Consider the following 72089-nt stretch of genomic DNA (forward strand, 5'->3'; position numbering starts at 1 on the left):
AGCTCCGCAGCGCCTACTAACGGCGGTGGTGGTGGCGGGAAAGGTGAGGACGGGAAGGGGAGCCCGCTGATAAAAATGCAGACGAATGTGAGGTAACAATGGTGTTTGGGTTGAACAACTCCGGAGCCTGATTTTGTTTCGGAGAAATGTTATGAACTGATCTAGTGGCCAGCTTCAAAACAAAAACTAGTTCAGCTTTTATAAACAACAAAAGTGTTTAAATTTACAAAATGTAAAATACGTTTTTAAAGCAAAATGTGATTTTACTTTTGTGATGTAAATGTACCGCAGATACTTTTAAGTGTAAATTTTAAACTTGTGTTTAGAAAACGATATTTAGTTGTGTATATATTAAGTATATATTGTTGTACATATAATCAATAACAAGTATAAAAGCATAGGAAAAAATATAACGGCTTATCATTATACATCTTTGGTTTTCGTCTCTTTTTTTCCTTTAAAAGATGTTTAATTTGCTTTGACTTATTGCGAAAAACTTTTTAAAAAAGTCATACAAAAAGTTGTACTACAGTTGCTTACACTATAAAAAAAACTTAACTATTTCGATGTCTTGCTTTTAATATTGCGATTGAATAGAAATACTCCTAGTTTGACTTTTGAACTGTAAATAAAACTGATTTTTTTTTTGTTAACGGGTTGTTTAAATGTAGCCTAATAGTTTTTTACATTCTCCAAACAAATGCATGAAAATAGGACAAACTAATTAGTTTAACTATCAATTTTAGTTTGTTACTACTTAAACGTTTTTATATGCTTTAGCAGCTGCTTAAAACTTTGTGAAGTTTTTAGTGTAGTAAAGCTGAACTTAACTTTTCAAACACTTTACACATTCTCAAAAAAAATCTCGTTGTTTAGAGTCTAATTAACAGTCACTAGATATTCTTACCATTTTTAAATACTTTTTTATGAACCAAACAGACTTGTTTCTGCTATAAGAAGCTGTATTAGTTATTGGTTGAAACAGACGGTTTTGTATACACAAACTCTATAAAAAACATATAACCGTTTTACGTAAAACTTTTGGGTTTTTTAACATAATAATACAATTCAGCTGATTCTGTTTTTTAAATTCTGAGCCCAATAACAAATTACAAATTTACGCTTTTTAGAAAAACATAACTGCGAACGTAAAATAGTTTTTTGTAACAGAAAATTAAGCTAGATTGAAAAAGAAACATTAATTTTTATGTTTATTTATCACACAATTGTTATATATACAGTTTATTGAACGACAAAAATGCGCTCAAAATATTTGGTCCTAGGACCTGGTGCACAAAAAAACCTCTCGGTTGTCACACACAACAATTACCTTTCAAGATATTGTCCTGGAGGCTATACGCAATACGCTATATAAACAAAAAAGCAATTAAGTATGTTTTATCAAAAACAAAACTTTCCAACACGCCACAATACAAATTATTTGCAGTAAACTTGACAGAAAAAAAAAGAGTTTTTTAAAGAAACAACAAAGTTCCAAAAACACTATGCCACAAAAAATTTAACTTTTTTACTAAAAAAATGAAAAAAAAGTAAAACAAGCCAGCTTTGATTTTACATATTTAAACGATAGCTTGGCAAAAACAAGCCACCGGTATCAAAACTTTAACCCTTTCCGGCATGCCGGCCAGGTGCTTGAATTGAAAAACGGGAGATGACCTGACCCTCAACCCTTCAGGTATTTTCAACCCGAACCGTTCCAGGTTGCAGTTCGGCCTCCTGCACTTTGCCGCGAAAAAGTCTTCGTCCAACCTCTTGCACCTGATCTGGATCAGGTCCCACCGCGCGAGGGCGCCACCCGGCGTGTGAATGGGGGTTCCCCAACCGCCGTGGGAGGACCGGATGCGGCAGTGGTAATCGCGCAGAAAGTCCCTGAAGTAAAACTGATTGATCAACTAAATATACTAGTTGTCTTATAAACATACAAGCAAGAAAGTCATGTTTGTATATGATGATGTAAAAACTAGCTTTATGATAATCAGTTATGTCTCTAAAAATCAGGTTTAAAGTAGATTGATTGATTTGGTGGTATAAAGGTTACGTTCAGAGAAGGAAAGTCATATTTGTTTAGTTATTGCAAAAATTTTGAATTTGTCAATGTTACTTAAGAAGACTAAACACTTAAATTAACTATTCAAAAATTATACATTTGTTAAAGTTTTACTCAGTGTAATTTTTTTTTGTTTTCTCCTTTAACGATACATATCTGCAAAGTGTTTTATTTATTTATTTTAGTAGTTGATTATCAATTTTTAAACCAGAAGTTGTGGTAGAAGAAAAACTTGACTACTTAAGTTGCTCTGATTAAAGTAATTGAAGATAAATGAAAACATTTTAAAAATATCTAAACACAAACATAAAACTTCATAATCAAACATTTAGCCGCACAATAAAACACTGCTTCAGTTTTGGTTGATGAGGTTTTTTTCAAGTTGCAACATAAATACCACACCTGAAATTGTTGTACACTGGCAGGTTTGGGAAAGAGTCGTACGCCCGCTTCTTTGTACCTTCTGCAATGCCAAGCGTTAACAAGTAGATGGATAGAACAAAAGCAACCTGTAAGTAAAAAGTTTTGATGAGAAAGCATCTAGTATATACAGTGTATTATAAACATGCCTTTAGCAAAACAGTTTTCGGGAAAAAAATTAAACAAATACACATGCTATGTGCAAGTTAGTATGATGTTTTGAAATTTTTGAAAGTTTAGTTGGTAAGAAACAAGTTTTTTTTATGATAGCAAAATTACTTTGAACAGTTTTTTTGTCAATTTAGTTTCGTTTTTTGTATAAGACTTATGAACGACGTTAGCTCAATGAACTGTATCGCTTACATTACTTTAATATTAAACAAAAAAAAAACTTTAGATTTTAAACGCCGTTTTGTTAAATAAAATTTCATTTGATGTAAGCATAGAAGAATTGATAACTTTTTTAATGAATCAAAAAAAAAATTACTTTTACATTAACTTTTAGACCTTTCTTGGTTAATTACAAAGTTTTAGAATTATTGTGTAGAAAAAAAAATATTAAATTATTTGTGTTCATTAAAACTTAACATTACTGCATAAGTAGCTTATCACACTTGCAGGCTTGAAAACTAAAAAAAAATTGATTTTTTTTTTTATTATTTAACAATTGTTTAAAACTTCGTAAAACCTTTCAAACAGGTAAGCTAAATTTTAGTCTAAAAATACGTTACGTATGTTAAAAGTAACTGCGTTATTCATAAAACTTACTTACCTTTTTCTTAAACATTTTTCTTTACCAATGAAGATTGTTTAAATGTAATATGCTGAAGTAATAAATTTTTTGAAGTAAACGCTTTATATACAGAAAATATATGAAGTAATTTAATCTAGAACCTAAAACGTTTGGATATTTCAACATAAGTATAAAGTAACTTTTAAATTTCAGCTGGTTTTAGGCATTATCTTCCTATACTTAACAAGTCTCAAATTTAAGTTTCTGAAAACCAAAGCTTTGAACTTGACCTTTTTTTTTTGTAACAGAACACTAAGATAAAATAACAAAAGTTTAAAAAATTTCAATGGAAGTATTACCAGGTGTGACTGATATAGGAACTTCAAACGTTTAAGTAAATGGGTCGATAAAAATTTCGTATGAATAATCAGTTAAAACCTTAAATCTGTGCAAAGTCGGTGACTTAAAGCAGTGTTTACTTTTAAAATAGTCTGAAATCTTTGTGTGCCCGTGGTGTTTTATTGATGTCCTTTTAAAATAAATTTCTGATGATAAGTAGCAACAAGCGCTAGAAATTTGTTGGACTGAAGATATAATTTAGCTGTTTTTTAAAGTATAAATCAAAAAAAAGTATAAAAAAAAAGGTACTAAAAGTATCCTAAAAGGTGTTGTAAACATTAATAAACCTTGCAGTCGTTCATTATTATCTAGTTGTAAATATTTAAGTTTTAATTTAAACACTGTGTACTTTTGTCATTAATTAGAAATAGTTGTTGTTTAAAAAATACATTTTAGAATAAGTGTAAAATATAGAAACAGCGACTCTGTAAAAAAAGTAAATCAAAACGTAATTAATGTACTGTAATTATTTGCAAAAAGTTTTCATTGTTTAGTGTTAAATAATAAAATCAACATTTTTGCCAAGATAAAGTTATAAACTCAATAACCAAACTTTAGCAGCAGTTTTATTTCATACGCTTAACTACAAAGAAAGAAAACTGATATACTTCTACTTGAAATTTATCATTTTCTAATAAGTTTTCACAAACTTAATGCTAAAATTTAACATTTAAATTATATTTCAGTACTTTTTGTTAGTTCAGAATAAAAAATAAATAAAAAAGAAAGTAACGAAACCGGATATCCGAAAGTATTTGCTACCTACTTAGCTTCCTGAAGAACAAATTTAACAAACAATGATGTATAAGTAAGTAGCAAATATTTAATAAAACTCTTTTTCCCTTCAGTAATTGATTGTTTAAAGTAAAATTTGAATACAATTGTTCAAATAACAACAAAGAGCACTATGATTAAATTTTGTAATTTTTCTAGTAACATACATGCAAATTTTATAGAATTTGCAAACAAATGAGCAAAAATTTTTAATTTGATAAACTCTTAAAAAGTTGATAAGATAATTTTAAAAACTTGTCATATGTTCATACTGTTCTATGAAATGTTTACGATTGGGTATGAATTATAGTGTTATAAATTTTTACACTGTTCATAAAATGAACTATTTATTCTTCGAACGTTTAAAATGCAAATTAGTCTTCTAAATTAAACTCAAATGAGCTAGCATCCTAAATTTATTTTACAAGAGCTCTAAAATTTTACAATGAGAATTTGTTCAGCCTGCAACTATAAAGTAGGTTAAAAGAAAACATTTGGTTCTTTAACTTTGGTTGTTAAATTCAAATTTTACTCTTTAGGTATCATACTATAGTTAAATGCATATTTAAGTTTGTCTTAAAGAAGTTTATACTACTTAATAAATTATGATATTGCCTTTAATTAAGATTTTTTAAAACTATGATCTGAGAAAAATGTAAAAAACTTTCGAAAAAAACAAGTTTTAAAACTAAACATGCTAAAGCAGCCTTAGAACAAGGGTCGGAAACCTTTTATAAGGAACGGGCCAAATTTACAAAAATTAATTCATACATCGTTTTTTTGAGAAAATTTTAGTTTAATATATATACAAGAGTAAATACATAATTAAAAAAACATAAAAAGGTAGCACATTTTACTCACAAACAAAAAATAATATTTGCAATCAGTTATTATTTCTATTCATTCTCAAAAAAAAGCAATGTTTCTACAAAAATTAACGAACTGCTTTTATTAGTGCAATTTTTTCTTCTTTTTTCTAACTGGTATTTTTTCATTTTGTTGTGGGAATTTGAGACTGTGTGGAGATTTATAGTTTTTGATTTTTATGTCTTGTACAGCTGTAGCAGTAAAACAATTGAACCAATTATAAATTTATTTTTAGTTTTTGCTTATAAAAGCAAACAACTTATTGTCTCGTAAATTAAACAAATAGTAAAACGATTAGAAGTTTGATAGCATATTTATTTTTAGTAAATAAATATGTCATTCTTCTGAGATTTATACTTTATATACTTACTACCAGTTTCTTGCTTGAAATGTAAGTTTATAGATCAAAACTTAAACCTTATTTCCTACAATTAGATACATTTAAGATAACTATGTTTTAAAATTTATTTGTGTTTTAATAAGTGACTTTGCTTTTTTGAACAGTTACTTTACTGTTTTGTATAAAGACATGTTGGAATTTAAAGAATAAAATTATTGTAATTTAGAAAAATTAAAGACATTTAAAAAAATTATAACAAAATACATTAGGTTTGCTAAAGTATAACGTTCAATTTCATTCTCATGATTTTTTTACTTTTTTATTATAACATTACCTCCTAACAATAGCGAAAAATTAATCTATAGTTGGGTTTTTCCCTAATAAAACTGTTTTGATCTACTTTAAAGTCTTTTTTAAACATTAGAACAGTTTTGGTTTCAATAAGTTGCTATATAAAAATAAAGCGATACAAAAATCTACAAAAAGTTGTTTTATTTAATTATTCAATAAAAATTTAATGTGAACCAGAAGCAAATAGTTTAAAACTTTTACTGATCAAACTGTACAATCAGCTTTGTTTTAATACAAGTAGTTAAAATATATTTTACTAATCATTGAAAATATCAAGTTTTTAACATTTTTCTAATATTTTTGTTCGATTTAATCTTAAACTTATATTCATATTTTACACACACAGCTTGTATTTCATTTCTATAAATAAACTATGTATTTATTTTTCTACTTGTTTAGTATTTTTTTACACAGTTACATAAGTCTTATATTCACAATTTCAGCTATTTAAAAGTAACAACTTAATACTGCTTATTTCCGATTTATAAAAATTTCCCATGTCTATACTTTGCGGTAAAGCTAAAACTTTAAAAATTGTCAATAAACTTATAGGTTAGGGGTGATTCAGCATTTAATTTGCTTTTTTTTTGTGAATATTTGCTTGAAACACTTGAAGTTTTCTAGATTTAGTTAATAAAAGTCTGATACTTATTTATCGTTTTGCATGATTTTGGCTAAAATCAAGTTTAATTCATTTATTAAAGTACTCATTAAGTATCTTTGAACTGTCTAACGGTTTAACTTGTTTTAACATAACAAAACTTATAACCTTCAAATATTTATTAGAAAAAAACTTGCACTAAATATAATTATTTATACTTACTTAGTGTTGTGTTTTACATAACTTTTAAAATAGTTTCTAAGGAATCTTTTACGCGTATCTAGTTTCTTTTTACAGCTTATTAGACAATTTAGATTTTAGAGCACAAGCAAAAGAATGTTTATACCTAGTTATTGATGTACATATATACGTTAAAAATGTTGTAATAAACGTCTGTCAAATATAAAATAAACAGTTTTTTTTAAACTATGCAGTTTTTTTAAATTACAAACTCAGACGATATTGATCAAATTTATAGCTCAATATTTTTTTCTGTCAAGTTTTAATAAAAAAGAAAAAAAGCTGTTTTGGTTGATAGGGAAGTTGAAAAAAGATACACAATTTATTTTTAAATATAAAAAACTTTTATTTTTGCAAGAAAATGTTGATAATTAAAATATGTTTTTACTTTACTACTGATTCTATTTTGTTGCAACTTTTTTTTTTCATAAATGCCTTATTTTCACAGATCTTTCAGGAAACAAAGTTCATTAAATCTTAAAATTAGTTATAAAGTTTTTAAAACTGATGTAAATGCAGTTTAAGAAAAATGTAAAAACTTCTAAACTTTGGTTGTTTCAAAGGTATCTGAATCAAGTTTTAGGCCTAAACATAGTTTTCAAACTATCAAAAAGTGATTTTTTTATACATTTATAATCAAGTTGTAGTACTTTAATACCTGCTTAAAAGTTCATATAAATTAAGAAAAAAACTACAAACCTTAGCAAAAAGGTTTGAAAACTCTGAAAACAAATCCACAGTGTATCATTATTTACTAAATATTTGAGTTACCATTAAAAAAGTTTAGTTTGTTACTGCTTGTAAACTAAAAAATAAGATTTTTAAAGAAGCATTTACACATTTTTAAGTTTTGTTACTACTCATCAAAATTTATGTGCACAGTTATTTTTTCCACACTAGTGTGCACGAGTGCACACTTTTTAAACAACGCTGAGTCAGCATATTGGCAAAAAGCTACTGAAAAAAAGACTCTCGTTGCAAGTTAAATTCCGGCGTAGTTGAGAATCCCCTGATTCGTAACTATCTTGTCGTCCGGCGTCTCCGGCTTCCACTTGACCGACTTGTACGGATCGGGATCCCTCTCTTGAGTTTCCAGCTCCCTCACGTCCTCTGGTGGATGAATTATTGGTCGTGTTAAAAGAGATTAAAGTTATTTGAGATTATAATTACTGGTTTTTTTTACAAAAATAGGACTTTTTAAGTGAACTTATCGTTAATAACTTTATATTTGTTCAGAAATATTTTTACATTATGTTTAATTTAATAAAAATTAAATTTACTTAAACATTTGTATGAAAAAAAGTTTAGTTTCTATACCTTACTGTACACAATTTAAGTTTTTCAAAATTAGTATAGCTAAATATTAAAAATAAAATCATTTTTCAGGTTAAATATTTAAGTTTAGTTATATAAAATTTGTACAAAATACCTTCTGTTCGAATGGAGTTCAATAAGTCGGGCAGGATTATTTTGTTTTCTTTTACCTGAAAATGTTTCTTTTTAATTTAAAACTTCTTGTAGTAAATAATAAAGTTTATATACCGGCCTCGTTTACTTCGATTTAAAAAAAAAATACAAACATTTAGTTTAACTCAAACAATCTGACATACGTATCAATGCTAAACCATATTTATTAGAACTAAATCAAGTAAAATTTATTTTTTATATGTTTTTCCAACCTGCCACACGAACCCCGTGTTGAACCTGATGCTGCCCTCGTCCAGTATCAGCTGGACGTCGGCCTGGGCGTCCCTGGCGAGCATGGTGACCTGCACGTGCTTCCTGATCACCGTCTCGGGGTACCACAGGTTCTGCCACGGGATCTCCTGCAGAAAAAGTCACGTTGCAATGCAGAACGTGTTAGGTTTTATTTTTGCAAACTGACAATAACAATACAATGTTCTACCCCTTTAGTATCCTATAAGAGATCTTCAGTTGTTGAATAAATCTTACTCAAAAGATTTATTACCGTACCATACCACACAGAAAGTGTTAAAAACAAATAAAAATTTTGCAGCTTTAATGTTTTTAATTTAGTAAAACTAATTTTGATAAAAAACAAAACTTTCATCGTTCAATTTTGTTTTTACCAAACGTTTACAGCCGCCATCTTTTTATCTCAGTTTATGAAAACAGTTTCTTTATCAATAAACTCTAAAATAGTAGTTTCGAAACTATCTACTAATCTTAAAATAAGACGTTGGTTGTGTGAAGTTAATTAAAAAGTTGTAAGTTTTAAACTTTTAATAAAAAGATTTTTAGAAAATTCAAACCATGACGTTGGCTTCGGTGTAGCACAAACTTCTGTCCATGGGTTCAATGTAGACGACAAAATTCTTTCCCTCGGGAAGGATGATGTTGAAGCACGAATCTGTGTAACTAAGCCAGTGAGGTACACTTTCCACCGCTTTCTATTCGTTTATTATGAATTGTTGTAGCAGCACAATTTAATTTAACAGAAGTTTATCAGGTTATTTTCTCAATAGGTTTAAATAGATGACACAACGTTTTTAAACTGGTTCTTTTATATTGCTTAGTGAAGTTTGTTAGTTTGTTGTGAAAAATATCTATGTAAAAGCATAAATTTTTTAATCACAATAGTACTATCTTAATTTTCCAATAGTTTTTGATAGATAGCAGAAACATTTAAATGGCACACTTTAATAGCTATAAATATAACTTGTGAATATATTGAATTTGTTGTGATTTTTTATAACTAAGTTTTATATTTTTCAAGTTGTTTTTATCTAAATTTGTTGTTTGTTTTATGCAAATACATTCGTACAGGTTAAAGAAGTTTTTAATAAAACTTAAAAGTTATGCTAACTTAATAGTATATCACTTAATATTTAGTAGAATAATTGGACTAATAATGATATCTAGAATCAAATAGTAGCAGCATTACTTTACTTGTACCTGTATAACGTGAGGCAGATCTTCAGAAAGTAATATTGAGAGAAACTGATGCTTTCTCGTGTCACTTGATTTAAACAAAAACACGCTCAGTCTTTTGTTCAACGCTTTCTTTTCCTGTTAATTGTTATACTTACTATTAGTTATTTAAGATAGAATACCATTTGCTAATGTTGCATGCTTTAGAAAAGCTCTTATTTTAACTTATTTTCCAATTATAGAACAAAAAATTTGTACAAGTTTAAGATATAAAGATCATTAGTTTTATAATAAGCAATATTTAATTACATGTTTTAAAACTATATCAAAACTTTAACATGTTAAAAACAAACAAAAATAGATAAATACTAGAAAATAAAATACATGCATAATAATAATAATAAACAAATAAAACATAAACATTTAAAAACTAACTCCCTTATCGTGATGGAAAGCGCACACATCACCTAGCTGTTGAAGCTTGAACGTCACTGAATCAGCAGAGCGGAACACCTCTGTTTCGTGGACGTCCCACACCTCATTTGTCTCAGGGCCCCGCAGCTTTATCTCGATGTCGTCCGTTTGTATGTCTGAGAGTTTGACAGGATTTCGATCAAATCAACTACTTTGAATTTGCATGTGTATAAAAATGCAAATCATAAACGACACCAAAACAAAAATAAAAGTTATTCACATTAAATTATTTTTTAAATATTCTCACAATTTTTTATAGAATTGCACAAACGCTTAAAGTACTTGCGTCAGAAAATCAGTTTTTAACTACTCAGTTTTTAATTAACCATTAAAAAAATAACACGTTTAAGTGTTGCCGCTCACCCACCATCGCCACTAAAACAACCAAACTAAAAATAAACACCTTTCTCGGGCTTGATGGTTCTGTTGGTGACCATGCCGCTGCTTTCTACATCCTGACCGTACTCGGCCACGCAGGTGGGCAACTTGACCGTGATCGCCTTGTCCAGTACCAGGTTGGCGGGGTCGATCCTGATGGCGGGCGTTATCGGCATCCTAGTGGGCTCCTTGTCGCCTTAGATTACAAAACGTATTATGTTTAATGTTAAAAGTTCTAGTAGTACAAAAATTATTTTATAGATGTATTTTTTTTTACAATTTTGTCTTTTTACAAATCTGTTTCTATTTAACACTTAAACAATACTCTTGATTATTGTTTTTCTGATTTTTTATTTTATGTCTTTTTTGAATACGAAGAATTTTCGTTTTCATCTTTTACAACTCATTAATTTTAAGTCAAACGATTTTTATTTATTATAAATATATTTAAACTAAAACTACACTTATTTAGGTTAAGTGTTAATTTAAAACTTAGATATTTACAATTTTATCACTATCTAAAAAAATTGCTGTAGTATATAAAAGCTCACTAAGAGGCTGGTAAAGTCTTTCGGTAGCATGAGGAATTTGTCCTGATTCAAGAATCATTATCCTGAAAAGAGTCTTTTCTTTCACTGCATTCTTTGGTATTTCCACACTGGAAAAAGTTTGTAAACAATAAATTGAAAAGTTTTTAATGTAGCAAGTAAGAAAATAGGCTATTAACAGTATTTGGTATGTTTTCGCTACAAACGTTTTTAAGCAACGCATAAGTTCTTTAAAAAATTTTGCATAAAATTAGGTTACTAGCAGCAAAATAAACTTATTGCTTAAATACCAACTTGATAACAAGTTATATAGAATAAAACATCTTCACGCATGAATAAGTTTTCAAATAACAGTACAAATAACTAACATTGTTATATGCAGTTTAATATTTTATTTTTTGCTTGAAAAGGTCGCAATCTCTTGCCACCGAAACCGGTCGCGAATAAAATATACAATTTGCATAAATCTATTTATATAGAATAAAACAAAAAAAAATTAATATTGAAAAAAAAACGCCAAAAAAACAAAGATCGTTGCTTTCTTGCATCCTAACAATTTTTTAGAAAAAGTGGTAAATTAATAAATATCATAAAGACAACAGCTTACCTGCAGCCGAGGTAGTTCAACCTCCCTCCCTCCGCACCCACCACCTTCGAAATGGACCCGGTGCCCTTGGACACGTTCGCCGCCGTCCGGTACGCGAAGGGTTGCGCGTTCTGGTGCTGACGGTCGGGTTTCGTCAGGTCGAACGTGGCCGGTTTCTGGGTTTGGTTCTGCGGTCTGGGGGTTTCCTTAGGGGGTTTTTCCGCGGGTTTCTGCTGCAGTTTGGTCGCTCCGTCTTTGCTATAAGGTTTTTGATTTAAGGTAAAATTAGAAAAAAAAATTGCAACACTTTTAATTTTTAGAATAAACATTATTTTCTGTATAAACTTTATCATACAGGTTTTGAAAACTTAACTAGTTCGTGATATGTGTTTAAATTATGTATAATCTTAGTTTTGTGTACAAAAAACTAACGTTAGTTCAAAGTATCATTACTGTTACTATATGAGTATACTTGAAGTTATTTTACTACTTCTCAAACACTAGTATTTAAAACTAGGTACTCTTATTCTTACTTAAATTTTTAAACTTATAAAACAAAGTTAAATAAAAATTCCAAGCTTTGGATAATTTCTAATTAAATCAAAAATAGTTAATTACGATATTGAATAAATCTACGGTTTACATATTTTGTAATTTTTTAAGGTTACATGACTAAAACTATTCAATTTAAAATACAATCATTATACACTACAAGTAAACCACGACTACTTTAACTTTGTCATTTCTAGATTTTAGAGCTTGTAACAATACAACTTTACTCTAACTAATGGTATTATACAAATAGAGTTTTTTTTTAATGTCAGTACAAAATTATATTTGCAGTCTTTTGTTAGCACTAAGTAAGCACTACCTACAATACCACAACTTTTCTCTCTTTAAATGTTAGTTATAGTTTTAAAAGCAATTCCTAGATAAAAAGTTATACATAAATTTTCGTATAAAACATATGCTGCATTTAGCTACAATTTATTAGAAAATTACTAGCTAGTTTTCAAGGTTGAACCGCTAGAGAGGAGAGTTTCTTAAGTATAGCGGTAAGAGAACTAAACCTTTTTGCACTTTATTCGTCAGAAATACGCAAAAACCAATCTAAATGCAAGAAACCGTACCATTTACGAAAATTAAACAATGACAACTATGAATTGCAGATCAAATCAGTCACTGTGTTATACTTGAGACTGTATATATAAATACTTTCGTTTCTAATTAAACAAAAAAAAAAAAGCATCCCAAACTACTCATTAGTATTGATATTTTGCTTTTTAATACTTTTTTCCTAAGAACTTTATCAAGTTTAAAACGTCAAGCTTGTTTAAACTGTGAAATGAACACACTTGGAAACTAAAGTTTCAAGAATTTTTTTATCCTTTAAGTGAATATTTTTTGTTTACGTATTGCTTCTTAGCATATGCTTGGCTTATTAGAATAAAAGTGTTCGCTTGTCACGGTAAAGTGTATGAATACTTTTAAAAAGCAAACATTTCAAGTAAATCTTCAGAAAAGCATTTTAAGTATAATTTTTGTAACTATAATGGCAACGTTTTTCTCTACAGCTTTTGGATTGTTTGTTTTATAAATATTTCATTTTACTTTGTTTATTTTTGTTATTACGTTCATTATAAAACTGCTATTTCGTCCGACGTTTAAATTAATTTGTGCTTTTAAACTTAAACTTTTAAACTTGCTCATAAAAATCGTCGTTAAAAGTAACTTTCAAAATCTAATACACTTTTATCCAACTGAAAGTTCATTTATATTTAGACTATAATTTAGTTTCATTTAATGTTTTTATTTGTTTTGTACAATGCACAGAAACATGGTTAAATTACAGTTTAATCTTTATACAATACGCAAACTTAAAAACTTTCGTATACTCATCTGTAACAATAAATTATATGTTTATCTTCCTGCCTAAAGTTGCCAAATATATTAACAAAACATATAGTAAAATAAACATAAGTATATAATTATTTAAGCTCTGTCTTAGATTTGACTTATTTTCTTTTTATATAAAAAATTCCTAAAAAATGTTGTTTCAAATGTAGATTAAGCACAAATAGGCACCAGAAAAATTAAATAGTTTATTTTTATATATATTTGAAAAAAACAAACTCTTTTATAATAACAGAACGTTTTAATAATTTTAAGTTATAAAAAATAAAAAACAAAACTATAATTTTTTATGGGCAGTAAAGATTTTAATAGTTATATATATTGACTTTGGTAGTTTTTGCATTAGTATGGCATTTATAAAAGATGATCTTTAGAAAAAAAACTTTTAGTATACAAAAGTACAAATATTTAACAAAAGAATGATAATAAATTTGGATTTCTAAATTCACTAAGAATAAAAGGTATAGATTCTCTATTTCAAGGAATTTTTAAAACTTTTATGTGAGTATTTAATTTAAACAAACTAAAGCTTTAAAATTCTGTTTCAACGATAAATAAAAAAGCCCTTTAAGTTATTAAACATCTTTTTTAAAAGCTCACGACTATTTCAGCTTGACAATTAAAAGTTTCAAAATATTAATATTCAATTAAAATAAATCAATTAATAACTTAAAATCAAAACAAAAAACAGTTGATTTTCTTGCACAAACAACCGGCAAGGTGAAACAGTCGTAATGCTTTCTTTTTTGTTGACAAAAACCTTCCCCTCATAAAAGCCTAAAAAAACAATTTAATTATTAAAAATTGGCTAATGGCTGTTTTTTTTTCAAAATAGCTAAACAAATTTACTGACCTTTAACATTGCTTTGTTAGAGTCGGTAGTAAACTTTAGTGTAGAAGGTTTTAATTAGTTTGAAACAGTCATAAGAACTTTATAGCCTTTTTAGTGTTGATCTTGATATGCAAAAGGGTTCTTATCAATTTTCAATCAAGATTTTCAAAGCAGTGTAAAAGTATTTGTTTATTCAATTAATTTATTTAGTTTTAGATTTTAGAATTCATACTAGCGTCAAAATATCTTATTAGTCGTTTTTTTACATAGTCAAATACAGGTTTCTTAGTATTTTTGGATACCCTTTTTATTTACTTAATTTTGTTATTTTTGTTAACTTTTAAAATAATAATCATGTAGGATAAAAAAACTAAAACACCTTTAAAGTAAACAATTTATAAACTGAATAAAACTTAACACATTTCAAAATTTAAAAGACAATATTATACTTTGTTATTTAAACGAAACATAAAAGTTTAAGAAAATACCTGTGATTGGTGTTACAGTTTAAACAGTTCGTAAATATAAGTAGACTTAAATATGAAATTTTACTTAACTTTATAAATCGCTACACATTAAGTAACAATTTAATTAATTAAAACTTAAATAATGAGGCAAGACAGCTTTGTATCAGACTAGTTAAAAAAAAGTATATCATCTACTCTGTTGAAAATATACAAAAAAAAAAAAAAGAACAATATACACAACTGTTCATGAACAGCTTATCGTTTTAATGAACAGTAGTTTTATCATTTGCTTTTAAATTAGATTTTATTTATGAAATTGTGCTTTATTTTTTAAACTTCCTCATTAATCTTGTTAATAAGGTAAATTATAACTTAATGGGCGAGACATTACACCAGTTTCATTTTAGACTGCTTATAAAAAGAAAAAATTATGTAAACTCAGTTCTGTTGTACAAACTTAAAAATAAAATTCAATAAAGTTTTTTTTTTACTTTTCGCAAAAACCTTATCGAAACACTGAATCTTATGTATTTACACAAAGTTATTTTTTCAAAACTGTTGCACTTTTTAAAACTTAATTAACAATCAAGCGTACCGGTTGTTATCCATGACGATTCTCACCGACGTCTGCCCGTCTTTTCCGTTGTAATAATTGAAGTCGTGGTACGGATCCCCTCCCTGATCCCCAACCGGAACCCTGACCCTCCTTGGTTGCCTAGCAACTTGAGGAATTTCCTGCCTCCTCTGAGGGGAAAACAGGGGCTGCGTTGGAATACCCCCTCCATAGTTGCCCTTGTTTTATTTTATGTTTCATTAATTTACTCTTTAGCTACTAAGTACTTTTGAAAAGTTTATACGTAGCTAACTGTTATTGTTTAAAAAATTTTAATATTTTAAACGATTTTATTTGTCCGTGCAGCCTTACAAACGTGTATCCGCTATTTGAACAAGTTTAAGCATAAACTTCTAAGATGTAAAAAAATAAGAAATATATTTAGAAAACCTTTAAACAAAAATAATAATAAAAACTCTAAAGTTCATAAAGCTCACATAGTAAAAAAAAGAGCGACAAAATATGTTTTTTACCTATTAGCTTCACAGCACAGAATTCTATCACTGAAAAAATCTAAAAAAACTTTTTTTTCTTTCATTCAAACAAAGTATCTAAACTCAACAACAGGAAGTCTCACATAGTATTGGTTCGGGGGATTATTTTGTGGCGGCCTGACGTCGTGGGGTGGTATGATCTGGTCGATTGTGGCGACGACCGTTCCGTCCGGCTGCTTCCGAACCCTCCCCGTCAGCTGACCCTCGTTCTGCATGAATGATTCTTCAGGCAGGGTTCTTTCTGGGATTCTGATCGGGGGAACCACCACCTGCCTCCTTGGTGAGGGCTGATAATTTTTTATAAATATAAATTTTAAAGACTATTTTAATTTAATTCAAAAAAAAAAAAAAAAATTTTAACGCATCTGTTTTTATATACTTTTTTTAAAAACAGTATGAAAGAAGCAATAAAAATAAACAATGAAAAGAAGAGCTATGAGCTCCACAACAAACCATTGATTAAAAAGTTACTTGTTTTTTACTGTGTCTAAAAATTAGCTTACTAAAAAATTTTAAATAAAATTTTGTTTTTTAACTAAGTTATCTACTAAATCCAGACAGCACTACTTTCAAACATAAAACATTGTTTTCCAACCTGCGTGTAGGGATAGTTGTTCAGTGGGACGGTGAACCTCTGGGGCTGGTTGTCATAGTAACGCTGCTGCTGCTGCATGTTGGCCCTCTGTAACGACAGCAACGACAGGTCGGTGTGCTCCTGTCGGAGGGGGAGGGAGGGCACGAATGGGGCGTGGGAGGGCCGGTAGGAGCGGGGAGATATGAGGGCGAAACTGTCCTCACGCAACAAGCTCTGAATACCTGTGAAAATATTTAAAGTTTAATTTATTTTTTCAGATGCGCTTCGTTTTGCAATTGTATATTGTTTTAGACTTTACAAAGAAACTTGTCGGTAGATTTTAAAACTTTTAAGAAAAAATGTTGAACAAAAAGTTATGTTTCCTACAACAGGTTCTGTATACCTGCGTGGAGTTTAATTAATTAAAAAATTTCAATTTTATTGTTATTGTTTGTTTAATGAAACTGTGTTTATTAGCTAACAAAGTTTTCGTTCAAGGAACAACCTAAGTTTAGTTTTAAAGCTAGTTCTTTACGATTTAATTTAAGTAAAAAAACTTACCTTTTGTTATTGAGCTTTTTTTTGTTAACAAACACCATTAAACATTCTTTATTTTCTTTTAAAAGATTATTAATCATCGATGCTTAAAACTAAACAAACTTTTTTATCAACCAAAAAAACTTTTTTGTAAAAAACGAACCGGGTTTCTGTTCCAGGGCCTGCTTGACCCGTGGGTCCCCATCAACGACCAACTCCTCCAGTTTGTTGAAAAGATGGAGGACCTCCTTCACGTCGTCTCCCTCCTCCACTTTGTTCGGCATAGTTGACTTTTTGGCGGGCTTTGAGGAGGTGCCCAAAGTGGTGTTTTGCCTCGATGGCACGATGGGCACCTCCTTGGCAAGTTTCTTTCCGTTTTTTTGCTTTTTTGGCCCTCGTCGGAACAAGGATGACATTTTTGGCGGTTTTGTTAAAAAAGTTTTCTAGTTAAATTTTTTTGACACCGCTGAGTTTTATGATATGGAAAGTGAAAAACTGTTATTTTAATTTTTCTAATTGAAAGTTTTAGGAGCTAATGTTGTTTTAAATTGAAATGTATGATGCATTAAATGAATTAGTTTGAAAACACATGAAGTCTGTTACAAGAGCTATGTAGCATAACAAAATTTAAAACGATATATTAAGCTTTACTTAATGAACAAAGACTGCTGAAACAATAACAGTTTACGTTTTTATAAAGTCAAAGTTTTTGATTATCTTCATTTGATTATATTTGAAAACTCTATTCTATGAGATAATAAACGAACTAAATTAACGGTAAACAACTTTTGTAATTTAAATCGTTTGTTGAGCATTTAATTTTCAAAGTAAATTTTTTTTACCCTAGTTTAAATCCTATAAACTACTTAGGAATTCTGTTTTCAAATAACTAGCAAGTAACGTTTACGAAAACAAAAATATTTGCATTTTCTTTAACTAACTGCTCAACTTTTGAAACTAAACAATACCTTTTTTTCTAGAAATTTATATTTAATATATTTTATTACGTATAAAATTAGTTCCAAACACATAAAGTAAAATTCTATAACAATTTTAGTAAACAGCTCTAACGTTTACTTAATGTTTTATTAATAAATAACTGTCTATATATTATAAAACTTTCCTAAAGTATTCTTGAGACTAATGTTACAACAAATTTTTGTTAAGCTTTCAGCATATATTCAAGTAATATTTGAGTAATAAAATAATCTGTGAACTAACATATAGCCAAATTTTGGATAGTAGCTGGTTTTTTTAAATAGTTTTTTCCTTATTTATATACTTTTTTCGGTTGTTTGATGTTAAAATAAAAACTTGTTGATAAATTCTTAAAACTAATTCAATATCAAAATTTTTAAATATTGGAAAATTCTTAGTGCTTTAAAAGCTTTCTGAACAATTAATAAAAGGCAATATGCTAGTTTTTACTCAGGTTATTTGTACTTAACATGATTTTTTTTTTGGTTATTTGTTAATTATTATCTCTTTTTTTTTTCGCGACCATCTTTAAAACCATTAAAGCTTTAACTTTAAAGCTCAAACAGAAAAAGAAATAAATCTCAATTTAACAAACAGTAAACAAAAAAAAACAAAAAACAAACAAAATAAATACTAATCAACTTTCATTCTTAAAAAGTTACAAATAAAGCAAAATACAAAACAGCAGAAGCTTTTCTGTAAACACAAACCGATTTAGTCGTCTTGGCAATCTACTTTCGCTTCACATTCACAAACACAGTATACGTTCGCTGGACACTCCTTTGTTATAATGTCGTAACAAGAAAAGCTTTATTGACACAAGAAAACTGTTGTACTTTATGAACCATTATCGAATTTAAACGTATCAATCATAAACATTAAAAAATATTTGATACACTTTTTTTATAAACTATTTTTTTACCATGATGTAAAAACTTTAACGTTCTAATATCTTTAACTAAGATTTAAAATAATTGTTATATTATGTTAAGTTTATTAATATTTTATATTTAATAAAACTTATGTAAATTTGAAATCTGTGGTTAACTTTTTTTTTAGTTACGTAGTTTTTTTTAGTACTTGAAAACTAAAATTAAAAGTTAAAAAGGAATAAGGATTTTGGTTGTTGTTTTCTTATCAATCTTTATTAAGCTTAATTTTGTTTACTTGTGTTGATACTTATACAAAAGTAAGGCTTTTTAAATCCAAGATAATTTCAAAATCAATACCCAATGTTTGCAAAAACATTAAACAGGAAAATTGCTAACTAAGTTTTGTACTGTTAAAACAAAGGTGCGTATTCAATGAAGCTAAAGTTAATTTTTGAAAGTTAAATCCGCAACACACAGTAGAATTCAAAAGAACGAGTAACCTTAATACAAAAAATGCTAATTTAGTAAATATTTATTTTTATCTATACTTGGTTTTGAAATGTGAATTTTTTTATTGTTGCCATACTTTCTAAATAAAAATGAGTTGTATTCCACCAACTTATTTGAAATTTGTTTTATAGAAAGAAATTTTAAAAACTAGTTATTAATGATATTTCAAACAAAAATATCTGAAAAGAAAAAGTTCGGTGGAATAAGAACAATACTTTTACAAAAAAAAACATTTTTTTTGTTCACGAAAAAAAAAACATAAAATTAACGCGATAATATTTTATAAAAGTTTCAAAATCAAAGTGTTCATTACTTACTTTGCATTCATAACTTTTTATAAACTATTTACACATAGCTGTTACTGTAGAACCGCTATTAATAAAAAGAAAAAAATTGATACAATGTAAAATTTTTGTTTATAGTACATTTATTTAACTGTTTAAATAAAAAAATCAATTTATTTTATGTAGTTTTTGTCTAGTTTGTTAAGCTTTGCTTCGAATTGTTGAAACGAGCTATAAAAATTCAAAAAAATATTTCTACAGCTAACACCTTTCCAAACGTGAGTTCATGCTGATTCAAATTGTATTGATTTTTACCACCACAGCAGAAAACACACTTCATTACTCCAATGAACATGTTTTCGTGCTGCAGTTTTATGAACATTCTTATGCAGTAAAAGCGTGTTATTCGAGTTCACAACATTTCAAAAGTTAGTTATCAAAAACAGTCTTAATATTTAGTGATGGTATTCTAATTGTAGCTATTATGTTTTTGTAATTTGCTTTTCTAGTTAGTTTCAAACTTTTAATTGATTTATTTAAATAAAAGCAAGCATATATGGCATGTTTAAAATATTAAAATCACATTTAATTTTTATTTTTTTAATATTTCCTACTGTTTTTGAGCCTTTTCTTTGTACTGCTAAAATAAAAGTTGTAAAAAACTTTTAAAAGTAAAATGAGAAACAAAGCAAAAAAATATATTTTAACAGATTGGGCATAAGTCATTTTTTGCTTTAAAATCTATGTTTGGTTAAACATCTAAACTGAAAATTCGCAACTTCAAAATCATTATCTCATGACCGTTTTGATTTAAATTTTTAATTCTCTGTTGTTTTTGGGTACAAAAAAACAAACAAACCACCTTTTGCCTTTTGTAAATAATTGTTGCCAAAGCACCTGATTTAATAATTTATGTTTTAAAACTCAAACAACAGTCGTTGGTGTTTCAATAATTCGTTCCCCGAACTTTAAAACTGCAAAAAATCAATCAAAATGAATATTTAATCATCTTTGGAAATTTAAACGTTACACGGTCGTAGAAAAGGAAAAGACTTTTTGTTTATTGCTTATTTATTATGCAAAAGTTGTTTTGTTCACTTTAAGGGTGAAAACAGCAGCAACAGTGAGTTTAAGTAAGAACGAACGTGAAAGTGTTTTTTTGAATAAAGTTTTGATTTTCAATTCAAAAAGTAACGAAATAAAGACTTTAAAACAAAATTATATATATTATTAATTTTAAGAAAACTTGTTTTGAATTGCTAGTTAAAATTTATATTTTTAAATACTTCACTGTCCATCAATAACGATACTTTTTATTTTTTTATTAGTTTAGCAGTTTATAAAAATATTCAATACAACTTTCAATATATTACTAATTTATAATCTAATTTACAAACTCAATTAGCATCGTTTTTTTAACTTCCTTATACGTGTTTATTACAGGCATAATTTTTTTACAAGCTTAAATGCTTTTTAACACCAATAGCTATTTCACAGTAAGTCTTTGTGCTCTTCTAATTTTCTATTTTTTAATGTACACCACAGAAATCTTGTTTATAAAATTTTCTTTGTTTAAGTGTACATAACATAAATTTTACGTTTAAAAAATTTTTTAGGATGTTTTTGGTGAACTCCTGCTTTCCTTTAAAGAACAATACGCTTCTTATTAATTTATACTGTTTTAAGGTTAAACAAGTACTGCAAAATTATATGTTTTAAAATGCTACATTGTAATTTCAAAACGCTTGTTTTTACTAAATGAGCTTTCTATTTTTACATCAAAAAAGTTCTATTTCGTTTTGACAACCTTCTTTAACTTTAGATATATTTTTTACTTAAAAAGTATATTTATTATAGTTATTTCCTCATAAGCTTTTTAAGTGATAAAGATATTGCTAATAAACTTAAAAATTACAATTATTGAAACATAAAACTACAAGTTTATAAAATCTCAACAAGTAAAAGCAGTTTTCTCAACTTGATTAATGAGTATGACATTACAAATAAAGCTAAACGTTTAAAATATTTTTGAAATGCGTTATTTAATACGACTTTTGAACACATTTAAACGAGTTTTGAGTTCAGATCAACTTAACACATGTGTCATACGTTGAAGAAACACAACTCTCTACTTTTGTACAAAATATTAGTATCTTGTGGTCAAGTTAAGGTATGGTTTGTGGTGTTGTTTGCTGTAAACTTAACTTAGAAGTAGAAAACTAAGTTTTGCACATAGAAAAGCAACATTACCATATGGGTTATTGAATAATTCAAAACTCGTATCTAAATATTGTTAGCCAAGATTTTGAAAATGTATTTTATAAAAAACTTGTCTGTAAAAAGCTAAATTAAATAAATCAGCCAATTTTAAATTCTAGATTTATGTTTCCATTAGTTCATTTTGCACAAGTTATTTGCTGACTTAATTTAATAATGTAGCCATTAAATGATAGAGATACTGAAAGCAAGCGTTAAAAAAATTATTTATTAAAAGCTATATTCTGTAGTACACTTAAATGATTAAAAGATGTTAGAATGTACTTACAAACTTTGTTTTTTTAAAGAAACTGTGATAATTTTCTTTTTTGATGTAATAATTGGTTATACAAAAAAATGATGACCTTAACCTGCCTTCATAACTAAAAAGAGGATTACTGAAATTTTTCCAGAATTAAAATAAATGAACTTTTTTAGTGTTTTTGTGATTTAACTTTACAACTTAAAATTAAACAAAGTAATTTTTTTTAAATAGTACTGTTATTTAACATCAAATAAAAAACAATTTTGTTTAGACAATTTGAAGAGTTTCTTACAGTCAATTGTATTTATTTTCATCTTTTTACTTAAACAGGTCAGTAGTAAGCAGAATAAGTAAAGTTGTTCTTTTAGTTATAGATTCTTATAAAAACCACATATACTCATAAAAAAAACTAGCACTGATGTTTTAAACTGATCATCAGCATCTAAAAAGTATTTAAAAACCCTGTTTATTGAAAAATTTACATAAAAAAAAAGTTGTTTTTTAAAAACTATATTCTAAAATAGATAAACTTACCTTTGTTTCAATAATATTTTGAATAAAACATCTTTTAGTTATTTACAAGAAGGAGATTGTTTAAAAATTCTAGAAAATTTAGTTTTTAGTATATTAATTTTAGGAAACAGCTACAATTTTAGTGTAGTTGCTAAAATATAAGTAAAACTCTTTATGTGTCTTAAAAACCAATAGTGTAAAAATGTTACATGATTTTTTTATTTCTGTTAGAAACCAAAGTACTTTATAAATAAGACATAGTTTTGCTTGATTCTTAGCTTTTTTGTTAAAAGAGTTAAAAACAAAACTTTTTTTTTTGCTTTATTTTTAAGTATAAGAATGAAAACAATTTTCGACTTACACTTTTAAAAATTAGTTATACCAAAAAAAAAAGCTTAATTTTCAAATAAACTTAATCGTTCCAAAACACCTAAAGTTACTCTGTAATGTTTAATATAGTATTGTATTTACCTTCATTTGATTATTTGAATCTGATAACAACAGTCTTTTAATGAAAGTTTCATTCTAAAATGAGAACAGCAGCGCAGGATTCGTATATTCTTCAAAAAAAAAAGCACTATTTGAAGTGTTATCACCAACTTTAAGAAGCTTAAATGACTTTAAAAGTAATTATAACAACTCAATAATGTATTTTTAACCATAGTAGTTTCAGAATTTGGTTTATTTTGTTAGATTCTTAAGTTATATTTTACCAAATGATAATAGTTTTATGTTTGTAACACTGTTTTTAAATTAATAAAGTCAAACTGTTTAAATAACAAAGAGGTAGCCAAGACAGTTTTTTTTAACCCATAGTTTCTTGTTAAATTATACTTAATAAAAACAACCTTTTTAAAGGCATAAAAAAGGTTAATCTATTAAAAATTATCTTAAGACTTTTGGAATTCTAAGATTTTTACTTCTTTAAAAATTGTTGCAACACAATTTTAATATTCTATTTGGTTTTACAAAAAAAAATTAACAACTCAACAAAAAGTTGGATAAAAAACCTTGGTGCTTTTCTTAATACAAATTTGATTCGTTACATTAAACTGTAACTTTAGAATATAGTTAGAACAGTTATTTATTGATTTCAAAGTAAAGAATCTTTGATGTTTTTGCTGAATGAATTAAACAACTACTTATAAAAAATCTTATGGTTAATAGTCTATAACAGAAAACAAGGACTAAACACTTCAAAGTTTGTAATGTTTATCTATTTAAGAAAATGAATTTTCTTTGCCTGTTATGACTCATGAGTCATAATTCAGTTTGTTTTAGTCTATATAATTACTTTTTTTTCAAGTCTGTTAAATATAAAGTTTCTTATAAAAACGGTTGTCTCTAACTTCTTACAATTGTTTTATTAACTAATAACTCGTAAGAAAGTAAAAACAAAAGTTATTTTAGGATCTAGAAACGATAAACTTGTGGTTGAAAAAGTTTTAAGAATGTTAAGTTACAACCTGAAACTATACCCAGTGATATACTTGTTTGTTTTTTGTTTGACTGAACGTAATTAAATTTTTTAAGAACTAATTATAACAAATTTTACAAGTTCGTTGTAGTGTAAAATGTTTTTAAGCTTTTTATTAGGTAACTTTTTTTTTACTTTAAACACATACCTTCAAGAAACTCTAACAGTATACGCTTAATTTATTAATTCATTAATGTAATATTTAATTTTTATAAAACAGTTTTATTACGTTTTTTAATAATCGTTGTTGTGCTCAATTTATTGTTTTTGAAATTTAGTCGGTATAACTGTAAAAAAAAAACAAATTCTTTTTACAACTTATAAGTAAAGCGTTAGCGAGCCGTGTTTTAAAAATAAGACCTTGCTCACGCCCGTTTTAGCTTCTTCAGCTAAATTACGTAAACAAAAACACATTTGTCATCTCTTAAGAAAGTTGGATTATTGCGTCATAATGTGTTTGTTAGGTAAATAAATTTTCAAAATGCACAACTTTTCACATTAACGGAAATCTTTCTTGGCCTTTTTAGAAGGAAAGTTCTCTCGTACGCCTTCGGAAAGAAAAGTTGTTTGAACATTAAATGACGAAGCTTACATTACTGCATTGCTGGTAAATAGTAGCCAATCACAATAGCTAAAATGGCTGGCGGTCTGTTCGTTTTTTAATGGCAAGTCAAACTGTTATCATAACTACCTTCTTAAGCTTTAGCTTTCAAGATACAGTGATTTCCATCACACAGCAGTTGTTAGGTGTCAACCTTATGTAGACTAAATTTTAAAAGATAAAGTTGTGCATTGTTATGTGCTTGATAAAGTTGATAACTTATATTTTTATGAATAATAATAGTTTTTACTAATATGTTTCATGATATTTCAAAATTTATTGTAAATGTGATTTTAAATGATATAATAATTTTGGTTATATCTGAATTGCATGTTTTATTCAATATTAGTTTTATTCTTAGAAAAATATTAACATAATTTTGTTGGTGGTTCAGATTGTATATAATATTTATAGAAAAAATTAAAATCATAAGTTGAGGTTTTTTATGATCTTTGATTTTTCAGTTTAAACATATAATTATATTATCATAAAAAAATTCATTACATAGAGGTATTTCTAAAGTTTTCTACTAAACAAATGAAAATTGTTTTATTTTAGTTGACAATTTATTTTCTACATAATAACCAATTAGCTGATATTTGTCAATTATGTAACAAATACTACATAGTTTTATTAGTTGCTAGTAACTAAATGTAATTGTACAGAAGAAGTTTAAATTAAATTAGTTAAACAGTAAAATTACATTACTTAAAGGAGTTTAAATTACATTCATTCAAAACTAATTATTTTTATTTAGCGTTTAAATTTATTCAGTTTACAGGTATAAAAAGTAATTATTTTATTTTTATGATACACTAAAACTAATTAGAAAGCTTAATAATACAATAAAAAAATATTATATATGGATTATTTATAGTTGAATAAAAATGAACCTCAGTTAAGTTTTATAATTTTTTTCAGTAAGTATCTAAAAAGTTATTAGTTGTAAATAAAATTTGCCACACCCTTATGCAAATGAAAAGCTTGAAAACTCAGCATATTTAATTATTTTATTACTACTACAAAGTAGTTTAATTAAGAATATTTTATTTTAAATATTATGGGTACAAGCAGGGTGGTCACTAAACCTTGAATCCTGGAAAAACCTGGAATTTGACAATTTAGGCTAAATGACTTTAGAGAAACCTGTAATTTAGAAACTTTTACTAAAATTTATACAAAATATTGACCAAAAAACATGTACTTTAAAGAACTAGGAAAAAATTCAGAATACTAGAAGAAATTTCTAAAAAATCAGTGGCTACCCTAGTACAAGTGATTTATGCAAGTATTAAGGTTTTAGTTTAGATTTGTACAGTGTTGCCACTCAGTCTAGTTTTGATTTTTAACAAGCTTAAAGATTTTCTAGATATTAAGTTGTTTTATGTGTTTTGATTATAAATAATAAAATATTCAAACTTGATTTAAAGCAGTTTTGGTCATTTTTTAACATAAACTATACTTATACTATAGTTTTTACTAGTTTTTACTCTTTACCTAAACTCACTTTAGTTTTTGGTCACTCAGGCTGGCTTTTTTGTTAAAAAAAAAGGGCAACCCAATTTTGGGTAATCACCTAGGATGATGTTGCACCAATATCAAGCTTAAATAGATATGATTCACATTCAGCATTAATCATGACTCATTTATAAATTTTACATAAATATCACATGCATAGTATTTGCATTTGTCTGTTTTATTTGTTTTTTAAAACAAGAAAATAATTAGCCGAATGTCTGCTAGCTGTTTTATGAAATTCAAACTTGCTCAGTTTAAATTTTGATTTTTTTCTCAGATTAGTTACAATCTATAACATATAAAATGGCAGATCAACTTACTGAAGAGCAAATCGCTGGTTAGTTCACAAAAAAAGTTGTAACATATTGTTTTTGCCAATACTTATCAATTTGTAAAAATAATTAAACTTGTTGGGTTATGTATTTTTACCAATTATTAACATAAACAAATTTTTGTAGCACTAACAAGTTTAGCAAATATAAGTAACATTTTGATTTATAATTTTAAAAAAAGTAAAGTTTTGTTACATAAATGGGTTAAATTAAAAAAAACCATCTTAATAGTAGTTGTTATTTACTTCTAAAAGTATTTTGATGCTAAAAAAAATATATCACTCCCTATGCCCTTTAGCCATCAACTTTAAAGAAAAACTTTATTGTCGTTTGTTATTAACTTTTGTCATTGAAAAATTTATTTAGTGTAATTGACTATATAAAAGAATAGCATTCAAAAGTTTTGATTTCTAATTAATTACCCACAACAGAATTCAAAGAGGCATTCTCATTGTTTGACAAGGACGGCGATGGCACCATCACCACCAAGGAGTTGGGAACCGTCATGAGATCTCTCGGACAAAACCCCACTGAGGCTGAACTTCAGGTTAGAAATTACTTGCATTGGTTAGAAAATATTAAAATATTTCCTTAAATGGATAAGAGATTGATTTTAAATTTTAGAAAGTCTTCCAACAGAGCCCCATTAAAATGAGTTTCAGGTTTTTATACTCTATAAACAAACCCAACTTAAGATCACCACTTTTTAATTGCTAGTTTTTTGTATAAGCGCTTAACAGATAAATTTTGCATGGTCATTTTAGTGGTATTATGTAAAATTGACTGAAAAATACCTTTTAAGATTTTAACTAGTTTTAACCAAGTTTTTAGGTAATTTTATATTTAGTATACCAAACAGGATTTTGAGAAAAAAACTAAACAAGTCATGAAATTACTTGCCATAACAACATTAGTAAGATGCTAGATAATAAGTTGATTTAATATGTTTTAAAGTCTCTCAAAACAACCCTATCAAAACTGAAATTAAGTAAATGTGATAATAAAACCCAAGTAGAGCATATCATACCAATGACACAGCTGAAAATATAAAAGTTATATATATATATACAAAATATATACTAATAAAATGTTTTTAAATTTATTTTTAGTAAGTATTATTGAGGCCATGAGGGTTATAAAATTTTTTACAGAAACTATCATTGTTGCTTATTTGAAAGTGTTAAGGGCATAAGGTAAAAAAACACTTTTTTACAAATTGATCTTATTTTATATAGCTTTTACCAAGCTACAAGATGCTTTTTACGGAGTTTAAAAATTCAAAATAATTTAAAAAATATAGTCGGTAAAAGTTGGGAGACAACAATAGGTTCTTTATGGGAGGACAAACTAAAACGGCAAAAATAGACATTTCACTAAAAATTTTTTGAGAAAGCTACCTCAAACTTTCAGAAAGTGTTCCTTGCAATATTTAGAAAATTCTGTCGCAAGGAATTTTTAAACAATATAAAAATAAAAATTTAATATAAAGCATTAACAAAAAAAAGTGTCTTTGATTATAGTGATTTCTAGTTATTTGCCGTTTTAGTTTGGGCCTCCCTCCCATAAGGATTCTATTGTTGCCTCCAACTTTGACCAGCTATATATCAAAAATTATTTTGAGTTTTTAGTATCTGTAAAAAGCATTTTGTAGCTTAGTAAAAACTATATAAAATAAGAAAAAATGTGAAAAAAGTGTTTATCCCCTATGTCCTTAAAAATATACTTGATACTTTTTATGGAACAAAAAATAACATTTTGAGATGAATTAATTTTATAAAAAGTTTCTTGTACAAACACATATAAGAAAACTTTTTTATAGTTAGTTTTAGAATATAAGGATAGAATATACAAAGTTATCAAAATTCTATCTTTGACATATTGAAAGAGTTTTACTTCAAATTTCCAGGAAATGTTCTTTTAAATATTGCAAGCAGCTTTAGAAACCAAATTAAAACAAAACAAATGTTTTATGATCAAAAAGAAACAAAGATTTTTTAGTTTGTTAAAATATAAAACTGAAATCTATATAAGTTTTTTCCCGAAAATTTTCTAATAATTTATTAAAGATAAGAATAAAAATTTTTGTTTTTGTTCAATTAAAATAATATATTTATTTTTAATGGTACAACGTGTTTTTGCCTACCATAAGGAGCCTATTGTAGTTTTACTTTGATTGCTTAATACTCCAATTATTTGAACTTAAAATACTGTTACATGATAACTAGTAGATAAATAATCATAAAATAAAAACCTTTAAAAAAAGTGATTGATTTACCTCTAATATGACCTTGAAGCATTTTGCTTAAATGTTTAATTATGCTCTGTACAAATATGGTAAAAGTAAATGAAGCAAATTAATTACAATAATCTTTTATACTTATTTTTATACATCAATGATTTTTCTGCTTGTCAATTTTAGATTATACTTTGAGACTAATGATGATAAATAACAATAAAGTTTATATAAACATCAGAAAAGAAAAGTTTATGAAAAAGTTAAAAAATTGCATAAATATATAATTAGCTCTTTTTTAAATGTGAAAACTAAAAAAAGTTTACATCCTTTTTTAGATATACAACTCTTATAAATAAATTAAATCTCAAATGTTTAACAATAAAAAACCTTTGTTCTCAATTTATTATATAATATAATTTTGAATTTAGTAACGATTTTACATAAATGGTTATTACTAATTGTATAATAAATTTTTGAAATACTTAAAGAATAAAAAGAGTATGGTATTATCAATTTTGTTTGGATAATTTTACTCAGTATTTGATGGCAGTAACTGAAATCAAATTAGATAATATCACTTTATATTTAAAGAAGTTGAAATCAGTTTATACTGCAAATTCATCATATAGATGAATTTTATATAATTTACCTTGGAGTTAATTTGTTACTTATTAAGCTAAGACTTTAAGCTAACTTATAAGCTTATATTGGCTTAAGTAATATTCAATATATTAGTAATAGGACAGCCTTTATGTACAAAACTAATTTAAACAATTGTGTGTCTTAATAATTTTGTATTTACATTCAACAGTTGATTTTTTTTAGATAAGTTTCAAATAAAGTTCTTTAAAGTTGTAGTTATTATTGAAATTTATTAAGTATACAAATTTATATATCTATAAAAAATTATAAAAATTGTACACCACAAAGAATTAATTTAGTAATGACAATATCAAGTTTATACTATGAAATAAAATACTTTCACATTAAACAAATCATTAAAAATACAGAATAGTTTATAAGTGATGTGCTTATTATTGTTGTGTTTTAAATACATATTTTTGAAATGCTTGTTTTGTACCAATTTTTAATACTTTATATACCTAAGAGTTTATACATTTCACCCTTACATAACATAATATTAAATTACTAATTAAACATTAAATTTAGTTATAACCATTTAATTTTGTTTTAATTATGTAATTATTAATTAAGCAATCATGACATAACGATAAAGTTGTCAATTTGATATTAGCAGTTAGATTTCAAGTGTTTTTATGTTTTAACAGTAGTAAAAAAACTTTATATATTAATTATTAATTAAGTATATTCAATCAGGGCATGATCAACAAAGTAGGTGCTGTTGTTAGATTATTAAAATTTTTATACCTTTCAATCTTTGGTTTTAAATTGTATATTCGTATTACAATCATTTATAACTCTATTATTACAAATCAATATTAATTGTAAATTAAAAAAACAGGACATGATCAACGAGGTAGATGCTGACGGCAACGGAACCATCGACTTTCCCGAATTTCTCACCATGATGGCCAGGAAAATGAAGGACACCGACTCCGAAGAGGAAATCAGAGAAGCTTTCAGGGTTTTCGATAAAGTGAGTATAATTAATTCTAAAAGTGAACTGAGGTTTTTGTTTTTTTAATTTATCAAAGTTTTTATTAACTTTTTGAATTATTTCTGCGAGAAAAATAAAGTGCCATTCAGAATTTTTGATAAAGTAAGATTAATTATTTACATGTGTTTTTAAAAACTTGTCAAGTTTTATGTTTTATTTTTTAAATTTAGCTTAAACATTTTGTTATTATATTAAAGAAAGGATTAAAGAATGTTTTTCAAACTTAAAGGTTCATGTAAAAATACTCCATCCCAGTTCATTTAAACCAACCAAGCTTATAAACTTTTTATTATACTTAATTCCAACATCTTTACACAGGACGGCAACGGTTTCATCTCTGCAGCTGAGTTGCGTCACGTGATGACGAACTTGGGAGAAAAGCTCACCGACGAGGAGGTCGATGAGATGATCAGGGAAGCCGACGTCGATGGAGACGGTCAGGTCAACTATGAAGGTCAGAATTTAAATAAAACACATAAGTTTACAAGTAAAATATATACGGTACAATATTGTTATTGAAATTAGTCAGGGCGACTATGAATGTTTGATGTTATAATATAAATAAAAAATTACCATAATATGACTCGAATGGTCAAATCATTCATGAAGGTAATGAAACATTTAGTAATGAATATTTCATAAAAAAAGGAGTAAATTTAGTAGTCTATTATAAATACAGCTATGAAGGTAAAAAAATATAAACGAAGAAAAAAGGTCACGGGTAGTCTTAATTTTTACATTACTAAACTACTTGAAAAGATTAGATAAAAATATATTTCATAATAGTAAAATAAAGATTATAGTCTCAAAGGCATAGGTAAAAAATGAGATACGAAATAAAATAATTCATTATTCATTACTAAAAAAGAAATAAATTATTCACATATAAAAAGCTTTTATATGATTAAAGTAAATTTTTGATCAAAGTTGTCAACTAAATTATGAATGATTTTTTTATCTGAAAACCTTTCTTCCTACTTGGCTTTGTTAGAAATATAAAAACTTATGTTTATAATGCCTTATACAATAATTTCAAATACTAATAACATTTTTATTGTCCATTTTTAGATTGAAACTGAAATTTTTAATCCAAACCAAAATATTAAAAAAATTCTAAATTTCTAAAACTAAGTTTTTGAATAATCAAATATAAATACTTAAACGTATTTTTTTTTAAACAACAAACGAATATTTTACAGAATTCGTCACCATGATGACTTCAAAATGAGTTTCGTGAAACTTCTGAGAAGTTGACCGAAATTCTGACAACAAAAAGAACCAGTTCTTTACAAGACGTCAACACACGCTGATTTATTAATAATTTAATATATATAAGGTTTAAATAAAAATTCCCATTCCATTATGTTATAGTATTGTAATGCCTCTCTATTGAGCAACTTTTGCTTGTTTTATATTTCTAAAAAAAAATTATAATAAAAATCGTTTCATCTTTTTTTTTTTACATGTTCTTGTATTTACACGGTTGAATAAATATTCTGACATTTTTACATCAGCTACAAATAATTTCTATTCGGTCGTAACGTTATTATATCTGTGCTTTAAGTTCTGCTTGAGTATTTAAACAAATTAAAAAAGTATGTAATTTAGATTGTCTCCTTTCTTTCATTTAAATGTTTAGCGTAGTAATGCAAAAAGTTGTTAAGTTTGTTTTGAAAGCAATATAAAAGACTTAAAAATCACAAGTTTTTAAATTGAAATGAGATATAAGATAAAAATAGTCATTTAACTAACCCATGTGGGTGCACGACAATTCAAATTAAAAAAAAAAATTAAAGTGCCACAACTTGAAAAATGTTATGTATTTGAAAAAAATAAATGTGTATATACGTAATATTAATATCTACAAGTCATTTTTTCTTTTTGTAAAGTATTAAATATTCTTTTCGATGTTCAAAATATAGATTAAATCGTTTGTTAACAAAAGATCCTAGTGAAACAAGTTCACTGGAATATAAATAAAAACGAATTATACAGTAATCTTCCTTTATTGTACCAACATGTTTCTGTGTGTTAACGAATCAACACACTTCAACTGGGTTCTGTAAAAAAATAACCATTCGAATGTAAGAATAAAGTAGGTGATTTGTAGATATTTGTATTACCAATATACATACTTTTTTCAATATATAATACTTATTAAGTTGTAACCCTTATTATTTTTTAAAATTTGAATTGTCATGTACGAACATAACCTATGTAAATTTTTATACAATCTAAAGTTGATAGTTGTAGGGTACTTTTTGGTGAGTTATTTTAAATTACGTATATACCAATAATGCTTTAATCTGTATTTTTAAATTTCGAAAAGTTTGTTTAAAAAACCAATGAAACTTCAATTAAAATTCAACTAGTGAGATTTAATATCAAATAGTTGATAAAATTTAGAAAATAAAGATACAGCTTGAAGCAAAAGAGTAAACCTACAGAATGTATTTAGGAACAGGGATTTATAGTACAATATCGTTCTTTCTAGGTGATTTTAATGAGTCGGGTGAAATAACTGGTAGTAGGCAAAATGGTATTCTATCAAAATCCACCCGCGTTCAAAATCCATCCGATTTTTTTTTTTACATTTTATTTATGTTATATAATTTTTTTTTTCACTATCACTGTTAACTTACCCTCGTTCAGTAAGCGGTTCTCGAATTTGATTCGGTGGATTTTGAACGTGTCCCAGGCAAAAGGGCTGTTTTACAAGGTTTGGACAGTCATATAAACTTTATTTTTAGCTTGCTAATATACTTCTTTTAGCATAATTTTCAATTTTTTATCACGAAGTAATATTTAAACTAAGGTTCCTTAAAGTGATATAATAGTATGCAATAGCTGGTAAATAGAGATAAAGTAAATTGGTTATTAACTATTAAAATTGGCGATATCTAGTAAAGGGGGCGATTATGAAGATCTGCTTGGAAACTCTTATTTACTACAAAAACTTACAATATAGTTATTCAAAGTCGTAGATTTAAGCGTTTGTAAACAAAGATACGAGCGAAACAAGTTCACTGGAACATATAATAATAACAAATTAAACGGTATTCTTTCTTTACTACACTAACACATGTTTCTGTGTGTTTAAGGTTATCATACTTCAACGGAGCTATGAAAATCAAGTCTCTTGAGTATTTCTCAACTCCTAGAGTTTTTCTGACTTATTAACAGTTATTTATAATTCGTATTAAGTTTTTAGTATTTCAGTATGTTAACTAAAAACAGTCTTCAATACTTGTGAGTAGTTTTATTCTTTTTATAAACTTCTTCAGCACTCTTTTCAATTTACAATGAATTTATGTTTGTTTTTAAACTTTTAATTTAGTAAGCACAGTTTTTGAAAGCTTTAAAGTTTAGCAGTTATATGTTAAACAACTTGAAATAGTAAAGCATTTGACAGTGTTGATAGAAGGATTTTGCTAAACAAATTAGAATGTTATGGTGTAAGAGGGAAAATGCAATTGTTAATTACCTGACTGAAAGGGAACAGTATGTTAATCAACACGTAAAAAATTTGACGTAGGAGTACTACAAGGTTCAGTTCTAGGACCTCATTTATTTCTTATACACATTAATGACCTACAAAACAATACTAGCTTAAAAGTATTAAATTTTGCATACGATACCTTACTGCATAGAACATTTAATAAAAACACATGTTTACAAGACAGTGACAAGACAACTTTCATTTTGAACTTCAAAAAGTCCCAAATTGGCTTGAAGAAAAAAGACTTAAAGTGAATATAGGTAAAGCTATAAGTATTCTATTTCACCCAGTTAAAACAATTTTTTGGAAAAGTATGAAATTTTTTCTCAAAATAGTAAGTAAAACAGTAGTAAAAATTGTAAAAAGTTACAAGTACTTGGAGTAATAATAGATAATAATTTAAGTTGAGCGGAACATATTGAAATGGTAAAGGTAAACTACTAAAGACAATCGGTGTTCTTTATAAAACGAGGTACTTTTTAAATGAAAAATTTTTGTACTTAATTTTAAAATCACTTTTTATGAACCATATAAGGTATGGTCTGCTATGCTGGGGCAGAACCAATAAAAGAAAAGTTAATGAAATCAATATACTCTTAAATAAAGCCTTCAGAAGCATTCACTATAAAAAGTACAACGAAAGTGTAAGAAATTTGAAAAAAAAAAAAATATTAAATAATAAAAATATTTTCAAATACGTGTTAGGAGTTTTTATGTTCAAATTTGTACATATTTTTTTACCGTTAAATTGTAAGTGTTATAAAAAAAAATATAACTAAAATACATAGCCATTCAACAAGGTCCTCAAAAACAAATTATTTCTTGCCACGATTTAAAAGCAGTAATGGTCATAAATCACTAGCTTATCAAGCAACTTTAGACAGACCTACCTATTTTAATTTAAAAGACCAAAGTCATCTTAGAAGGTTCCAGGTTGAACTAAAGGAAAATTTATTAAATGATTAACTAATTCAATAGAGTTTACATAAGATGAACAGGAACTTTTTATTTATTCAATTATTTATAAACATTAGATTAGTATTCATCTTTCATCTTAGTAGGTATTTATTTTCTGAGTATAATAACTGGGTTTCAATAGCATTGGTTAAGTCTAATTTATAGAAAATAATAATATATATATGTTTTTTGTTTGTTTGTAATTTGTTGGTATATTAGTAAACAATTTCATAGTCTACATTTTATCTGTGTAAACAAAATTATTAGTCTCTATTTATATTTTTGCCAGAAAACTAAGAAAGTTAAATATTCAAATCATGAAATGAAATCACAAATAAAATTTAAAACTAGTAATGGGTTGACTTATTTTATGATTATTAGTGTTTTTTATCTTATTTATTTATTTTTTTTTTCAAAGAAAAAACTTATTTACTACTTTAAGTGTTTTTTTTTTGTGGTTATTTACATGATTGTTTTGGTATAGTTAAACTCTATATTTAGACATTTATTCAAGATTGTAAAAACTGATAGTTTTAATTAAAAGGGTATATTTATTTTATAATTTTTATTTAGTTAAAGAAATTTTTTTTTTATGGATACAGCTTTATTTTACTGTTTTTTTTGAATATTGCAGCTTTATTTTATATATTTATTGTTTTATTTTTCTTTTTTATCATATTTTTTTCTTAATGTTATAGCTTTAATTTATTTTTTCTCATTTTCTAATAAGTTGTAGTAGAGTCTAATATTTAAACATACTTAAAAAAAAACTTCAAATGTATTTATTAATTATAACTGTTCAAAATATAGTTTTAATTGTTTGCTAACAAAAGATCCTAGTGAAGTAACTTCACTGGAATATAAATAAAAACAAATTATACAGTAATCTTCCTTTATTCTGTGTTGATTCGTTGACACACAGAAACATATGTTGGTAGAATAAAGGAAGATTACTGTATAATTTGTTTTTATTTATTAATTATATATATTTTTTATTTTTAAAATCATATAAAAGGTTGAATTATTTTCTTAAATAATTTAAAAATTTTAGAATTAAAAACTTTTCAGATAGAAACTTTACCTTTTGACGTAGAGTTCAATATATATTTTATGTGTATATAATGTTAGATATGTATGTGTTTATAAATTATTTTGTTTTTTTTGATGTTTATTTTTTTTTTAGAAAAATATTTAATGTTGTAAAGTTTAATAGTCTCATTTAAGATATAGCTTTTCGTTTTAGAGTTTATATTTTGACTGTAAATTTTTTTTTTGATTTGTAGCTCATTATAATTTTAATTAAGTTGAGTATGCAACTCGATGACCGAGAGGTCTTTTTGCGTATCCAGGTCCTTGAACAAAAAAAAATTGAGCAATTTTTCGTTTTTTTTCAATAAACCACTAGTAGATTACCAAAAGCTATGTGTATTAAATAAAGCTAGTGCTCAACAATGTTTTCACACAGCTAAAAGGACCTACAGTTGATAGTTTGATTTAATTTTATTTAAATCTTTTACTTTTGTTAGTATGATCAGCTATAGAACAACTTTTTAATTTCTTCTATTTTAAAAGAACACCCAGTCATTTTTGAATGGTAGAAATACAAACAGTCAGATTTTTTAGCAATACAAAAAGATAAATCAACATTAAAACTGGTAATACTTTAATTAAGTAGAAATAGAATAAACTTGTTAATGCATTTTAAATATTGATAATACTTTTATATAATAATAATACATAATCTTTATTGAAAAATATACTAATTAAATATTCTTTATTGTTAGACTATTTTCGCTACCTTGTAGTTTACTTTTGATTAAAAGAACAATTCTCTTAAGTAATATTTTTATTACAGTCGTTGTTAAACTATTACCGAATAATTTGTATGTTTAAATATATACATATGCAAGAACTACTGATTAAAAATTACCATCTACTAAAACTATCTTTTGCTTATTAAGGTGAATATACTTCATTAACCATCTGTAAAATATATTATGATAAAAATAGTTTAGTTACAAAACAGTGTACATTTTTTAAAGTTAATTTTTGTTGATGTCTTTTTATTACATTTAAGATGTTTATTTATTTGTATGTTAACGGAGATTTGTTTTAGATTTTGTATTAGAAGAAGACATTATTAAGAACTATTTAACTTTTAGTTTATAGAATTCACCTTTAATTAAAAAAATCAAAACTTAAAATACGAAAGTGGTGCAAAAATATTAGTTTGTATTATAATAATTAAACAAAATTATTATTTTTTACTTGTATTTTATTTACTATACCAACTAACTTCATTAAAAAACGGTAAAGTTTAATAACAAAACAAAAGAAACACATTTTCAATGTCTAAAAATAAATATAGTTAAATCAAAAGTGCAAAATTTTTTTTTTTTTAAACAAACGATGATATAAAACATCTAAAAAATCTAACTAAAACTTTATAAAGTACTACTGGAACCGAAAAGTGAAACAAAGTTCTTCATTTTTTGTTGGTTAAGCTTTCACCCCGTTTCACGTTAATTTTACGATACAAGTTCTTTTTGGAGGGTTTTCAGGTTTCACAGTGGAGTTTACAGGTTTTCCATAGAACTTTGCGGACTTAAAAGGATTTCAACTTCTGGTTCTGTTACTCGTAATATCAAAAGATAGAAAAACACAACTAAATTTAGAAACATTTTTACAGTCATTATGTCTCAAGATATTTTTTTATTATGATATCCAACATCTCATGTTTTTAAATATGTTTTGCCTGAAGCTTAAGTTGCGGTAGTAAATTTTTTTTAAATAAAAATGTAATCTATAAAGCATTATTGATGTCTAAATTACAGTAGATAACTTTTTTTACTTGCAGATCTTTGAGTGATATATTTACATATTAACATTGTTTTACATTAGACATTCAAACTATTTAAAAGTTATAAATACAAAAAAGTATTTACTGTTTTGTTTTTGTTTCCGCACTAGCAAAAATAATTGAAAATATAAAAAGCTTGTTATTAAAAAACAAATTTAAAGTTGATCATTATTTCATTTTGTGCTGGATTCTTTTAAATAAATCTAAAAAAAATTAAATTTGAAAAGAATAAAACTTCATCAGTTACTTAACGCTTGTCTTGAAAAAGTATTTTCACAGTTTTGATGGAATTTGTTATAGAAATAGACTAAGTGTTATTCATACACTAAGCTCTAAAGTTTAATCACCATATTAAACATTTATACTTCTAGCTCAACTTATCAATTACTTTTGTGAATTAGGTTGAACTATTTTTTTCATGATACAGTGTAAACCTATGACTTTGTTAACAAGTGTGCATGCTTATCAAAAACTGCTTCAAAGGCTGTTTGCTAAACTTTATTTAAGTACTAAGGAAACTACATACTAAAAATTTTTTAAGTAATACATCAAAAATTTGTACAAAAGCATTTAAACTGTTTTATAAGCGAATAAAAACATTAAACTAACAGAACAATGTCTAAAAAAGTCACATATAATTTTTGTTGCGCACATTGTGTTTTTAATTAACAAAACATACATTAACTTTTAAAAAGATTACCCAAGAAAAATAAAAGATTGTTATTAAATGTAGTTTGGTTTAAAATTTTGTAACTTTAATTCTAACAACTGTCTACACAACTGTATTAATGGTTAACGATTTTCTCCAAGGTTATGGACACAAGAATGCATCTGTTGCCCCTCAAAAATGAAAATTTTGTAGTAGAGCTCAGTTTAACTTTTGTGCTTGGTAAACCACATAAAACGACCGTACAAAAAAAAAATTAGCTTCCTAGCTTTAACAACCGTCGCGCGTTTTAATTTTTTCGTAAAACAACCCCTATGTAAATTGTATGGGACCTTAAAAATTCGACCTTCAAGTTTTTGGCTGAAATTTATTGTACATGTAGAAAACGTTATAAAAACACATTCTACGCGTTTTCATACGATTTAAGAAAGTTTCACGGAGATCACCGCTACTCTCAGTATCTTTTTGCACTTCCCATTAACAAAAATTAAAAACAAAAAAATTAGTAAAATATTTCATTCACAAAAATTCGTCTGCTTCGGTCGCCACGTACACTTTTCTAAGCAAGAAAAAAAAGCAGAATTTTTCACACGCAACGTTTATTTACACAAGTTCATCGACGAATTTTTCTTCTCACGCGAAACCGAAGTCGACCGCCTCCTCCTCCTCGGCCACCCCGAACCTCTCCACTATCAGCTTGTCCCGCTCCTCCACCCTCGCCCGCCCCACCTCCACCTCCAGTATCTTCCTGAACTCCTCCGCCATCTTGCGCTGCATCTCGTGCACGCTGATCTCCATCCGCTCCCGCTCCTCCGAGATCATCCTGCTGTACTTCACCCTCAGGTTCTCTGATGAAAAGTATCAAAGCTGTGAAAAAATAAACGCTGACAAATGTGCTTCGACAGGTCGTTGCTTTTTATTGGTTAGTTTCTAAACAAGCGTGTTCTAAAAAAAAGAGAAAATTTTTAGCCATTGTCCAGCACAGCTACTGAGTGGTTTTAAGAGGTTTACTGGATGTTTCGTTTTCCGGTGAAAAGTATTTTCATACATCTAATATCTCAAGGGAACGCTTCTTTATTCGTCAAGACGTTTGACCACACAGTTTAAAGTTCTGAGCACTTACGCTCGCCAGAATCACGTTACCCGTAAATTATCTACATACTTGACTCTGGAAAAGTAAAAACTGCTTCAAACCTTCAACCTGAACCCTGACGTTGTTCACCTGCATTTCCCTTTCCTGCTCCATTTTTTCCACCACCTGAAAACGTCAATAGAGATAATAATAAATGATAAATAAATAGAATAACAAAATACAAATGTATAATAACAAATTGTTTTTGTTTTTGCCATCTTAAAAATAATAACTAATCAAATAAATAAATTAAAAATTAAAAAACAATAAAAAATAAACAAAATGACTAATTTTTAATAATTAATTAACCTTCGTTATTTCCGCCTCAAATTCCTTCCTGACCTTCTCAACTTCCTCCTTCAGATCCTTCGAACGACTCTTCTTCACTTCCGGTAAACAGAGTTTCGCTATGGGGGCTTTTTCTTTGAACTTCTCCTCGATTTTCGCTCCCACTTCTACAAGTTTATTGAATTTTAAAAATTAATTAAAAACGTTAAATTTCAACAATTTCTGCGACTGACGTTGATCTTATTTAGATATCATTTTTGGATTCTAAGCTTTAATTTTTTTGTTTTAGAAAAATACTAATCTATTCTGTTTCACGAAATAGATAGGTTAAAGAGTAATCTAAATCAATAGAAACTTTTATTTCAACAGACTTGAAAGTTATTAATAATAGTTCAAATTTATAAAAAGTTTCGCGTTGGAGTCAAAAGCAAACGCCCCCTAGAAAAAAAAATAATGAAAAATTTCTAAATACAGTTCGTACACTTTATAAGCGTATTAAACCTATTCGTACTTTTTTGAGCTGTAATTTGTTTACAAGCACAAGAAACACGCTCGTAAAAATTAAAGCAATTAATACTAACGCAAAAACATTGTTAAAAAAAAAACAACTATTGGTTTACACAAACCAAACGGTAATATGAACTACCATAAAAACCTTTTTTTACCATCAACCATCAGTATGTTTAAATTTTAGTTTGCTGTCCATAAACAGTAAAGGGATCGGTAAACTGCAGCCCGCGGGCTAAATGTGACCGGCCAAGCAAAAATTGTCGCCTGCATCAAGCTTTTTGGCTAAATAAAGCAACCGCTAATACTGAAGACGCTAAAGTAAGTGTTTGTATGATAAAAGAGTACAAATGTGCTCTTTTTCGCTTCTGAGTAAATACTGCTTATTATATGTTCATTCAATTCTGCATTTATTGTTACTTATATTTAAGACTTTTCTGCTAAAATACTTCAAACATATCTGGTTCTGGAAAGGAACTGTTTTATCAATGTGGCCGACAAAAACTTTTCAGTAATTCAGGTTCCTCACAAATGGCTGCCCGGTTCCCACGCTTTCCTAATGCATAGCTATCTCGGTAAATTAGTTTCTAAATGAACAAAACTTCATCCGCCATAAGTTTAATCATACTTCTTATTTTTACATTAACAAACTTTAAGTTCAAACTTCAATGGCGAAAAACATCTCAGCTTTGTTGATGACGGTCGAATTAAATGAAAAAACTGATCAAAACGAGCGTAGAGACCAAAATCTCACATTAAGCTGAAAATGGCTTCGACGTTGGGCTGTGAACGATTTTGCTGCGTCAGTTTATCGGACTTTACCCGAAAACGGTCGCTTCAGTTCTTATGCGCTAAAGTCCGCTTGGTTAGATAACAACAGCGGTTTATTGCGGCCATGCCTGCCTGATGAGTCCTAATAAGGACGAGACCGGTCGTAGGTTGTCTCGGATGCTGTTCTTGTTGATCGCGTGGTGAAGTTCATTAAGTTCAAAATTTATCAAACAATTTATTAAACTTATTCTATTTGTAATACAACAAACTCGTATCCACTTTGGACAAAAAAGTGAGCTTTTATTATAACTAAAGTGGTTGAATCAATAGAAATTTTATCCTCTTGGACTAGTCACACTGCAAGTACTATATTAGCTTTAAAAAACTTCAAACGAGTTAGTTGAAATTAAAGTTCGAGCTTTTCTGACAGTATTATCCATCTCACTTGTTTTGTAAACTATTTCTAAAAGAATAGCACACACGATAACAGAAAGTACCTTTGACTTAGATGGTTTCAATTTACTATCGTTAAAACAACATTGTTTACTAACTGACCGAGAATGTTTTTGTGGGTGAGGTTCTGAATTTGCTGGTGGACTTTATACCTGACCGGCAACTCAGGAATGCCTTCGGGGATCCCGTGATTTGAATCGGACATCATCAACTTTAAATCTGCACAAGCGTAATTATTGTTACAGTACATATAAACAATATACATTTGTGAGAAAGTTGTAGCTAAAGTAGAAAAGTAGTTTTAAGTGGAGTTACGGGTAAAAATTTCTGTTAGTTTTACAAAAATTTGCATGGGAAGTGAGTGTAAGGTTGATTTCTATAATAAAAAGCTTGTATCAGATAAAAACAACTTACACGTACAAGACAAACATTAAGTAAGCGGACAAAACTTTTTATATTTTTAAATTTGAAATACGACACTTATGACGTAGATTTACTTTTTTGGAAAATTCTGTGTTCATGCAAATAAGCAAGCTTTTTGAAAAATTTAAAGTAATTTATAAAAGTATTTTAGCTTAGGACCCTCCATCATTAGGACTCTTAGGCTTTTATAAATAAACCATCAGGCTAATAAGAAAAAAAAAATTATGGGTATCCACGTCTTAAAATTTTTTATTGAAAACTTAAAAAAAGTGCTCATCAGCAAATTTGTGTTGAAATACCATCAGGTTCGCACTAATACTTATTTAAAGTTAAAACTTGATGTATAAAAAACGTCTCTGAATTAACTAGTGATAGAATTTGGAGTGATTCTTTATGCCTGAAGGGCCGTAGTTTGTCCTGTCTAGCTACGTATAAGCTTAGTAAAAATTCAAATCTACTTTGCTTGCTTTATTATTAGAAGTTTTCTATACTATAACTAGTAAAATTTTCATAGTATATTTAACGAGAGGTAGCAAATATGCCTATTATGTTTTCAAAAAGTTTTCTTTTCATTATTTAGAAAATTCCTACTTTAACAATTTAAAACAAAATAAGTATTATAAAACGTTGTTAAAAAAAAGTTGTTTTTTATATGACTTTATAGTTTATTATTTTTTCTACTTTTAAGAACTCTAAAACGCGTAATTAAACGAATTCATAGATTCGCAAGACTTTACTGTAAGTGTACAAGTTTGTATAACAGAAAACCTACATGATAAATCAAAAACACAAAATACAGTTAATCATCTGCTAAACTTAAGTTTTAATGAATATTTCGACAAAAGTATTTGTACACTTAGTTGTAAGGGCACTGAACATTATTAAAAAAAAAAGCTAAATAATTAAATAAAATTTAAAACAGACCTCTATCAACCCTTTCGTACATTTCTTGTATTCCCCCAGTGTTGTCCACCCAAGCCGTTTCAAACGCTTCGATTTCTTTTTCTTGCACGTTGAAATTCTGTTTGTAAGTCTGTATGATCGTCTTACACGCTTCCCTGCGATCTTTTGAAAAGCTCTCTTTGAAGTCGAGGCTAATCATGATGCTGACGAGCTTCTTCAAGTCTTTGAAGTAGGAAGCGGACGAAGGGTCGTGCTCTTTCGATTTCGAAATGCCGAACAATATTTTTGATATCTCCAACATCGTTAAAGTTTGTGCGGTTGAACTTTTGTTATGCTTTAAGCGCCTTATTTTCTCAAAACAAAAACAGTTTTCATCTCAACAAGCAATGTTTTAGCTACGGGCATAATTGGAATTTGTGTTTACATTAATTCCTACGATCTTATATGCTAATTTTTTACGATGATGTAACACTTTAATGAAAATGTTAATGTTAATGTTTCTTTTTGTAATATTTTGTTGTTGTGTCTTATTAACAAAAATAATAACACGCAAAATGACTTTACTTAAACTTATCGGTACCAAATCGAACTTTATAATTTATTTTACATGTTTTAGTTTGTTTAATTAACCAGCCTATTATCTTTTATTGTCTAAAAAACTTAGTTGAAACTTTATAACTAAAATATGAGGTACATAAATCATCTAACTCAAAGTATCTACAGGTCGACTTTATCAAATTTTATTTACTACTGTGTTTATCAATCTGTGTTTTTAAAAGTTTGTGTTACTATAAATACAAAAATAAAAGTTTTCTTTGTTTTAAAATAACCTAGGCTTATGTTTTAGTTTAAAAGCAAATTCTGTGTATTTTACATGACTTTATTATGTTTTCCGCACTAAACTGTAAAAACTGTTTGATTTTACCTCTCTAACTTTTTTAGGAGAACCAGCATACAGCTATTTCATTGTGAAAAAGTTTAGCAAACAACTACAAATTAAATGATGGTTAAGAAACTCACAATTAAAAGTTTTAATATTGTTATAATCAGTATAATACTTTATGGAGTCTTGTTCTTGAAGACTTAAAAAGTTTGCAAAACCTACTTTGTTTTCATAAATGTAACTTTTAGTTTTGTAAGTTTTTTATGTCACGATTTATAGAAAATAATTCATAAAATATTAGTTATTTTTTTAATACTGGAATACTTTTAAGTTATACGTTTTAAAGACACAAACAATAATTAATAGTATTTGAATGTTCCGCTGTAAAATATAGATAAAAATTTAATAAAATTAATAATTATAGTAATATAGCTGTTAATAACTTAAGTTGGTCAATTTAAAACTAGCAATTCTTATAATTACAATAAAACTATAAAATTAACTAAACATAAGATACTTCTGTAAAGTCATACAAAAAATTTCTTAGCAAAGTTATAAATTTCCGTAGAAAACAAGACTATAAGTAGTAAATAAAAGTTTGAAAACCGTATTTGTAGTAATAAAAATTTTTCAGCAAAAAATTATTAAATAGTTTACGAGAAAAGAAAACGATAGAAGTTTTCAATCAAATAACTTTAAATACAAGAAAAAATTGTACATTTATTCTTAAACAACAGCTTTATTTAGTTAAGTTTTTATACATTTTGTTTATTTTTGATTGTATTTTAGACTTTACTACTGTTTTAATAGCTAAAAACTTATTTAATTAGTAAACATAAACTTTATTTTTTGGCTTTATATTTATTGCAGATGTGCTTTAATATTTTCAATGGATAATATAATTAGAATTTCACTTTATGAATGTTGTTGTACAAAGCTGAAAAGTTAAAAAGTAAAAATTTAGTAACTTACTTGAGTTAGCTAAACTTCTTCAGTTTACATCTAATGTAAAAAAAAAAGTTATAGTTTTATATTAATATTTACTATATGCAGTTTTTTTACGCGAAATTTTGCTTTTTTTTTAATCATATTTCGATACTAAACAAAATAATTTTGATGAGTTTTAAATTTAGATTTACTTAATATGATAACTTTCTATAATTTAGCCTAAAACCACCTTGAGTTATACATACTTAATGTTTTTAAAACTGTTTTTACTTTGGATTATACAAACTAATATAGCATTTAAAAGTACTAAGCAACTAGTTCGGTTATATAAATTGTTAAACAAACCAGAACAAAAAAACAAATTTTAACTTTTAAAACAGCTTACAAACCGTATTAAACTTGTATAAGTTACTCACTTGTATAAAAATCGATAAAAGAGAAAAATACGCTAAAGTGGCTTATGCATTACTTTGGAAGACGATTAAGTTTAAATGGGCATCAGAAAAAAATCAGAGAACTTTTAAACACTTTTAAAGCAATCAGTTTGAAATTAATTGCCAAAATAGTTATAATTAAGTACGTCTTTTTCAATGTTAAAAGTACTCTCTTGAACTGTTACTGTAGTTAATTTATTAATTAAATTTAATATAGTGTCTGATAATAATTAATACATTAATATTATAAAAGCTACTGTTTGGTAAAAGTTGTTCTAAAAGTAAATAGAAACTTTAAAGAAACATTTTATCATAAAAACTGAAAAATTAAAGAACTGTTATACCACATAGTATACAAAAAAATCAACTTATCGAGTGTATTAGTTCTTTAGAATAAAAACATTATTTGATCATATTGTAGCTACCATAACAATGTAAATGTCCAGTTAAAGAACTAATCAAAAAGGCTAGCATTATTTTAAATCAAGGTTAACAAAATTGATTAAGCTTGGTTTTTTAATTACACTACAATAAAGAATTTAGAATAAAACCCAGATAAAGTTTAAATTCAAACAAGCAACAAAACATGATTGCTTTAGAACTTTAATACACAGTTTGGTTTTATCTGTCATATCAAAACACCAAAAAATTTATAAATTGATCTAATTTATTGAAATATTTTTTGGTTCTAGACTAGATTAATAAATTAGTCATTCGTACAAATATTTAAACTTTTCTTAAAAAACATCTGGCATTTTATTAGCTTTGCGTCAAAAGTTAACCTTACTAATTTGCATAAACATCAGGCTCAAAAGCTACACGGTGTCTGCGAATGTCGAAAAATTAATGTTTTGTGTTTAAATTACTTTGAAAAAAATGTTCCAAACGTCAACACAAAAGCGCTTAAAGTCCACCGAAACCTTCAAACTTTAAAAGTCAAAACTTCAAACGTCAAACGTCACAAAGCCCTGTAATTCCGCATTCGATATTTCTTCTAATGTTACGAACCGCTTCGAGAGACGGCAGTCTGAAAACGTTCGAAAAAGTTCGCCCGCTCAGCTTTTAATTTGAAGTTTCGCTGCGCAAATAAGCAGGTATAAGATGTCAGCTTTTTTTTTAAAATGTTTTGATTGTTTTGAAAAGCGTAACAAGTTGTTCCTTTGTTGTTGTTGCAAATTCTGTCATTGTTGAGATATGGTTTTTATTATTTTTTTTGGTGGAAATTGTTTGAAAAAATCTGCTTTTAAGTTTCGAATTGTGTTAGCATGGATCTTTATATTTAAATTTGATAAAACACATAAATGACATTATATTTAGGTGAAGTATCAAGCCGTGATAGAGCACTTTCAGTTAGCTTAGATATAGAGTAGTTTTCAATTGTTCTAGTTTTTGTAATTAAGTAGAGCACCAGTTTTAAACAGCTGTTTTGCAGCCAATTTCCAAAGTAAACTAAATTTTTATGATTGTTTAAAAAGTGTGTTTTAGTCAATTGTAAGAAAATATGAAAGCTTGTAATAATTTCATTTACTTAAAGTTTTGTTTTGTAGAACAAGGTTGCCAAAAAATATTTTAAGTAAGTTTCTTGATGTTTTAGGTCAAGCACATTTTTTTAAACGACTTTCAGCTACATATTTTTAATGAATAAATAACGTATTTTATTATTTTCAATGAGATTAGTTTTTAAAATCTACAACTACAAACACCGCTGTAAGTTATTTCAATTCAGAACTAAAAAAATAATACATTTAACAATAACAATTACTTCAATCATTCTAAAGTCTAATGCTAACATAAACAGGTTTAAAAGATTAAATTATTTAAATTTTTGGTTGAAAATTAATTGAACAAAAGCCTCTTCCCTCTAATTCTAATAAATAATTTACAACAAATGAGAATGGTAGTTTAGTGTTTATTTTTGCTGTCAAATAAGGTCTTTTGTCACAAATTCATTTACGGAGTTCCTAACTGTTTAACTCTTATTGGGTATTTTCCAGTAAAGTTGTTTTTATTTTAGAATTTTTGTAAGCGTTTGAGCAAAGTAGGTTTTTGATCAATACAAGTGTTTTCAATCAAGTAGTTTTAAAATATAGTATAAGTTGTAGAGTGTATAAAACATAAGCTATAAGAATTCAATATTAAAGTATATTTAAAAATTATATGTGAAAATGTTTGTAAAAATGTTTATCAGATGTGCAATTTACTATTTTAATTTACTTGAAGATGTCGCAACTTTTTTGTCACCGAAACCGGGTCGTAAATAAAATATTTGATTTGCACACCTCTATTTGAAAATGTTTATATGAATTAATGTTGCTTTGTTTCCAAATTCTTTGTTATCAAGAAAGCATATAGCCACGATACTTTTTAATAAATTGTAAGCAAAACTTAAAAACATAATAAACAAAAGAGGTTTTTTACGTTTCTGCTTCGTTTTATCAATTAAGTGTATCTTGTAAATAGGTAAAAAGTTGTTTCTACAAGTTTACAACTACATTTAAACAGTGTTACTTAAACAGAGTCTGTAAACTGTTGTTTCAGTTTTGTAGCGTTCCTCATTTATTTGTTTAGTTTTGCACATTGACATTAAACGAAATTCGGCAAGCAGCTGAAGAACTTTGATCATAAGCATGTGCTCCGTCAAAAAAAAATTTAGTACAATAAAAGTGTTGATTCTTAACATAAGCCAATGAGTATATTTGAAATTGATAGTTTTATCATATTATTTAAAATTGTTGTTTAGGTAAATAACTAAACATCATCTTGGTTTGTGTAAGCTATAAAGTGTGTGTAATTATCATAAAACTTTAAGTCACTGTCTAAGTTAAGAAAAAAAGAAAAAGCAAAAAAAAAAACAAAGATTAAAATTTTCTTAGCATGTAAAAATAACTTTTTTAATCAGGTTATAACCAAATTAAATCTCGTTTTAGTTTTCTGGATTTGGTTCACTAATACTAGAAACTCGGGTCTGGTTAAAATGCTTCACAAAAAAAAATTGATGTATATGTAATTATGATCAACATTTTTTCTTTAACTCTCTTACTTACCTTGTGTTTGGAAATGAACTTTACTTAACTTCTAAGAAGAGTATTTGAGCTATAAAACTTTTTATTCTATCAGTAAACATAGTATGTAATTAAAATTTTTGTTTCATTTAACGTAAGTATGCATTAAAGCTAACTACTTTAATAGTTAGTAATTTTAAATATTAATAGTATTCAAATGTTTGATAAAAACCGGTTTTTTAAAGATTTGTTAATAATAAACTTTAAAAAATTACAGCCAGCTATTTTTTGTTTTTATATTTTATTTAAAAGTTGTAAGTTTTATAAACAGTATACTTAGCAACATGTAGGTTATAACTAACTTTATTTTTTAATTTAATGAAAAGCTTAACTAGAAATAGACAGTACTACATTTAAATGTATTTTTGAATGTATAAACGACAAGTTTAAACAGCTAATTGCATAGCAACTCAAACCCAAAAGTCGATTAAGTAACTCAAACAATAAAGCAAAAAAAAAAAACCATGAATCAAATTTCAAAAGACTTTTTTGAACCATATCATTAAAAAACAGTTTTCAAAATTATTTTCTTAAGATCCGTGATCTTGCGCAACTCATGGTCATTGTCCAAAATTTGCCCACGACAAACTTTGTTGTTTTCGTTTTCAAACTCGAAAAAATAAAAACAAAACTTCACTGACTCTCCCACGAATGAATAATTTACGAGCTTTTTTGCGAAGGTATTTAATGCTAAACGCGACATATGCCTCGAAATTAATCGTTTCAAAGATTTTTTTCTTTTTTTTTTTTACAATCACAGCCTCGAACGGGTTTTATCGGTTGGCTTTGGAAGAGTTTGTCAGCTGGAAAAAGTGTTCAGTTCTTTAGTTTTGGTTGTTTAGTTTAAACTTTTTTTTGAATAATTTGTAGAAAAAAATGAGTTTTTGTTGTTGAAGAACAGAACTTTAGTGAACAAATGGTTGAGTTCTAACTCCGTAATTTTTAGTTTATTCAAAAACTTGAAAATAAAAACTATCGTAGTTTTTTATGGGAACCAAATAAAAAGTTAGAAAGGGTTGTTTGAGAAACCGGAAAAACTCGCTTTGATCAAACTTTTCTACAAAGAGAACCATAGATAAAGATTTTGATACGCCTCAATTTCATCTGTCACTGCTGTGTAAACACATTCCGAACGTTTTACGTACATTGAGTGTTTTATTACGTAGAAAAATAATTCACTTAATTAACGCAAGACGTTTATGACGTATGATTTATATTTTACTAATATAAAAGAAAACTTCATTTTAAAGTTAGATCAATGTAGTTTTTAACATATGTACTATCGTTTTATCTATAAGCACTGAAAACACTTTTCAAGTGAGTATAATTGGAAGTAAGTTAAAACTTTTTTATCATTTAGCGCATTTTTCTTATAGTTTTTAATTTGTGGAAAACCGTATGACTTGATAAAAGTTGCTTTTAATATCAAAGAATTGATTGATTCAAAACATAATTTTTCATACATTTTAAAAAGATATACACAACTTGAAAAAAAATATAAACTTGAAATTAAATCACTTAAAGTAAAAGTTTGTGAATATTGTTTTTGGGCACGTCAGAAATTAATATTAGCTTATACACTTATGATGTTTTTTTATACTTACGCGGTAAAATTTATTTAAAAAGTTTTTATCAAGTAGTATACTATATTACCATTAGTATAACACAAAATAATTAGTTTCAAAAAAGCTAGCTTTTTAAGAAGATGTTAAATGAGTAAATTTTTTCAAATGTTCAAGCTAGATTTATAAATTGGAAACTTCCAGTTTTACGTGCTTCATTGAAATTAAGAATAAAGATTAAACGCTATATTAATTTTTTTGATGCTAAAAATTTTTCAAATCGATTTATAATTAAATTCGTAAAATTTAGCTCAAAAGTGTTACCAAAATAGAAAAAAAAGTTTAAATTCTCTTCTTAAACTTCTTAAAATAAAAGTACGGAGCTTTTTTTGTTTTACGAATACTGTTCTAAGGCATATTGTTGAAATTTAGTTTATTTTTATACAGTTCTGCCTTTTCAATTAAAAGTGCAGATTTTTACTTTATTTAAAAAAAAATTATCGTGATATTTTTCGTACAAATTGAAAACTGTATGTACTACTTAGTAAGCGTAGTAAACAGATGTTTATTTGATTTTATTTATACAGAAAGCATATGTTTACTACTGAGTTTTATTTTGAATCTCAATTCAAATACTTAACAGTTTTCGTTTAAGTGTTTTGTTCGATTTAAAATTAGCTTAAGAAGTTTGGAGAAAAACCACATATTTTTTATTAAAACGTAACAACCTTTTGGAACAATCTTTATTTAAAAACGCACTTTTAAATTATTTTAATTTTAAACTAATACTAAGACTTATATATGTAACTTTTATTACTGCCAATTTGTATAAAAACTGAGGGTAAGGAATCTCTAAATTTGAGTTTGATGGTATAAAACCTTTTTTAGTTACTTATAAGGTAAACAAAAAGTAACACATACAAATGCAACAAAAAATTGTATTTTTTCACACATACAAACCAACCCAGCATAAAACATTCTTTCAAGGTTTCAAATTTAGCCCAATCAGAAACGTGCACATCAGTGCACGGGTACTAGCACTGTTGGATGTTCGCGTTATTAGCCTAATTAGAAGGATCACATGCAGTCTGGTAATTAGCTGGATTTAGCAGAAGCGCGTAATAACTAGTAATGCGTGTTTCCTGGTATTAAATGATTAATTAAACGCGCCTTGATTTTCACGAACGCCGTGGATTAGTGTCAATGATGATAACTACGACCGTTTTTCAAACTTTAATCTGTTGCTGTTTACTGCTGGTTTTTAACGTGTTTATGTCAGGAATTATTTTGGGAAAAAAGTAGGAACACGAAAAATGTTTCTGTTTTAAGCTTTTTTTTTTTTTTGCTGCCTCAATTAGTACAAGTACAGACGTTTTATTTGAAATCGTTTTGTTTGTTTGTATTTGTTTTATTTTTCAAAGGAGCTAAAAGTTACAGAAGCAGGTTAAAGAAAAAGTTTTAATATGATAGAAAATTTAAGCAGTTTTTATCAAAATTTTCTATCGGCGTTTGAAAATCTTTATACAAAGTTCTACAAATAAATATTACATAAATTCTTAAAAGCTTATTCATAACGTAATAAAAAGCTTTAAATTAGAAATTTCAAAACTACATAAGCTTTACTTTATCAAAACTATTAAAAGGTAAACTCAAAAACCTCATACACAATCTTAATTCAAACTTTTATCCGCAGCTTTGCTTTGAAGTTCGATTTAGCTTGTCAATTTTAATCTGATAACAAAGCAGGGATGTCTTCCGCTGGAGCTGCTTGGTTGGCTTCGTACAATTTCTCGCTGCTTAAGAAACAGGAGGGAATTTTCAAGCTGGCTGAGATCACACTGTCCTTACTGTGCGCCGCAATACTTGCTGTTGGAAGGGGTTAGATTGTTATTTGTTTTTAATTTTTAAAAGTTTTTTGAGGCGTTTTTAGTTTGAAAGATTAGCTTATACTGCTTTTGAGTTTTTAGTTTTTAAGCATCTTTTTCTGTTTTACAATGTGTTTTTTTTAATAATTTTTTTCTAAATTTTTCAAAACATTATCGGTTTAAAACATTGGCTTTGTTTTATTTTTCAGTATAGACCTTTTTGCACTTGTTTTTCTTTACCACAATTTTTCAATATATATATATATATTTATTTTTCTTTAGGCTTGTCTTACGTTGGGTTTTTATACTCAAGTGTTTTCATTGGCATATTTAGTAGTATTAGCTGGCAGGTAGTAAATCTACTATTAAAAAAAATATGTATAATATTTTGTATGAAGCCAGTTTTATGCTTGTTTTTTAATAACTGAGTGTTTTACGATTTGGAAAAAAAATTAAGCAGTACTTCTCAGTATTTTAATTTTCTTTTACTTCCATCATTATAGTTTGAATTTCTAAACATTTTCTTTTTTACAACTAACTTAATTAAAACTTTTATCATTAGTACCATTAGACAGTAATCAATTTCATATTTTATTTTACTTTTGAATTTTGAAGGATTTCAAAAGGATACCTGAGTTGTTTTATAAGATTAAAATGACAAACTTTTTTAATTTAATTAAATGCTCAGATTTTTTCATAGGAAGGAAGAGATAAGTCCCGTTGTAAAACTTTTATTAAAAATTTTTAACATCCTTCACAAAATTAAAAACAATTTTTTCTACCAAAGTGAAAATGCTTACTTCTGTGTTTTATTAAATTTCAAATCTACTATTTTCCAACTGAATTAGTGTAAACTTGTAAGTTACCTTTTTTAAGGTAGCATTTATCTGCATATAAAACGTTTTACGTTCAAGCGTTGTAAAATGTGTTCAATACTAAAGGGGCATCTGTGTTCAAAACTTGAAAAGAAGTTAATTGCATGGTGCGACTTTGTAATTTTAAAGTACTCGGCCTTTTCTAAACTTGGATATTTTTATTTCTTATTAGTATCTGAGTTAAATAAACAGTGGTTTCTTTAATCGAGTAAATAATAGGTAAATTCCATCTTTTTATTCGCATTCAAAAGAGCTTTTTAAGTTTTAAAGTAATTTTTTATTGAAAATAGTTTATATTTTAGTTTTAATTTGTTTAATTTTAATTCCTAATTCAACTGTTTTTAAGGAAACATGTATGTATGTGTATTTAAAACATTTCATTAAATTAAATTATAAATTGATTTTTTCTAAACTTAAAAATTTTCTTGTTTTTTTAAGTTTTTTGATTAAATAAGCAGTAACTTTTTAATCGATTAAATAGGTAAATTCCATGCTTTTATTTGTGTTCAAAAGAAGTATTAAAAAAACATTCGAGTAATTTTCGATGCAATTTATTACTTATTTTCGTGTCTATTGATTTATTATGAATTTTTAATTTTGCTTGTTTAAGCAACATATACATGTATATTTAATGTTTGCAAAAAAATTTGAATATTAAAAATGGCTTGATGTACAAAAAAATTTAAGTTTTAAAGTGAATTTTAATTTGAAATAGTTTGTATTATAGATTCAATTGGTTTAATTTCAATTCTTAAGCTAACTGTTTTCAATGAAACATATGTGTTGTGTATTTAAGATATTTCAAATGTAGCTCAATGTATAAGAAATTTCTGCTGCACGATGAAACTAATTGCGTGATTGAATGAAAATGCAAGACGCTTTCAGTTGGAAGTCAGTCAAAATAACAGGAAAAAATTCAAATTAAAATCTAAATTTACTTTTTATCACGCGGAAAGGCTTAGGCTCAAGAATTTATTCTTTTTTTTTGTAAATTTATTTTCAACGACAACGCTTTTAAACTTGTTTGACTTTCGCCACAAAGTGACTTTTTGATAGTGAAAAATTTCATGTTAAAAGTTTATGACACAGGGTCTATTTTAAAAGTTTCAACTTAGTAGTAATCCAATCTTTTATAACAGCATGTATAAAAAAATGCTAGTCACTAAAAAAATTAAAAAAAGACATATTCTTATTGTTTTAGAAACGAAATCGGCTGTGACTGCTTAAAACAAATATTATCAGTCAAATATTTTTACCAAAATCATTTTAAACGAACATAACTAAGCACACAACAAAAACAAATCAGTGCGCAGTTGTCAGAAAAGCTATGCATGATGTACAACGCGTATTAAATATATATTTTTCTAACAACAAACTTAAAAATGCGCACATTTTATTTCAAAGCTGATACAACATTTTTGTTGCAGTCGTCAAAGGCAATATGACGCTGACTGACGTGGTACTTCTGGTGACCAACTTGACGTTGCTGCTGTCCGCCCTCTGTGTCCTGACCTTCCTGCTCAGGCCCAACTGCATCGGTCCCGGCCTCGACGGCCTCGTCTGTGCCGTTTCGTGCGTGGTAAGTGGCTTGTGCAAAAAAAAAAGATGTATGATTAACTGCACGTTTTAGTGCTCAAAAAAATGAAAAAAATAACAAGTTTTGTTGGTTTCTATTTTTCGAAAACAATTTAAATTTTTTTTTACACATTAAAAAAAAACTTGTAAGTTTTTTTACGATTAAGTTTATTTAAATTAGCTGTTAACAAAAAATATAACCTTTTTTTAATGTTAAACAATATAACAACTATTAGTTGAACTAATAAAGCTGCTATTACCACTAATAAATATTTAGAACTAAGGCTATTAACACAATTAACTTTTGAACTTCTAAGTTAAAATACTTTGGAGAGCATTACATTCTGTTAACATTTTATAAATACTATTGACAAGTCACACTTTTCTAGATAAAACAAATGAGGTTAAAAAAAGTAAAAATATTACTAGTTCACTCTGAAGTTTTTTCATTTTAACTAGAACAATTGTTTTCCAATTTAGATGCTAATAACGTCAAAAACAAAACACGTTATAATTTTTAGGAGTAAAAAAACTGTCGTAATTTAAACGTTTGCTGAGCATAAATAAAACTGAGACTAATAAAGAAAACAGCAACAGATGTTACCAACGTCTTACTTTTAATTAAATTTGCTGCTAAGATTAATTAACAATTTCAGCATTGCATTGAAAACAAACTGTAAACCTAATAATGAGCATCAACGTTTAATGCGTATTGCATCATTTTCACAAAACAATCTACTTAAGTCTAGTAAAAAAAAAAGTAAAGAAGAGCTTGCAAATTATCTAAAATAACCAAACTAATAAGGAGAAAATGTTTTAAAACCTTCCAAAATTTGTGTCCTGCTTTAACTTGTTGTGCTAATTAATCTTTTTTACATTGCTTGTGTACACAACAAGTTAACGATCATTTATATCCAACGCATAATACACCATCTTGAATAAAATATATACCTTCAATTTAACAATTTTAGAAAAATAAAAAAAAAGTTATCGAATCTATCAAAACACTTAAGGTTTGTGTTCTGGTCACACAATGTTTAATATTTTGTTATTATTATCACTCTTTTATTAATTGAAAAAAATTAAAGCTTTAAGATCCAGTCACCTTACCGACACATTGTCTTCGCTGAAACAATTTTTTTTAAAGAAAAACTTGCAAACAACTAAAAACTTTCAGGTTTACGTCTTGAACGTAACGTACCACCTTCAAAAAAAAAATTAAAACACTAAAAATAAACAAAATAATTTTTTTTCCCAAGGTTTGCGTCCTGGTCACCTTCTCCGTTGCCAGCGACGAGAACTACCGGCCCGACTGCGACCTCGAGCGCGACTACAAGTTCTACCACTGCTCCTCCGCCATCAGCAACCGCATCAAGCAGGGCGACTATGACGTCATAGCCGCGCACATCGGGCTGGCGTGGCTGACCGGCTGCTACCTGATGAACGTGGTGTACTGCTGGTCGAAGGCGTTCGCCAAGAAGCAGTGGACCGTGACGAACCGGAGCAATTAGGAGGAGGAGGGTTTGGAGTGGAGGTGGGTTTTTTTAGTTAAATTAGTTTTAGTTTAACAAATGATGAACCAGAACAGTTAGGAGGAGGGTTTGTCGTGGAGGTGGGTGTTTTTAGTCAAATTAGTTTTAATTTAACAAATGATGAACCAGAACAGTTAGGAGGAGGGTTTGGAGTGGAGGTGGGTGTTTTTAGTCAAATTAGTTTTAATTTAACAAATGATGAACCAGAACAGTTAGGAGGAGGGTTTGGAGTGGAGGTGGGTGTTTTTAGTTAATTTAGTTTTTATTTAACAAATCATGAACCAGAGCAATTAGGAGGAAGGAAGGTTTGCAGGTTTATGGAAATTGCTTTTAAATTTATTTACAATCTGATTAGTTGTTGTTATTGGTTTTAAAGCAGAAAGTTGTTGTTTTGTAGGTGGGTTTAAAACATTTTGAAGTCTTTTAAACTTACACATCTTAAGCTTGGGCACTTGTTATAAAAAACAGGTTGATGTAGTATTTTAAATATTGCTTATAATTCAAAATGTTATGATTTTAATAATGAAATAGTATTTTTTAGAACTTTAGACTTCTGTTTGAAACTATTTTTAGTTCAAAAATTTCAGATGAAAAAAGTTGCTTGATTTTAAGTATTCTTGCCTTTACCATAACTAAATACTTAAATAAAACTTCTGATTTTCTTTGATACGTCTATCTTAGTTAAAATACGATTTGTGTATACTAATACTTTTATAGTTGCTTATAGTAACTAATTTTAACATTATAAGTCTATCTAACAAAAAAGCTTAAACGTTTTACAAGTTTCCAAACGTGCAAAACTTTAAAACTTTAACTTAAAAGACTACTTCAGTTTTATTTATACAAGCACTCGACTTTTTAAGTTCATCAGTAACACAAACTTTTAAAGTGTTTAAAATGTAAGAAAACTTTTCTATAAATTTCAAGCCATTGATTTTTATATCGGAAGCAAAAAAAAAAGAAGATAACAAATGATTGAGTTTGAAATATGAAAGTGAACTTTGATAAATGACATTAAATTCTTTAGCCTTTCACCCACGTAACCACAGTATGAGAAACGTCAAATATTGTAATGTGATTTAGATCACACTGATACCAAATCTGCTAATACTTTGCATGCAAGATGATCTTTTAATTTTGATTAAGAATACTTTGATACGCACATTACTTTGAGAACGAATCTGTTTTAGTTTTATGTAAGTATTATTTTAAAGTTTCAAACAGACTTTCAAAGTTTAACTTCATGTTTTGATTAGCTTAACATTTTGACATAATTCTCAATATGACTTTAATTTAAGTTTTCAGAAAATAATATATGCAGATATAAATATATCTATTCACAATAAATTTAAACGTTTTATCTGTTAGCACTATTTCTTAACTTTTCAGTGAAGAAAACTTGTGCTTTGAAGTGGAAGAAAAAAGAGTTGTACCTTAGCATTCCGGTTAATAATCGAATAGAAAGACTTCAAACTTAAACATACTGCTTATTAGTGTAATGCACATACTTTTATACTTTAAAGTTTTATAAGTAGACGAAACTTTGAAAGTATTGTAAAATTAAAAACACTTTTGATAAATAATTTTTGTAAGAAAAACATTTAAATGTTGGAGAATCATTAGTTAGAACTACGACAAAAATGTTAAATAAAAAACTACTCTCTAAAATTAGCTCGAAAAATGACCAACTGATGTTAAATAGTTTTTAATATTAAATACTATACTAAAGTTATTTTAAACAAAAAAAATTTTTAGCATGACATTTTTAATAGTTTTGAGTTGCTTTTCTGTTATTATATTGCCATACACATGAAAACTAGTTTGAAACAATATGATAAGAATTTTATTTCTCCACAAATACGGAAGTTTTTTAATTTAATTTTTTTTAATTTCAAACATGTATAAATTTAAACTATTTGCCAGGTAATTTTACATTTATCATTTAAAGGCAAATAATTTTAAAAATATAACTGCTAACTTTTTATAAGTTTTAAGATTTTTAAATTGTACAAAGCTATAAAAACAACAAGTTGAAGTGTTTTTCATCGTTTTTCTTTTTTTAACTTAATTTGAAATTTATTTTTTGTTTTGTTTTTTAGTTTATAAAAATTTATCCGCTAAAATGTTTTTGTGTTATAAAATTAAGTTTTACTATAATTTATTCGAATCTGAATAAATTTTATATAGAACAGTTTCACTAGTTAGAAGTGAAAAACCACTTTGCGCCAACGTTTGTAAAATACAAATTAAATTACTTTACGCAACTAAACAAAAAAACTTGACAAGTAAAATTTATACTAACCTTGGAAAATATACATAAAAGCAAAATTGCTCAGTTAAGTTCTAATAAAGTTAATATGAATAAATTAAAAAGCCGCAATTAAAACGTTGCAGTTACGCAACGAGCCAAAATCAATAAATCAAATATTTGTCATTAACACCTTTGCAGAGAGTTTGGTAAACTTTGTAAGTCGCTAAAAGTTTAAGTTGCGCGCTCGAGCAAATGTCAAAATATTCTGCGATCTAGTCAAGTGACCTTCGAAAACTGAGGCTTAGTTTTAATTAACGCAGTTTTCGTCATTTTTATTTCAATTCAAACTGACCTTTAGAGCAATGAGCAATTAGTTTAGAATATTTTGTGCTTTTTTTTCCAGTTTATGTAATATCGAACTGAAAGATTTTTCTTAAACATAAATTTCAATGTTGACCTGTGGTCATGCTTTTTTTTTTGAAAATGAATTCAATTTAAGCCATATGCTACTAAATTTCCTACCACAACAACTACTACTGCCATTATGGGAATTTCAAAGTCTCCACAACTCTTAAAATGCGCTTTCTTTTTTGATTGGCTAGTTATCACTACTGGCTAACGCTTTGTTTTTTGATTGGTTTAAAAAAATCAAAGCTAAAAAGCACCAGACGAGATGTGGTTAAAGTCGAAACCGGATAGCAGAAGTTGTTCTGATTATGACGTCATGTTGTTATTACTACGGTGGAATTGAATCCGTTTCGCGAAATTTCCTTTTGGAAGAAATGTGTAAACAAGTTTCATCGATTTTTTTTCGCACGGCTAGCAGTTCTGTTTTCCACAACACTTTAAATTTAAACACTTTTAATTGAAATAAGATCTCATGAATTATTTATTAATTTTTCAAAATGTTTGTTTTCGTGGTTTTTCAGCTGGTTTTATGTTTGAGGGTTTTGTGGGAACACGTTTTAAAAGTTGTATTGGTTAATGAGAAATTGTATCTAAATTTTGAGAGTTTTTAAACTTTCATATTTTTTTACTTTAATTTGTTTTATTTTGTTTTTTAAAGTGACATTTTAAAAGTTGCTTATCATATATGCTAACAATTTTTTGGAGTAAGGTATATTTAAAATGTATTATAAACAATGATTTATGTTATTAGAATCATAACATTTGAAATTTGAATTATTGTACGATTTAAAAAAGAAAATAAAATGCCTTAGTTTTAAGTTATTTAACTAGTTTGTATATATAATTTTTTTAACTGGTTTACAGCAAAAATTTATTTTTTTCTAATTTTTGCATTTTTTGGTGTCTGCCACATCTTATTTATCGTCTACTGTTCATAAACAGCATTGATATTATAAAACTGTTTAAATTTCTTCAAGTTATGTCACTCCAATAAATTTAGATGGAAAGAGTCTGAACTTAAGGAAACCAATGCTTGTTTGGGTTTTGAAACACAACTTAGTGTAAAACATTTTACATGAAATTGTGTTTTACAATGAGCAGCTTAACTTACGCTTAAGAAAATTAATCAGCATTTTCAAAAATTATAACGCAGCCTAGTTTTAAACAGAGTTTAAACAACTAATTAAAGAGTTTTTAATTCATTTTATCATGGAACTATGAATAGAATTGTATAGTAAATACACTAGGTGTACGAGCTTTAAATTCACTTTATTTATATTCCAATTTGCTTTGAATCAATCAACAGAATGTTCTCAACTTAAGTAGCTTTAAGAAGACGAATTAGATTTAATTCTTAGAGATTATTTGAAACAATACAAAGTTTCACTCTTATAGTGAATTAAAACAGATCATTCATTTAGAATACCTTTAATTTATTTATTCAAAGACTTTTTTTAGAACAACTTTAACAACTGATGATCTCTTACAGTATGCTATAAGAGTGAAATATTGTGCTGATTGTGGTAATCTGTGAAAATAACAGCAACTTATTCAAAAAGGAAATATACCGTTCACACAAAACAGTATTACATATTAATAAGAGAAATATATGGTATAACTTCTCATTTATATTTAATTAACTACGTAGTAAACATACGTAGTAAATCGATTTTCAAACAAGTAATTCGACTTTAAAGTTATGTAGGTTCGTGTTTGAATTTTATTTTATTTACATACAGTCTCCTTTAAAGGCTTTTCTCGATAAGAGATCGAGATCTTTAAAAATTTATAAAGAAATAAAAAAATTTAAACGTTTTTAAACTTGCCTTATTCATAAGAGTTTCTGTGTAAAATAATTTAATGTTCTAGTTAATTAATACAATGTACAACTTTATGTACAAACTTAATGTAGAAACTTTATTCCTTTTAAACATGTTTTAGGATTATGTGCAGCGTTTTACTGTACTAAACTTTCAGTAGTCTTTTTATTTAAGTTTTTACGTTGTTTGAGCTTAATTTAAGTCTAAAGGCTAAAACTAAAAGCCAAAAAGAAGCTGTTTGCTTTTTTGCCAAAACTTTTGAGCTTTATTCAATACTAGTTTGGATTTTTATAATTTTGATGATTTTTATTAAACCAGTATACAAGTTTAATTTTTATTCAACTTATTATCGTGATTTAAAATGAGTTTGTTTAAGCTTTATGATTATGGTTAAAAGAAAAAGTAATAAAAAAATGTTAGGTTGCTTTTAGACATGTGATAAAACATTTTAAATGTAACCTGAATTTATTTTAGTATTTAACTTATAAAAAGTCGATAACATTAATGTCTTTATATGTGTTCATAGAAATAACTTCAATTTTAAAAGCACAAACTTCAAAAAAAAAAAATTGAATTAAAATATTGAATAAAAATTGATTAGTTAAACTGAGTTAAAATAAAAGTTGTAAAGCTGGCTACCGTAAAGCATTTGAAATAAAAAATAATATATTTACGATAAGTAGAACTAAAGTAATTTTGAAACACTGTATGGGTGTTGTTATTTTTTTAATTATTATCAATACCGTCAAACTTGTTGGTTTTTAGTAATATTCTTAAAGTTGCAGCAGTATGAAAAGATGTTGCTAAAAGTATGATGAGCAACAAAAACTTTATTAGCATAGATTCATGCTCTTTTTTTAGTTCTCACACGTTAAGTTGATTAAGTTTAACATTTGTTAACTCTCATGAAAGTCTTTGATATTTTTAAATACCAAGCCTTTGTTCAAAAAAAGTTTTCATTTTATTTTAGAAGGGTACAATATGACTAAACATATAAGGAAACGTAAAAAACAATAGCTAAAAGAAAGAAGTTTTTGCTCAACTAAATTTGAGTTAAAAGTTATATAAATATATAGTTTTCAACTTCAAGATTCAATATAACTTGCAGAAATCTTTTAGTGGTTTTGATATTTTTAGATACGTGTATCTTCAGAGTCTTTTAAACTTTAGAGAGAAAAAAATGAGGGTTGCTTTTGTATTGGATATACTGTATCAGAGTTCGGTAGCATTTGTAATAAACAGGCCGGATTTTGTCAACAAACTCTTTACAGGCCGGCAAAATTTTACAAATGAAGCTTATAGATTAAAACTGTCCAAGTTTAAAGTAAATAACTAAGTATTAGTTTAGTGATAAATAACTTATCTACTTAGATCTTTTAGTTTAAACAATTGAAACTGAATTTATATTATAATATATAAATTCATATACATTTATCTTAATTTAAGTCGTTTTTGGTGATCATTAACACCTTTTTGGAGATTATTGGATTTAGTGTAAGTAAAAAAAAACAGGAAACAATAAGTATTTTAATGTTGTTTGCAGTCTAAAATCTCGGATCACTTTTATATATTAAGTTTTTATATTACTAACAAAAATTTTATATTTTATAATTTTTTTTAAATTTTAATTGCTGTAGAACTTGGCGGTAAACCACTTAATTTTAATTGCTTTTGTTTTTTGCTTATAAACTGTTAGTTCGACGACTTAAACTTAAACATAGTTTTTAAAATTCTCTACGGTTTCAGATCAAAGACTTAAAAAGTTTGATTAACAAACAAACATTGTTTTTATGATCGTTTAAAAACTAATAAATATAATTTAGAATTACTTAATATTTTACAATAAACAAATTTATGTTTGTTTTACGTTTTTGTTCATTTTATCATGGAATTATAAACAGATCAGTATAGTATAGACAATATACTAAGTGCACAAGTTTTAACTTCAAGGAAAAAAAGGAAATATTTCGTTGTTATTACGTTATTACGAAATTTTCATAGACTGACATATTTTAAACAATAAATTTGACAGCTTATAATGAACTCTAAGAATAAGAAGTAAAAAGAAATATCTAAAGGAAATATCACGCTAAAAATCATACAGGATTTTGTTTAAAATTTAAAAACTTTCAAATTCTGTATACAGGGTTGCCACTGGTTTTTATGAAATTTATTCCAGTTTTTTTTGAAGTTCTTCTAAGTTTTTAAAAGTACATGTTTTCTGGTCTATTTTTGGTTCAAAGTTAAGCTTAAGGTTAAAAACTGTGTTAACTAGTATAAAAACATTGAAAAGGTACTGTAAGGCTACTTTAAATGTGTTATTAATAAAAAAAGTTTTGGTAATGACAAAATTTTATTAATTATATGTAAGAATTGTTTAAAATTCCAGATTTTCAAGGTTTTTTTATGATTTAGGTTCAAAAGTCTGGTTTTCCTACTATTTTTTTTACATAAATAGACAAATTCCAGTTTTTTTCCAGGATTCCAGCTTCTGAGGCATCCCTGTATACTTCTACAATAAATAAACGGTCGCTTCAGTGCTTTGTACTTAATCCCGCTTGGTTATGATCACAACAGCGGTTTCTCGCGACTATTCCTGCCTAATGAGTCCTAACTAGGACGAAACCGGTCGTAGGATTGTCTCGGATGCTGTTGTTGTTGATCTTGCGGTGAAGTTTTTGTTTATTATCGATGGCATAAAACATTTCAACTTTGTTGACTTAACTGTTATCTTCAAGACTTAACAAGTTTGATTAACAAACCAACATTGTTTATATGATCGTTTGAAAACTAATAAATATAAATTAGAATTACTTATTATTTAACAATAAATAAACAAATGTTTTACGTCTTTGTTCATTTTATCATGGAATTATAAACAGGTCAGTAAAGTATAGTGAGTATTTTAAGTGCACAAGCTTTGCACAAAATTTAACTTCAATTTATTTTAGAAACGAAATGCACATTTACACAAAGTAAAAGAGCATATAAGTAAAGAAAACTTTTTTAAAATATTTTTAAAGGTAATTTAAACAACTTAAAATAATTGTAAAATAATAAACTTATTTTAGCCATATCCAAAAACATATTTAAAACTTTTCAAAAAAGAAAAATGGCTAGTAGGTATTAATAAGACTTAAATACGATTTTTTTTTTCAAATATACATTACTTTTTGAGTTGTGGCCTTTTGATTTTTTTAAGAATTTGAATAGTAGGAATTTGAATTTTCCGAATTTGAATTGTCGTGCACCCTTATTTTATTAACATGCATTATTAACATGCAGTTTCATGCAAGGGTTTTTCTCAACAAGAGATCAAGATCTTTAAAATTTTATAAAAAATAAAAATTTTCGAACGTTTTCAAACTTGTCTAATTCATAAGAGTTTCTGTGCCAAAAATTTATGCAGTTACGTAAATTTCCAACTTTAATACATTAATATCTCTCTTGTATGACAATTATAAAGATAAAACAGTAACCTCAGATATTCGAATAGCCACACTCTTTAACAAAAATTTTCAAAAAATATTTAAAAAATATGATAACCACCAAAGTTTTAAACTAGCCCAAAAAAAAAAAAACTTTTTCATAACTTATAAAGACATTCAAAAATTCAGTTCACCACTTGACAAAATCATTGGAACCCTGTAAAAGATACCACCCAAATTTTACCAAGCATGTCATTCCGTTAATATTGTTTCCACTATAACTAATTTTTAATTGCTCCTTAGAATTAGCTTATATACAATTCTGATTTAATCGCATTTTAATGAAACTTTATACTATGCAAACTATTTTGCATTTGCGTTATCAATTTATTTGAATCAAGATCATTAGAATGTTTTTTTAAATGAACTAAACTATTCGGTTTTAATTCGCATTTAATACTTGCACTACAAGCTAAGCTATTCGCTTTCATGAAAACTAAACTTGTTTTCTGATTCAGTCGTATTTTAATGAAAGTTCATACTATGCAAATTATTTTGTATGCACGACTTCGCTTGATGTATAAGTTAAAAAAGTATCAAAAAGTTAAACTGTTATTCGTAGTTTTAAGCTTTGTATTAAACAAGTAGTACATATAAATTGTTAAAGAGTTTATGAAAAAACTGCAGTGAAAAACAATTGGTGTTCTTTTTCAGGAATGAAATAAAAAGAGTTAGCTAAAATAATTTTTTTTGTACCTGAATGAATTATTTAAAAACGTTTTGGGTTTTGAATTTTTGTATAAAAATGTAGTACATATAAGTTGTTTATATGTTTAAAATCAAACTAGCTATATTTTATTTTCAAAGTTCATAATTTAAGTAAAGTTACTTAAATTATTTACGGATTAATTTGACTAAAACAGTGAAAACTTTATATCAAGCTTTTTATTTTGTTTTATTTTTAACTTAAAGCTAGTGATTAACCGAATCCACAAAATTAGGGTATAGTCGAACCCAAATACTCTACTTAGTTTTATTTTTTCAAGAATACCTCAATTAATGTTTAAAAAATTACCGGAACGTCTTGTGTAATATAAACTCCCCATAAAAATGCTCAAAAGCTTTTTTTCGCTCTTAATTACAAACAGTAGAAAGTCTAGTTCTTTTTTGGTTTATTTGTCAAAACAAGTGATCTACTGGATCTACTGGAATGTAGGCAAAAATACTTAATTAAATGTTTCTTAAATAAAAGTTTATTAAGTATTGCGTTCAAAACAAAAAAATAAGACACAGTAATCTATCCACAGAGATTGATAATTAATAATTTATTGCTGAAAGAAGAAAATTAACAAGTTTCACAGCAGAGGGAATTTCTACACTTTAGTTGCAAATATTAAACAGATATTTAATTGTACTAACATGCTTTTAGGTAAAAGACTATTTTTTAAATGAAGATAACAAATTTTTACAGCACATAAACAGATATAATAAAAAATTAAACTAAATATCTATAATGAAAAGAATTACATACATTGGACTACTTTTAGCTGTTGTGGTATTACGTAACTTATGTTGTCTAATCTAACACTACTTTAAAGTTTTATCGCTTTTACTTAATAAAAAAAAAACAAAATAAGCTAGTTCTATATATGTGAATTAATTAGGAGCAAATGTGTTTACAAGTTGGACATTGGTTCCTTGTTTTTTGCTTTTCATTGTCATCGACCTCATACTGATTCCAATATACATTTGAGGGTGATGCATCATTATCTGCTACCACAGGAGAACCTACTGAATCTGAAAACGAATCTTCTTCTAAGGTAGATGCTTCTGAATCTAAAGCAAAAGCTTCATCTGGATTTACATCTGAACCTTTGGAGTCATCACTCGAGTTTTGATTTGAATTTTGATCCTCATCTGCAGTGTCAAACCGATATTTATCTGATGTTTCATCGACATTATTATCTGAAGCTGTATAATTTTCGCCGAAACATTTATTTTCTTCTTCTACTGAAGTATCATTATCTTCTTCTACTAAAGTATCATTATCTCCCTCTTCGGAAGTATCATTATCTTCTTCTACTGAAGTATTATTATCTCCTTCTACGGAAGTATCATTATCATTCTCTACAGAAGTATTATTGTTATGTTCATTTGAAGCTTCATTATTATCTTCATCTGAAATTTCAGTTCCATTTTTATGCGGATTTTGGTAAGGATGTTCATCAGAATTGTCAGTTCTAATATCAAACCACTCTTCAATGCAGGTCTTGCAGTTGAAATGTCCGCAAGGCAATCGGCAAGCTTCAGCACCAATTTTCAGCTCATCCAAGCAAATGCTGCATTTTAGCATTTCTCCATTCTCGTCTGTAGATCCTTCGTACGTAGAACAAAGCTGGTTCATGTAAGTGCGAGATACTTTTCCTTCCATCAAAGCATTAACTCTTCTTCTTAATATGTTTTTTAACTTTACGTAAGATGAACAGTCTTTATTTTTCTGTCCTTTTGAATTTACTAAGAATTTTTCATAACACAGAGTTTCTATTTCTTCATCTGAACTAACTTTTTCATTTACAGTTGACCCAAAAGCTTTTAGGTAGTTATGATTATTGAAAACAAATCTATGTCGAAAAATGATATTTCCAGAATAATCATATGAATATATCTTGCTAAAAAAATCAATAGAATTTGTGAAGTTAATAAAATCTTTACCACTTTTTGAGTAATCAAAACCTATTTTAGCAAAATTTATGCTTATTTTGGAATTATAAGTGAAGTAAATACATTCCAACTCAATAATACTTTTGTGAGCTACTGAAAACTCGTAAAACTCTTTTACAACTTCTTTGAACTTTCTGGCATGTAAATAAAAATCATTCGATTTAGGATTTACTATTGATAGTACATGTATGTAACATATATATAATTTTATAACATGTAACATGGGATACAATATTTTCTTAATTCTTAGATACCCGGAGTAGTAACTTTTTAAATATTCAAGTAGTTGTATATAAGAAACTGCTTTGTGAGTATTTGAAAAGTTTTTGTTTCCAATGAAAAAGTATCCTTTTAGTTTTAACATGCTCTTTTCTGAAATAGGCTCTTTTTTTAACAATTTTTTCAATGCTTCTGCAATATTTTTTCTGTTGTAATTAATTTTCAAAGTTACTGAACATATTTTCTTTAAATCCTCTATTGTCAGATCACCAGCTATTTTTTTTATGTACCGAAACGTTTGCAAGAAGTAGTTCAAATCAATAAGTTTAGAGGCGTCGTCTAGATAGTAAAAACGAACTCTTTTTACTGTATTTGAACCATTAAGCTTAAAAGCTATTGCATCACACTTAAAGAATGCTTTGTGCATGTATAAAAAATCAAACAAGTGTTTTCTTACTTCTGCAAACTTGTTTAACCCCAAATCATTACTTGTTGGGTAATAATAAAGGTGTTGAAAAATTTGCAAAAAAATATCATTATAGTTGACTAAAATTTCATGGATAGTTTCATAAAAGATCTGCAGACATTTTTGTTCTTCAAACGTGTAAAAGCTTTCTTCAAAAACATAATCATCCATACAAACCATTTCTTCACAATTTGAAACGTCGTTTGGCAAGTTTGAAAATCTTTAAATGAAAATTATTTTCTTTGTTATCAACAATCAGTTAAGAGGTGACTTAATTGTTTTTATCGTGTTAGTAGTTTTGCTATACATTGTAATAATGATTTATTAATTTAAAAATGGATTGTAAAATGCTGGTTTTGCTTTCTATAGCATATAATAAGATTTAGTTCGATATTGAACTAATATATTTTTAGATTACTAAAAACAGCTGTTTTTTTCGTAACAAGATTGAATTAAAGTATTATAAGCGTGATATTATAAAAAAAAACTAACTAACATATTGCAACCTGTCATATATTTTAAACTAGATTTAAGCTTAATAAATAGTTGTTAAAAACTTATATAAAAATAGTTTTATCAATATTTACTTAAATTAGTAATTAAAAATACTTTAGTGAGATCTAAAATATGTTGTATTTTAAAAGCTGTTGGCAAAAACTATCAAAATAATCCTGAATAGTAACAAGTTTGCTTTTGTCTTTCTAACAATTTCTTATTTGTTAACTTTACGCAGTAAGAATATGAATAACTTAAATTGAATATACATTTGAAAATGCTAGTTATTTTGATAAGCTAGATAATCTAAGCCTAGCAAATTTTAGGAAAAATAAAAAAATTTTTATCACAAATTTATTTAAGTGAAAAAACAACTATAAAGTAGTTGATATCTCTTTAATTGTTTAATAAAAGTCAAAACATATAGTAAAAAAATGATTTTAAAATAAATTATATTTAAATAAAACAAACTAACAATGATATATTTTGTGTTTCTTTTTGTTTTGTTTCTTTGCTAAAAGAACTACTCATTGTTATAGCTGAAAAAAAGAAAGTCAAGCTACTTTTAACTTACAAATAAATAATTGCAATTCTTGTTAATTAATCAGGTGAAAAGTTACATTTTTTTTATATAGAAAAATAGAACATTAACGTTTATAAACAGACATTAAACAAAAACAATATAAAGTAGACAAATATTTATAGTACTCATTAAACTTTTAGATACAAATTGTTATTGGTTAATACTTAACTATGTAATTTAAAAAGTACCAAAATATGCACTTCAGATCTCTATCATGTTTAGTTGCTTAAAAATTTTAATTTAAACGAATGAATTGATAAACTATACAAATTAAAAGATATGACGAATGATGCTTTTACGCTTTACATTATTGTTATAGTTGTTATTGTTAGTACATGGAGATAACATATTTTAATTCAGTTATTTGTCTTTAATGTTTTAAAAAACTTCTACTTCAAAGATCAAATGATTGAATACTAAATTAAATATCTAAAAAAATCCTTATGTTTTAATCGATCTTCAAAGCAAGCTTCTAAATTTAAAGAAAACTATACAAAACATTAATTTTAGAACAAATATCTTACATCTTTAAATATTAACAGGTGCTTTTTCTTATCATCAAAAAATTAACTCCTAAATTTAAAATAGTTTAATGTATCCATTAAAATATGGATTGTAGAAAAAAAAAATTACACAACAAACTTCTGTAAGAATTTTCAAATATACCAGTTTAATATTAGATATTAATTTAAATAAAGATATGCAAATTAAATATTTTGTTTACAAGTTTATTTTAATAAGCTCTTCACATTTCAGTAAATTAAGCAAACTTTTTTAGTTAAGACAAATGATTATATATACAACAATTTAGAAAAATCTTAAATAAATTTAATTATTAAGAAAATCATTATTTAGAACTAAGCATCTTTAGTTTTGTTTTAATTAAATTTATCAACTAGCAAGAAATTATTTCTACTAGACTGTAACTAAGCTGATTATTTTGAATTGTACGTTATCAAAAAGTAATATCATTTAGTTTGTTTAAATTAAGTAAATAATCAGTAATTATACTGATTGCGCGAAACATCTCAACTCTGTTGATGATGGCAATAATGACTACTGGTATGTAATCAGTAAAAACAAAACAAAGTAAAGGCCAAATAATTTTAATGTTACTACGAAATTTTCATAGACTGACATGTTTTAAACAATAATTGGCAGTTTATAATGAACTAAATGAATAAAAATTTAAAAGAAATATCTAAAGGAAATATCATGCTAAAAATCATACAGGATTCTGTTTTAAATTAAATAACTTTCAAATTCTGTATACTGGTTTTTAAGAAAATTTCTTCCAGGTTTTTTTGAAGTTCGATAAAAGTACATGTTTTTGGGTCTATCTAGTATAAAAACATTGAAAAGGCACTGTAAGGCTACTTTAAATGTGTTATTAATAAAAAAAGTTTTGGTAATGACAAAATATTATTACTTTACATGTAAGAATTGTTTAAAATTCCAGATTTTTCAAGGTTTTTTTATGATTTAGGTTCAAAAGTCTGGTTTTCTACTATTTTTTTACCTAAATAAACAAATTCCAGTTTTTTCCAGGATTCCAACTTCTGCGGCATCCCTGTAAACTTCTACAATAAATAAACGGTCGCTTCAGTGCTTTGTACTTAATCCCGCTTGGTTATGATCACAACAGCGGTTTCTCGCGACTATTCCTGACTGATGAGTCCTAATTAGGACGAAACCGGTCGTAGGATTGTCTCGGATGCTGTTGTTGTTGATCTTGCGGTGAAGTTTTTGTTTATTATCGATGGCATAAAACATCTCAACTTTGTTGAAGGTGGCCGAAATAAATACTGGCTATATATTTTTATCTAAGGTTTGATTTTTGTCACGAATCTACTTAATCATTTATTTTTACTCACGTAAGGTATGCATATTCATTGAATTATTAAAAACAAAATCAGTTTAATTTTTGATTTTTGTCTACAAATTCAACAGTTAGTCTTTTTGACAATTTACAAAACTAGAAGCATATTTCATTAAGAAATTCGAATGTGATTAGAAAGCCCAATAAAAATTATTCCTACTCTACTAAGCTGATACTCAAAAACTCAGTTCTGCATATTTAAGCATTATATATTGACATTGAGTAAAGATTTTAAACTTCAAAGAACGAAACTAAATAACGTTTATGTTTTTAAAGCTAAACTTCAACTGGAAACACAATAAGAAAATAAAGTTTCCGATCAAGGGTTAAGGTTAGGGGTGACAGTGATAGTAAGAAAAAATAAAGAAATGACAAAAACATTTAAATAAAACTTTCAATCTGTGCAAAAGTGTCTTCGTGGATAAAAACCCTTCCTGCAAAAGTGTCCTTTCGTGCATTTTTGACACCTACCCTAGAAATATCAAAGAAAATATAGATTATTACGTGAGAATTTTTATTATGTTTCAAGCTCTATTAATTTTTTGAAATATTCGTTAATACTCTAAGTCAAACACAACTTTAATTTGATTAAAAAAAGGTTTTATTGATTTAAAATATTTATACTACAACTTTAGCTTTAAACGGTTTGAAGTTTGTTTATTTCAAGTGGCTTTAGTTTCGTAAAAATCAAGTTTTATATAAACAAAATGCATTTAATATAAGTTTAATATAATAAAACTCAAAGAACTTTTAGTTCAAAACATTTATAGTACAACAAGAGTTTTTAAAATTCAAGGTAATGACTATACAAAGAAAAAAAAGCTTTAAGTTTAAAAATTTTTATACTAAATTATTTATTACCTTTAGCACTTAGATGGTACTTGTTTTTTAAATTTAAGTTATCACGAAATATCAAACGCAATTGAAATATTATTACGGGTTGGAACAATGCAAAATGTTTTGTTATAAAAGTTCTACTAATTATAATTCAATGCGCAAAACAATTAAAAAATATTAAATATATTGTTTTAAAAGTGTAAAAGCTTTTTTAAGTTTTAAATTGCTTCATTAGTGTAGTGATAACGCATGTATGTTGTAATAATTAGTAATAAGTAATTAAAAAATAAATACGCGCTTGGCTTATGTGTTGTTTTAAAAGCAGTATTACTTAGTATTTTGTATTTGAGTTAAAGTTTTCTGCTTAACATTTGGTCTATGTTCGTTACTTAGCTTTAACACTAGTTTTTAAGTTTTATCATGTAAATATGTTTATAAAAAAAGTTAACAAAAAGTAAGTTAGACAACTTTCAGTTTTGATCAAAGAGGAGTTAAATTGAAAAATGTCGACACATCTTTCATCAAAATGTAATTAGTTATTAGTATTTTAAAACCTATAATTATATAATTAAATAGCTTTTTAAGCAAAATCAAGCATTTATTTATTTAAACTACGTTAATCAGCAGTTTTTCAAGACTACAATTAATGTTCTGTTTAACCAGTTCTTTAGTATTAACGAGACATAATAAGTTTTACATCTGTCATTAATTTCCACTTTTGATAGTTTTTTGTAACATAATTGCTCAAATTCACTTGATTTAAGTTTATTAAAACACATTCTGTACTTTAATTGAATAAGTTATTTACCATACAAAGTATAAACACTTTTTAATGAGAGTCTGTTATTCAACTACTGCAAAGAGTCTATTTTTAAAACCTTGTTTAACATTTCGAAATTTATTGCAAATATTAAAGCTCCTAGGTACTACTTTTTAAATACTATCAAAGCGGTAGCTTTGAAAGTATAAGAATACCTTTAAAGTTTATTTTTACAACCTTTAAACAAGTTACAATGGAAAATTAGTTTTTTTTGAGAACTTAGTTTTGTCGTTCAAACTGTAATGCTAAAACTAACTTTATAAAGTACCAGCCAATGAAATATACAGTTTAATGAACAAAATCAAGTTTTAGTTATTACTTTATAAACACATCAGTTAATTTCAACAATGCCTGGGGAAGCTGACGTGAAAAACAATGACGTA

General features: G+C 26.8%; 4 protein-coding genes across 4 annotated transcripts; 2 read left to right on the forward strand and 2 right to left on the reverse strand.

Moving 5' to 3' along the window:
* Positions 1 to 1580: 1580 nt before the first annotated feature.
* Positions 1581 to 3305, reverse strand: LOC145845178 (uncharacterized). The gene is made up of 3 exons (XM_082952600.1): positions 3261 to 3305; positions 2471 to 2577; positions 1581 to 1890 (listed from the first exon to the last, which is right to left on the reverse strand). Exons 1-3 carry the CDS (start codon positions 3273 to 3275, stop codon positions 1581 to 1583), a joined length of 432 nt encoding a protein of 143 aa, XP_082808726.1. The 5' UTR covers positions 3276 to 3305.
* Positions 3306 to 7775: 4470 nt separating this feature from the next.
* On the reverse strand, positions 7776 to 17518 carry LOC145845179 (uncharacterized). The gene is made up of 13 exons (XM_082952601.1): positions 17266 to 17518; positions 16587 to 16807; positions 16042 to 16278; positions 15480 to 15676; positions 11693 to 11929; positions 11089 to 11195; positions 10565 to 10733; positions 10121 to 10280; positions 9710 to 9823; positions 9067 to 9204; positions 8473 to 8619; positions 8223 to 8277; positions 7776 to 7903 (listed from the first exon to the last, which is right to left on the reverse strand). The coding sequence occupies exons 1-13, from the start codon at positions 17516 to 17518 to the stop codon at positions 7776 to 7778; spliced, it is 2163 nt and encodes a 720-aa protein (XP_082808727.1).
* Positions 17519 to 26651: 9133 nt separating this feature from the next.
* Positions 26652 to 32190, forward strand: LOC145844720 (calmodulin). Its single transcript, XM_082952135.1, has 5 exons — positions 26652 to 26713; positions 27140 to 27255; positions 30428 to 30562; positions 30902 to 31037; positions 31783 to 32190. The coding sequence occupies exons 1-5, from the start codon at positions 26680 to 26682 to the stop codon at positions 31809 to 31811; spliced, it is 450 nt and encodes a 149-aa protein (XP_082808261.1). The 5' UTR covers positions 26652 to 26679; the 3' UTR covers positions 31812 to 32190.
* Positions 32191 to 51316: 19126 nt separating this feature from the next.
* LOC145844351 (uncharacterized) lies at positions 51317 to 57800 on the forward strand. Its single transcript, XM_082951746.1, has 5 exons — positions 51317 to 51375; positions 51679 to 51810; positions 54100 to 54251; positions 55507 to 55781; positions 57169 to 57800. The coding sequence occupies exons 2-4, from the start codon at positions 51681 to 51683 to the stop codon at positions 55756 to 55758; spliced, it is 534 nt and encodes a 177-aa protein (XP_082807872.1). The 5' UTR covers positions 51317 to 51375; positions 51679 to 51680; the 3' UTR covers positions 55759 to 55781; positions 57169 to 57800.
* Positions 57801 to 72089: the final 14289 nt, after the last annotated feature.

The sequence above is a fragment of the Thalia democratica genome, chromosome 9, assembly GCF_965202585.1.
Source record: "Thalia democratica chromosome 9, ktThaDemo2.hap1.1, whole genome shotgun sequence".
Lineage (NCBI taxonomy): Eukaryota > Metazoa > Chordata > Thaliacea > Salpida > Salpidae > Thalia > Thalia democratica.

Excerpts from the sequence above, each read along its gene's own strand:
- LOC145845178 (XM_082952600.1), bottom strand. Across the intron at positions 1,891-2,470 it reads CCAGTGTACAACAATTTCAG|GGACTTTCTGCGCGATTACC; the intron begins GTGTGGTATTTA and ends GTTTTACTTCAG.
- LOC145845179 (XM_082952601.1), bottom strand. The coding sequence starts at position 17,518 with ATGTCATCCTTGTTCCGACGAGGGCCAAAAAAGCAAAAAAACGGAAAG. Across the intron at positions 8,620-9,066 it reads ACACCGAAGCCAACGTCATG|GAGATCCCGTGGCAGAACCT; the intron begins GTTTGAATTTTC and ends CTTTTTCTGCAG. Across the intron at positions 7,904-8,222 it reads GAACTCCATTCGAACAGAAG|AGGACGTGAGGGAGCTGGAA; the intron begins GTATTTTGTACA and ends TTCATCCACCAG.
- LOC145844720 (XM_082952135.1), top strand. The coding sequence starts at position 26,680 with ATGGCAGATCAACTTACTGAAGAGCAAATCGCTG. Across the intron at positions 26,714-27,139 it reads TACTGAAGAGCAAATCGCTG|AATTCAAAGAGGCATTCTCA; the intron begins GTTAGTTCACAA and ends TACCCACAACAG. Across the intron at positions 31,038-31,782 it reads CGGTCAGGTCAACTATGAAG|AATTCGTCACCATGATGACT; the intron begins GTCAGAATTTAA and ends AATATTTTACAG.
- LOC145844351 (XM_082951746.1), top strand. The coding sequence starts at position 51,681 with ATGTCTTCCGCTGGAGCTGCTTGGTTGGCTTCGTACAATTTCTCGCTG. Across the intron at positions 51,811-54,099 it reads AATACTTGCTGTTGGAAGGG|TCGTCAAAGGCAATATGACG; the intron begins GTTAGATTGTTA and ends TTTTTGTTGCAG. Across the intron at positions 54,252-55,506 it reads TCTGTGCCGTTTCGTGCGTG|GTTTGCGTCCTGGTCACCTT; the intron begins GTAAGTGGCTTG and ends TTTTTTCCCAAG.